General features: G+C 39.2%; 1 non-coding gene across 1 annotated transcript; it reads right to left on the reverse strand.

Annotated features, from left to right (window-relative positions):
- Positions 1-37,034: 37,034 nt before the first annotated feature.
- On the reverse strand, positions 37,035-37,141 carry LOC133827717 (small nucleolar RNA R71). The gene has a single exon (XR_009890369.1). It is a non-coding gene; the product is annotated as a small nucleolar RNA R71 (small nucleolar RNA).
- Positions 37,142-72,089: the final 34,948 nt, after the last annotated feature.

Consider the following 72,089-nt stretch of genomic DNA (forward strand, 5'->3'; position numbering starts at 1 on the left):
TGCGTAGCCGCTCCACTGGCACTATATTTAAAGTGTCAGCATCTTTCGCACTCGCGAGTTTGGCTAAGGCATCAGCGTTTGAATTCTGATCTCGGGGTATTTGCTGGAGGGTATATTTCTCAAATTGCGCCAACAGATCTTTGGCTTTATTCAGATAGGCCACCATTTTCAGACCTCGTGCTTGATACTCCCCCAAGACTTGATTCACTACCAGCTGTGAATCACTGTAAATATCCAGCACCTTTATGCTCATGTCTTTGGCCAACCTTATCCCAGCGAGTAGAGCTTCATACTCGGCTTCATTTTTTGAAGCGGTGAAATTGAACCTAATCGCGCAGTGAAATCGATGCCCTTCTGGCGTTGTCAATATCACTCCTGCTTCTGCGTGAGATTCGTTGGACGATCCGTCCGTGAATAACTTCCACGAAGGAGCTTCAACTTGGGGCTCAGGCGCACTAGGTTTTTCTCTATGTTCGCTATCTGGGAGTTCAGTAAATTCGGCGATGAAGTCAACCAAGACTTGTCCTTTTACTGCTACTCGCGGTGAATACGTTATATCAAACTACCCGAGTTCGACTGCCCATTTCAACAGACGTCCATCACCCTTTGGTTTTTGTAGAACTTGCCAAAGGGGCTGGTCAGTTAAGACTGTGATGGGATGGGCTTGGAAGTAAGGACGTAACTTCCTTGAGGCCAAAATTAAGCAATAGGCTAATCTTTCAATGGGAGGATACCTCAACTCGGCCCCGATTAACCTCTTGTTTACATAATACACTGCCTTTTGTACGCCTTCTTCTTCTCTTACTAGCACCGCATTAGCAGCATATTCAATGATCGCCAGGTAAATGAACAAAGTTTCTCCATCTATAGGCTTTGATAAGATAGGAGGCTGTGCCATGTGGGCTTTTAAGTCCTGGAAAGCCTGTTCGTAGTCTCCAGTCCACTCGAACTTCTTGTTGCCTCTAAGTAGATTAAAGAATGGGACGCATTTATCCGTCGATTTTGAAATAAATCTACTGAGTGCGACAATCCTTCCAGTAAAACTTTGCACATCTTTGATTCTCACTGGCGATTTCATATCGATCAGGGCTTTGATATTTTTGGGGTTGGCTTCGATTCCCCTCGAATTGACAATGAACCCCAAAAATTTCCTTGATCCTACTCCGAAGGAACACTTGAGAGGATTTAGCTTCATTTGATACTTATTCAAAACATTGAAACACTCCTGTAAATCCTTCACATGTCCTTCTGCCTTTTTTAACTTTACCAGCATGTCGTCCAAGTATACCTCCATGTTTACTCCGATCAACTCCTTAAACATGTGGTTGACTAGTTGCTGGTAAGTCGCACCAGCGTTTTCCAGTCCGAAGGGAATTACTTTATAACAGTATAACCCTGTATCGGTCTAAAAGCTAGTGTGATCCTCGTTAGGGGGATGCATACTGATCTGATTGTATCCTGAGTATGCATCCATGAAAGAGAGGATCTCATGTCCTGCAGTTGCATCGACCAGCTGGTCGATCCTTGGGAGTGGGAATCAATCCTTTGAGCAGGCTTTATTAAGGTCTGTGAAATCCACACATGTTCGCCATTTGCCGTTAGGCTTGGGAACCAGTACTGGATTAGAGACCCACGATGGATAAAACGCCACCCTGATGAACCCATTCTCCTTCAGTTTTTCAACTTCTTCTTTTAAGGCTTTCGATTTGTCTTTATCGAGCAGCCTTCTTTTCTATTGCACAGGTGGAAAGCTTTTGTCGACGTTTTGGACATGGCTGATGACTGCAGGATCTATCCTAGCCATGTCTTTATGTGACCAGGCAAAAACTTCCTGGTTCTTCCTTAAAAATTCCATCAGTGCGTGCTTCGTTGTTGCTTCTAGATTTTTTCTGACCTTTACAACTCTGGTCGAAAATTCTTCGTCAAGTTGGACCTCCTCTAGATCCTCGACAGGTCCAACATCTTCCTCAAAATCCCCAAAGCGAGGATCTAAGTCTCTATCCTCACTTTGGGCAACACCCTATTTGGTGACTTCATCACCTGATTGGGCTTGTGTATCAATGGCCATCTGCAACCTCTCTGGGGGAGTGCTCCTCGACGTTCCCTTCTTGGCCTTAGTTATTGAGGAATTATAGCACTCCCTTGCTTCCCTCTGATTTCCCAACACACATCCTAACCCTGCGTCTGTTGGGAATTTCATGGCCAAGTGCCATATTGAGGTGACGTCCCTAAGGTCAACCCGTATGGGCCTTTCGATTATAGCATTGTAAGTTGCAGGACAATTGACTACTATGAAAGTAGTGAGTAATGTCCTGGTAGCGGGCGCTGTACCTGCAATTACTGGAAGTCTGATTGACCTTGTTGGAGCGAGTCCCTCGCCAAAGAAGCTGTAAATTGTTTAGTTGCAGGGCTCCAAGTCCTTGATGGACAACTTCATCCGTTCCAGTGAAGATTTATATAGGATGTTAATTGAACTTCCTGTATCGACCAGCACTCTCTTTACCATCATGTTGGCAATTTGAACATCCACGACCAGCGAATCGGAATGCGGGAACCGGACATGCTGTGCATCGCTATCAGAGAAGGTTATTTCACCGTCCTTTGACCGAGCCTTCTTTGATGCCCGATCCTCCAAAATCATCATCTCGATGTCCTGGTCATGGTGTAGGGTCCGAGCATATCGTTCCCTTGCCTTTCCACTGTTCCTGCAAGGTGCGGGCCGCCATAGATGGTGAGTAAAGTGCCAGCTACGGGATCAGGCTGCAAAGGTGCGCGAGCGTCGGCGTGCGAGCGCCTGCTCATTGCCAACTAGCGCCTCTCGTTGGGAAGTTCCCGAGGCCCGTACATATCTCCTTAAGTGTCCTTGTCTGATAAGGAACTCGATTTCATCTTTCAGCTGGTTTCACTCGTTCGTATCATGTCCGTAGACGTTATGAAAATGACAGAACTTGGTGGTATCTCTTTTCAAAATATCCTTTCGAATGGCAGCGTGTCTCTTATAAGGCACATTGGAACTTGTGTCCTGGTACACCTCTGCTTGAGACTCGACAAGGGCAGTGTAGTTAGTGAACTGTGGCTCATAACGGTTGCCCTTAGCGCGTTTACTCTCGGAGGTGGAAGGTTCATTATGGGGTCTCTTCCCCCCCATTTTTGCCGTTGCCATTGCCGTTCCCGTTTCCTTTACCGTTGCCATTGGGTTTTGACCCATTGGCGGCTTTGGCGGGGTCTTCAGTCCCCTTATCTTTGCCTGGGGGCTTTCCCTCGCTGGCAATGACATCTTCGAGCTTGATGTATCGATCAACTCGATCCAAGAATTCTTGGGTAGTCTTAACCCCATGCTTCCTGAGGCTACTCCACAGAGGCGTACGACACATAACTCCATCATTTTGCCTTCATCTCCCACTGTTTTGGCTCCAGTGGCTGCCTGCATAAAACGCTGGACGTAATCCTTCAGTGGCTCTCCTTCTTGCTGGCATATCTCAACCAGCTGGTTGGCCTCAGTTGGGTGCACACGACCCACATAGAATTTTCCGTAAAACTCCTTTACGAACATCTCCCAAGATACAATACTTGTAGGAGGGAATTTAAAAAACCACTCCTGTGCAGCATCAGAAAGTGTTGCAGGAAAGATCCTCCACAGAGCGTCTTCGGACACTTTCTGAATGTCTATCTGTATCTCAAACTTGTTGACATGAGATATGTAATGACCCACTACTCTAGACCTTTGGACCATTAACGAAACTATACATACAAATCCTTAATAAAACTTACATTTGCGAAAATACCATAATTTATTAGAAACTTATAGAAACAAAAGTTACTCTCATAAAATAAGTAGGATATGGGATCCCATTGTCTTTAAAAACAAAACATGATTTAAAAGGAAAGAAATTACATAAGAAGTGCGGAAAATACACATAAACCCATAAATAAAAGACTACATCCTCGAAAATCGAACTCTCGACTCCTTGAATCCATTCACCATCGATACACAATCCCAAGCATCCACGAACCTTACCGCCACTAAAGCTATTTTCCTGCACATAAAACAAAAAGGAATGAGCCTAATGCCCATCAAGGAAAATCTAACACATACATCATGTACATAAATTTCATAATAATCATAAAGACATAACATAACACTTAATACATACACATACTATAATGGCCATTATTACTTGGGGTCCCATAGACTAAACAAGTCATATGCCCATGAGATTAGTGGGGTCCTACTAGCTAAGTAGGTCATATGCCCATAATCTATTTGGGGTCTTGTTAGTCATATGGGTCATATGCCCAAGCCTACAAACATATATATATCATAACACTTATCATAACATAAGAAACATAAGATAACATATAGAACATATAACATATGCATTTCTATCCTATTTTCCTTACCAAAGTTACCGGGATAAGAGGACAGCGTTGGGACTTTTGGAACACTCCTAAAACCATATATATAACAGGGTGAGTATATTTGAAGAAAAAGAAATGAAAGGAATGGAAGGACTAAACCTTGAGAAAAATGCTTACCAAAACCTTTTTGCTTAAGAACTTAGATTGCCTAACCAAAATAAAGATTAAGGTTAGAGGCTGAGTAGAAGACTATGAGAACTTAAAAGAACTAGTACAGAAATGAACTAGAGTTTTGGGTTACCTTGAAGACTTGTAAGACCAATCTACACCTCAAACCGAAATACTATAAAACCTTACTTCCCAAAGTGTTTGATAAGCTTATGATGATCAAGCTTACGATTTCCCCACCCAAGTGTTTAACTCTCACACTCTCCTAGCACTTGCAGCCTCTGAACTTAGAGTAAAAGGTGAATAATGGCTGGGTACTAGGTCCTATTTATAGAGTTTAGGAATGAAAGGATCTTAATTTTACTTGAATAAAAATAATAGCTTTTTAGGTGAAAATAATTTGAATAATCGTTCAGCAGAGGCTGAAGACTCGTTCAAAAGATGCTGGACTTATCAAGAGGTTGAATGGCTAAAAGGAAAAAGAATTCAAAAACTTTTGAAATATACTGAAGGAGGCGATATATCGCCCCCTGTAGGCGATATATCGCCTGGGCCAGTATGCCCGAGGCTGTCGTGCATCGTCTCGTGTTTTCCGTATCTACGTGCTGCGATATATCGCCCCCTATAGCTGCGATATATCGGCACACGCTGATTAATTAAACATGAAATTACACATTTTTAGCTAAGTTTGAATGGAGTAAACAGCCTTGACTAAGCCCTCAATGAATTCAAAGCTGCTGACTGACCTTATAGCATTCAAACTTTTACCCTTATTAAATTTAATCCTCAAAATACTTAATCCTTAATCATCCATACATAACATGTGCTTAAAATCCTATTGGTCCTTATCTAAACCTTATAGTATAATAAATATTATCCTTAATATCAGTCATATAATCAAACCTTAGGTTAACATTAATATTCTTAAACTATAGGTTAAACTTAGAAAATCTACAAGTACTACTATGAGTGTCCAAATAATTCCCGGTCTGAACCAAAAATCCACAGTTACAAAGATAATGCTATAAATACTATAATACTACTATCTATCTTAGCTAAGTAAAGTTCTTGGACTCTACAAGATACCAAGTCACCATACCCGTCAAAGTTCGGAAGTGTGGGCATTTTAAACTTGTTGGGAGTTTTTGCCACAGCTATCCTCTGAACGAAATGAGTGCCCCTTCTCCTATCGTACTCGATGTGAGACGTACTTCCCCCGACCAGTTGTTGTACTGCTTGGTTCAGGGTATCTATCTGGGCTTGCACGACTTCTGGAATCGTTGGGGCCTCAGCTGCTGGGGGGATGTATTCATCGTGCCGTTCCCGGTGGTCGTTGAGTACATCCCTAAAGTCTTCATCTCTTCGCCCCTATTCGCTTGCTTCGAGCCGGTTAAAGACGTTGTTTTCTCTGGGCTGCCCCCCAGCATTACGTCTCTCTTGTTGGTATTCTCTAAGTGGTGGGCTTCTGCCTCCACCTCTCTCTTCATTTCTCTGACTGGCATTACCTCTGCCTGAGTCGGCCTCATAGTAACCATGGCCATCTCTGAACCTAGATTGGCTATGGTGGGACCGACTGTCCCCTCGTGTTGGAACTTCCCGAGCGTTAGGGGGAGGCCTACCCTGGTCGATAGGTCCCCGTGCATTATCATGCTGTGGGGGGGCTCTAACCGCAGAGCTTATCTCTGAGTTCCTTCTGTTGCCAGAAGAACGCTGTCCCCTGCTCGGTGGGTTTGGCTCTTCACCCCTATGGCGTCTAGGACTACGAGGCTGCTGTCCGGCCCTATTCTGCCTTGGCTGCGGGGGATTGCCTCGACCAACCTGGGATGGAGGTTGCATCTCGGGATCCCTTGGTGGGACATCATCCTGAGGCATTGGTGGCTGCTCAGGCCTTTGAGGGCTCGTCGGCTGGATCGGAGGGCTAGGATTGGGACCCCTTTGGGGTGGCCCATTCGAGGGTTGATCAGGCTGTGAGGCAGGTGCAGCCTGATTCCTAGCTAACTGCAGGGCTGCTTCGAGGGCTTCCATGGCCTCCCTCTGATGACGGTCCATCTTCGCCTGTCTTTCACTTAGCTCTTGGCGCTGATGCTCTATCTTTTGTTGTTGCTGCCGCGCCATAATCTCTGCAGCACTTTCTTGATTGGCCCTCAGATTGGCCAATTCATCTTGCAATACCCCCAGGGTATTTCTCAGCGTCTCGGAGTCCAGTTCTTCCTCATCGAATTCCAAGTGTGGCTCATTTTCAGCCATGTTTGGGGGAGGAGGCGGTTGAGATGGTGTAGCACCAGCCGCCTGCCTAGTCTTCTTTGTTGTTTTCGCCATTAATGCTTCAACAATCTCGTATCAAGCTCTCAATGAAAGCACCAGAATGTTGACCCTCGATTTGGTCAACTGACACGGAGTCAAATGCTTGATGTGATGTAAAGTGTTGAAATAGATCTAATGGAAAAAAACAATAAACGACACACAAAGTTATAGTGGTTCGGCCCCAAGAACTGGTAATGACCTACGTCCACTTAAGCTATTATTGATATCAGTTCTCAAAGGAGTGACCAAAGAACTAGGGTTCTTTGAGTTCCACAGACCTGAGAGAGATGAGTAATACAATCGTAAGATGATTTCCTTATTTCTCTAGTAAAGCGTAAACTTAAATCATTCAAAAAGTCCCTTCCTTGAGCTATTTCTATCTATTTATAGGCTCAACGAGGATTACATGAATCAGTTACAGATATTCTTTCCTAAATAATCAGATCATCATGGATCATGGGAGATAATCTTGGATATGATTACAATTGTACAAAATTATCTCTAAATATATGGAGTATACGACCAGGCTGGTCGTATATAAGCTTCAAATGTTTCGTCAGGGGAATCTCACTGGTCGATGGTCGAACGAGACTTCTGCCAGGTGTCAGCCACGTGCTAAAAATGTCTGCCACATCATTCACGCCTATTCTTTGGATAATAGACATTTTATGCCTTTATGCTTTTTTTGTTATGAGTACTCAGTGTATTGATTGAAAATTTTAATTTCTAATGCTTACTAAGTATATCAACTCACAACCCTCATTGGTTCAGGTATCAGTATACTCTGAACACATGTATTTCACGTGCCATACTAACCTTACTCTTTTATGTTTTTCATGCTAGAAACCATGGTAATGTGAGTAGTATGATACTTCACAAAGTACCATGAACAAAACAGGTTAGGTCGACCACCCCAAGGTTGACCACCAATGCCTTTTTTTGTTTTTTGTTTTTTTTGCACTTTCGGAACATATGTTGAACAAATGTCCTAGAAAAACTTGAGCTTGCTTAGTGCTTAAGGTCATGCCCTCATTGCTTGTGTATACCCCAATCGGTATGTACTATATGCCCCCCAAGTGATCATGGATTTAAAAGCCTTGGTTACTTGCTACTTGACCATGCCTTGCTTCGAGCGTTTAGGCACATAGTACTATCCTTTTCACCCAATGAAGCAAGCAGGAAATGCTTGTCCCTCATTGGTAGTCGGGTGATGGTTTCATACTCAGTAGTAATGATACCTATACACAAATGCAGACTGTGTAGCCAGTGTCGATCATGATCTACGTAATCTCTTGTGTACTCGTTATAATGATTGTAGACAGAAGTGTCTAAGTTGGACTAGCAGGGTCTAGATGGGCTAATCGAGCCTGTAACGAGTCTTAGATCAAATTATCGATCGGTCCTTCAAGGACCAGATTCGATTATGATCCGATGATGGCGACTAGTCTTTGGACCAGTCTCCTTGTTTGATCGTATGGGTCGATAGGTTCCTTAAGAACCAGGATTGAACGTGATCAAATAATGGCAACTGGTCCTCGGGCCAGTGTTTTTTGTTGATCGTATGGGTCAATATGTTCCTCAAGAACTAGGATCAAATGCGATCAATAAATTTAGTGACAAGGTCCTAGGACCTGTCTCTTGTTTGGATCTTATAGGTGGATAGGCTCCTCAAGAACCAAGATCAAACATGATCCATAATTTGGGGACAAGGTCCTAGGACTTGTCTCTCGTTTGGATCGTATGGGTCGATAGGCTCCTCAAGAACCAAGATCGAACATGATTCATATTTTGGCGACAAGGTCCTAGGACCTGTCTCTCATTTGGATTGTATGGGTCGATAGGCTCCTCAAGAACCAAGATTGAACAGGATCCATAATTTGGCAACAAGGTCCTAGGACCTGTCTCTCGTTTGGATCGTATGGGTCGATAGACTCCTCAAGAACCAAGATCGAACATGATCCATATTTTGGCGACATGGTCCTGGGACCTGTCACTCGTGTGGATCGTATGGGCCGATAGGCTCCTCAAGAACCAAGATCGAACATGATCCATAATTTGGCGACAAGGTCCTTGAGCTAGTCTCTTATTTGGATCTTGTGGGTCGATAGGTCCCTCAAGGACCAGAATCGAACATGATCTGATGAGGTTGATAGGTCTACAGGACAAGTCCCTCGTTGGAAGAAATTTAAAGAATTAAGTGAAACTTAAGAAATTAAATTCATTCATTCATTGAAGCACAATGAATGTTATACAAATAATTTGAAAATAATAAATTTGCCTCTTGCTTGGCTATGCTTCTTTCTGCCAAGGATTCGATGGGAATGACATTCAGGTGTCCGCATCTTTGCCACTGGCAAGCTTGGTTAAGGCATTAGCATTGGCATTCTGCTCCCTCGGGACTTGTGTAATCGAGTATCTCTTGAACTGTGTCAACAAGTCCTTCACCTTGTTCAGGTACTGCACCATCCTAAGTCCTTTGGCTTAATACTCCCCCAGCACCTGGTACACCACTAGCTAGGAATCACTGAATATCTCCAGGGACTGTGCATGTACATCCCGAGACAAGCGTAATCCTGCTAATAATGCCTCGTACTCAGCCTCGTTGTTTGAAGTGTTGAATCCAAATCTAAGAGTGCAAGGGATTCGATGATTCTCCGGAGTGATCAGTATGATTCCTACACCTGAGTTGTGCTCATTGGATGCTCCATCAACATATAGCTTCCATACAGGAGTATCTCCTTCCTTCTTGGTATCTCCATTCTCTGATTGGTAGGAAGGGTCTTCAAGGTTGATGCCTTCGACAATGAAGTTTGTCAATGCTTGTCCTTTTATCACCGTCCTCGATTGATAAGTGATATCAAACTATCCTAGTTTCACTACCCACTTGAGTAATCGTCCCAAGGCCTCTGGTTTCTGGAGAACCTGTCTCAACGGTTGATCGGTCAAGACTCAGATCGAGTGAGCTTGGAAATATGGACGCAGCTTTCGAGAGGCAATTACTAAACAATAGGCTAGCTTTTCAAGAGAGGATACCTAGAATCCACACCTACTAGCCTTTTACTGATATAGTATACAGGGTGTTGTACCCTGTTCTCTTCCTTTACCAAAGTCGCACTGATTGCATGCTCAGTGATTGCCAAATAGATGAATAGTACTTCACCATATATTGGCTTCGCTAGGATGGGAGGTTGGGCGAGGTGCTCCTTCAGGGATTGGAAAGCTTCCTCACATTCCTCGGTCCATTGGATCTTCTTGTTGCCCCTCAGTAAGCTAAAGAAAGGGACACACTTGTCCGTAGACTTTGATATGAACCTACTGAGGGCAGCTACTCTCCTGGTTAAGCTTTGCACTTCTTTGATTGTGGTAGGTGACTTCATGTCGATCAATGCTTTGATCTTCTCAAGGTTAGCCTTGATTCCATGTGAATTAACTATGTATCCAAGAAACTTACCAGAGCCAACTCCAAACGAGCACTTGAGAGGGTTTAAATTCATGATATACTTTCTAAGTATTGCAAAGCATTCCTCCAAGTGTTGAACATGCCATCCATCTTCTTTGGAGTTGATCAACATGTCATTGACGCATACCTACATATTTTTGTCGATCAAGTCTCGGAACATGCCAATCACTAAACGCTGGTAGGTGGCTCCTGTGTTCTTCAAGCCGAATGGCATCACCTTATAATAGTACAATCCCTTGTCTATCCGGAAGCTAGTATGTTCCTCGTCGGGAGGGTGCATACTTATTTGATTATACCTAGAATACACATCCATGAATGAGAGTATTTCATGTCCTGCCATTGCATTGACCAGTTGGTCTATTCTGGGTAGTGGGAAGCAGTCTTTGGGGCATGCCTTGTTCAGATCTGTGAAGTCCACGCATGTTCTCCACTTCCCATTTGGATTTGGGACCAGCACGGGGTTTGATACCCAATCAAGGTAGTAGGCCTCCCTTATAAAACCATTTTCCTTGAGCCGCTCGACCTCCTCCTTCAGGGTTTGAGATCGATCTTTGTCAAGCAGTCTCCTTTTTTGTTGCACTGGTGGGTAGTTCTTGTCTATATTGAGGACATGACTTATCACGATGGAGAAATTCCAACCATGTCCTTATGTGACTAGGCAAAGACGTCCTGATTTTTCTTCAAAAATTCCACCAACCGTGCTTTAATTTCCACCTTTAACTCCTTCCCGACTTTGATTATTCTAGTCGGGTCCTCCTCATCTAGTAAGACTTCATCAAGATCTTCGACTGGTCCTACCCCCATGACGTCATCCTCAAAGTGAGGATCGATGTCGTTTCCCTCGCTTTGGGAAACTTGCTATAATAACAAATCTTCGTTAAAAGGAGCACTCGACTCCAGTAGAGTGTTTCTTTCAACGTCAACTTCCATGTTGAAAACCTCATCAGTTCCTTTATTCTCTTCGCAGCATGTTACTATTATGTTGTTTATGCATGGTCCTTTCTTTCACTTGACCATTGACGTATTATAGCATTCTCGTGCCTCCCTTTGGTTACCCTGTACGCATCCTTGCCCTGCGCTGGTGGGGAACTTCAAAGATAGATGCCAGATAGATACTGCTGCGTGTAACGCCATCAGGAGGGGTCGCCCGAGCACTACATTGTAAGTCGATGAAAAATCTACCACCAGGAACTCTGTCATCACAGTCTCGTGCTTGGGGCCATCCCCCACCGTGGCCGGTAGTTAGATAGTTCCTGCTGGTGCTAAGCATTCTCCCGTGAACCCATATATCACTTCGGAACACGGTGTCAGGTCCTTGACCGCGAGCTTCATCTTCTCAAGGGATGATTTATAGATGATATCTACTGAGCTTCCCATATCCACCCAACATCTCTTCATTCGCGCATTGGCGATTTGAATGGTAAGGACCAAAAGGTCATTGTGGGGGTACCTCACGTGCCTGGCTTCATCCTCTGTAAAAGTGAGAGTTTCACTTTCATACTTTAGATTTTTTGGAGACCGCTCCTCGACTACCATACATTGGGAATACTCCTCTACCTCATGTCTGAGGGTCCTTGCATATCGCTCATGAGCATTGTTACTGTTGCCTGCTATGTGGGGCCCTCCACATATGGTATCCAGTGTGAAGTCTACAACCGCCGACTCCAGTGGTGGACTTCTCTGCCTTTGAAATTATGGATTCCTGCTTGGGGTTTCAGTCTTGCCTCAGTACCTCGAGAGTTTTCTTGATCGAAGAAGAAACTATATCTCATCCTTCAATTGTTTGCACTCGTTTATGTCATGCCCATAATCATTATGGAAGCGACAAAACTTATTCTTGTTCCTCTTTCCTTCTGAGCGCAAGGGTGGTGGCTTTCGGTATGGTATGTCCTGGTATGTTGCCAAGTAAATCTCAGCCCTTGATGTAGTCAGGACGGTATAAGTGGCGAACCTGAGCTGGTAGGGTTAATGCTTGGGCTGTTTGCCGACGGGTGCTGACTTAGCTTTCTTTTCTCCACCCTGCTTGACCCCTGAGGTAGTCCTCTTCCTACTGCTGCCCCCACTGCCGCCCTGAGGGTCGTCATTCTTATCTGCCTTGACAGTGGTCGGATGGTTTATGCCTTTTTCTTCCTTCATGATAACATCATCTAGCTTTATGTATTTATTGGCTCGGTCCAAGAACTCTTGCAAGGTGTTGATAAGGTTCCTGTGTATACTATCCCACAAGGGACTATGATAAATTATTCCTACCGAGATGGTAAAGAACTTCCCTTCATCTCCAACTGTGGATGCTCGGTTTGCCTCTCTCATGAATCTTTGAATGTAGTCTTTCAGGAATTCATCTTTCCCTTACTTAATGTCAGCTAACTGGTTGGCATAAATTCGATGAATCCGCCCGGCACTAAAGCCCTTGCATAATTCCTTCCTGAACTGCTCCCACGAAGTGATGGATCCAGGTTTGAATTTCCAATACCATTCCTGAGCTGAGTCAGAGAGAGTGGTAGGGAATCCCCTCCACCTATAATCCTGCTCCACACTGATTAACTCTATCTGATCCTCAAGCTTCCCATTATGTCGTACTGGGTCCTCCTTCCCAGTGTATGTTGGGAGTTTCGGGGTCTTGTATTTCAGTGGTGGTTGAGCAGCTTGGATATTAGCACTGAAGGGACTCCCAATTCTATGTGCCAGCTCGATATTGGAAGGTTTCTTTGTCAGACCCTGGACAGCCATGATGAGTGCATCTATTTGAGCCTGCACTGCTGGTGGGATCGCTACTCCAGGATGGGTAGATGTCCCTGGTACCCCCTCTTGAGCGCTGGTCCTCCTGTTGATGACTTCCCTTAGATCCTGAGGTTGCGCATCTTTCCCCAGCCTATTGAATATAGTATTGGTGTTATTCATCGGTTCCTTTCCCTTGCGAGACTGAGGGTGTAGGGGTGGTAGGTCGGCCTTGTCCCTGTCGGTGCGACCCTGCCCCCGAGCCTCTCCTCCTGCATGACTTTGAGATTTTGAGTGGCCATTTCCATCTTGTCACGCCTCTCAGATGTTTGACCCTCATCTCCTGGATTATTTCGTCGTTCCCCCTGGGAGGGGGCCTTCAAGTTGGTAATACTCCTGCTCCGAGATAAAGTGTTATTCTTCTTAGTCATGGAGGAGGCAGTCTTGGACTGTGCCTCTTCATCCTGTCTCTGGGAAAATGGTTCTGAGAGTTTCCTTAGGGTCCTACTCCTCCCCTGGGATTCTCTGTTACTGTTGTCTTGCATTCCTGCTGTTTTGGCCTGAGCCTCCCTCACCGCCTGAGCAGCAGCTTCAACATTAGCTTCGACTAACTGAGTAGCCACCTCCAAGGCCACAACATCCTCCTGATGTCTTCAGTCAGCTTCTTGCTCCCTCTGGATCATTCTTTGGACCTGCTCATCTAGCTCCCTTCGTTGTTGTTTCATAGTCGCCCTCTCTGAAGGGCAATTTCTGTAGCAAAGGCCTCCTGCCTCGCCAGTAATTGCGCCATCTCCTCCTGGTGAGTGTCCTATGGATCTTCTGCATCAGGTTGGTCTCCAACCTCCACTTGAGAATCCTTAATGGGATCTATGGGATCCTGGGTGGTGGAATCCCTGGGAGCAGTCTTCTTGGCCTGACTAGATTTTGGAGGCATCGTAAAAATGATGAAAGTGTGTTTCTTGATTTCGTACTCTCAATGAAAGCATCGAAATGTTGATCTATGAAATTAGCCAATGGTCGTATGTACAGTATAAGACACCTTTTGAACGAATTAAATAGAATAAATGACAGAGTACGATTATCTTAAATAAACACACATAAATTTTATAGTAGTTCAGCCCTGTTCTGATGAAAAACAATAACCTAATCCACTTAGTCTTTAGTATTGAATTACTTGATCGAAAATTACAAGTACGAACTGATGAGCTCACTCGTCAAAAAGATTTTTCTCCCCAAAATTCCAGAAAAAAAAGAGATCCCCTAAAATGAAGCCATGGGTCCTTTATTTATAGTACCCAGGGGCTGTTACATGACCAGTAATATTGGGATTGTGGTTTGGTACACGATTATCAGGTAGTGGATACATGTCCACCTCCCCATGATTATGAGATCGTGGGTCTTCTCGTTGTTTCTCCAGATCATGGTGGATAATGCTCGATAGAAACCTCTGGGAAAATGTTAAGTCTCTGTTGGTATATGAGACTTAGGTGCTAGGCCCAACGACCTGAGCTTGGGTGCTAGGCCTGTGACCTTCTGGGTGCTGGACATGTTGATCCTCTGGGTGCTAGGCCTGCGACCTTCTGGGTTCTAGGCCTGTTGATATCAATTTGAACGAGAGTGAGTATTTCTTAGTGAAGTGTACTTAGGGGTTTAGGCCGACCACCCTACGGAGGATAGGGTGGGCCGACCATCCTTGAGCATGTCAGGTCGACCACCCTAGGGGTCCTTGGGCATACTGGGGCCGACCACCCCTAGGGGGTATAGACTTGGTCGACTTCCCTATAGGTCCTGGACCTATATTTTTTGCCCGTCGGAATTTTCTCAATACTTCTTCATTTTTTCCTGATTTGTGATGTCATGTGCCATATTCTCATTCGCCACATCATCCTCGTATTTTTTAGGGATAACACTTTCCACAATAAGAAACTGGTGATAACACAAGATCATAAACCCTTGTTTGTTTCAATGGAAGGTGATACCATCAAGATCATGAACCAAGACCTAGTAAGGTTGGATATGTTTGATGGATCCAATTTCACTAGGTGGCAAGACAAGGTGAGATTCCTCTTGACCACTCTCAAGATCGCCTACATCCTAGATTCCACCCTTGAAACTCTTCCAATGCCATCCTACAAAGAAACTCTGGAGGTGGTGGAGAAAAGAAGGAAGAGAGAGGAGGACAATCTTATATGTAGGGTTCATATCCTCAACACCCTATCTGATAGGTTCCATGATCTCTATAACGAGACCAAGTCAGAAAAGGAGATTTGGGATGCACTTGAGACAAAATTCAAGGCGGAAGTGGAAGGTACCAAAAAGTTTTTAATTTCAAATATTTTGGTGATAAACATATTCTTCCTCAAATTCATGAACTTTAAATAATTGGTAACAAATTGAAAGTTTTGAAGATTGAGCTTCCCGGGGCCTTTCAAGTTGGTGCAACAGTGGAAAAATTACCACCAACTTAGGAAAAGAATCCTTCATAAAAAATGAGGATTATTCTTTGTAGGAAATCCAAAAACATATTCGAATCGAGGAGGAATCGATATGTAGAGATAAACTTGTGGATGAGTCAAATGGAGAGACTTCCAAAACAAATGCAGTGTCACAACCAAAACATCCCAAAAATAAAGGGAAATGCAAGAAGGGTAATGAGAAACCTTTGGGTCCAAAACCAACCCAAACAATTTTAAGGCCGAGAAAGGTCCTTGCTTTGTGTGTGGGAAAAATGGTCACTATGTTAGAGAGTGTAGGCATAGAAAAGACCAACAAGGACCTAAGGTGAATGCAACTCAAGAGGAGAATATAGTTGCTACCCTTAGTGAGGTGAATGCGGTCCAAGGCAAGGTGAAAGGGTGGTGGTATGACACATGTGCCACCGTTCATGTCACCTATGACAAATCATTGTTCAAGACCTATGAAGAGTCAAAGGGCAACCATAAGATTCAAATGGGCAATGAGGGAAAATCCAAGGTACTTGACAAATGTACTGTTGAAGTCTTTTTCACCTCCAGCAAGAAGGTTACATTAATGAATGTGCTTTATGTTCCCGAAATGAGTAGAAATTTGGTAAGTGGAGATTTTCTTGGAAAGCTCGACATTAAGGCCGTTTTTTAGTCTAGTAAACTAATTCTTACCAAGTCCAATGTATTTTTGGAAAATGGGTACTCTTGTGAGGGTATGGTTAAGCTGTGCACTAATGATGTAACTTTCAATGTTATCAATAAAGATGTTAATTCCATTCATATTGTTGAGTATGATTCTTTATTTTTATGACATCTTAGACTATCTCATATACGTTTTTCAACCATGAAAATAGTAGTAAAATGTGGTATGATTGCATGCAACATTAAAAAATATGGAAAATGCGAAACATGTGTTAAAGCAAAAAATGATACGAAACTATTTCCTAGTGTAGAAAGATCATCTAATTTACTTGATTTAATTAGTGATCTTTGTGAATTAAATGGTGTTTTAACTAGATGCGGTAAATGATATTTTCTTACTTTTATAGATGATTTTAGTAGATATACCTATGTGTTTCTTTTAAAGCATAAATATGAGACTTTTGATGATTTTAAAATTTATAAATTAGAAGTTGAAAATCAACTAAATAAAAAGATTAAGGTGCTAAGAAGTGATAGAGGAGGTGAGTACTTCTCTAATGAATTCAATGCATTTTGTGAAGAAAAATGCATAATTCATGAGTGCACCACACCATATACACCACAATACAATGGTGTTGCTAAAAGGAAAAATAGGACTTATCTAGAGATGATAAATTCTATATTAGTGTTTTCTAAGTTGAACTTCAACTTATGGGGTGAAGCGTTGTTAACCGCTTGTCACATTCTTAATTGAATACTGATGAAGAAAAATGAGATATCTCCATATGAGTTATGGAAAAGAAGAAAACCCAATATAGGGTACTTCAAAGTGTGGGGGTGCCTTGCATATTGCAAGAAAAACGAACCTAATAGAACAAAGTTAGGTTCAAGAGCCATAAATTGTTCTTTTGTTGGTTATGCCAACAATAGTAAAGCTTAAAGGCTATTAGACCTAGAGTCTAATGTTGTGATAGAATCTAGGGAAGTTGAATTCTTTAAGAACATGTGATAACAATTCTCAAGCTTCAAACTCTCTAAAGGAGAATTTTTTATATGAGAACAATTCTCAAGCATCTACTTCCAAAAATAATTATCAAGAGCAGAATTATCAAAGGAATGTAGAGCAACCTAGTGAACTTAGAAGAAGTCAAAGGGTTAGAAAAGAGAAAATTCTAGGATTGGATGAGATAGATTCTAAACGAATTTCATTCTACATGGTAGAAGGAAATAGAGAAGAAGTCATTAGGAAAATTTCAATTGTACTTCTCGTTGAGGATGATCCTAAGACTTATAGAGAAGCCATGTAATCTAGAGATATTTCTTTTGAAAAAAAAGTCATCAATGATGAGATGGATTTCATTATTTCCAATAACACTTTGGGAATTGGTAGACCTCCCACTGGGGTCTAAGCAATTTGAGTGTAAGTGGGTATTTAGGAGAAAATACCACATAGACAATACTATCCAAACCTTTAAAGCTAGATTAGTAGCTAAAAGGTTTAGGCAAAATGAGGGTATCAATTATTTCGATACCTATGTGCCTGTTGCAAGAACAACTTCTATAAGAATTTTGTTCGCTTTGACTTCTTTACACAACTTATATGTTCATCAAATGGATGTCAAGACAAAATTCCTTAATGGCGACCCTAATGAGGAGGTCTATATGGAACAACCCGAAGGGTTTGTCCTACTAAAGCATGAACATAAAGTATGTAGACTTGTAAAATTCTTATATGGATTGAAACAAGCTCCAAAACAATGGCATGAGAAATTCGACCAAGCCATTATGTCGAATGGGTTCAGACATAACAATGGAGATAAGTGTTTGTATCCCAAAACTTGTAAGGGATATGTGATCATTGTTTGTCTATATGTGGATGATATGTTTATCTTAAGTGATAACATGAAAGGGATAGTAGAAACGAAGAGGTTTTTATCATCAACCTTCAAGATGAAAGATCTTGGAGAAGTTGATACCATACTTGGTATCAATGTAAAGAAAAATAATGGGGGTTTTGCGTTGGGGCAAGCCCACTATATTGAGAAAGTATTGAACAAATTTAACCATCTCAAGGTTAAAAATGCCAACACTCCATTCGACCATAGTGTAAAACTAGAGAAGAATGAAGGAAGAGTGGTGGCTCAATTGGAGTATGCAAGTGCTATAGGGAATCTTATGTATATCGCTCAGTGTACTAGACCTGATATAACTTTTGCGGTAAGTAAACTTAGTAGGTTTATAAGTAATCCAAGTGTGGATCACTAGACGGCTATTGGAAGAGTCCTATGTTATCTTAACAAAACCAAAGGACTAAGCCTTCACTACTCCAAATTTCCTTCAATCTTAGAAGGATATACGGATGCAAGTTGGATATCCAATGTAGGGGACAATTTGTCCACCACTTGTTGGGTATTTGCACTTGGTGGGGGTGCAATTTCCTGGGGTTCCAAGAAAAAAACCTATATATCTCACTCCACTATGGAAGTAGAAATCATAACTCTAGTTGCTAACAGCAAAGAGGCCGAATGGTTAAGGGATCTTTTGATGGAGATACCCCTAATCAAAGAGAATGTATTAACTATATCGATACATTGTGATAGCCAAATAACATTGGCTAGAGCATACAGCGGAGTGTATAATGGGAAGTCTAGAAACATTAGTCTAAGACATGGATATGTAAGAGAGTTGAATCAAAGAAGAGTCATCTCAATATCCTATGTGAGAACAAGTGAAAATTTGGCGGATCCTTTTACTAAGTGACTAGCGAGAGATTTAGTGGATACCTCATCTCGAGGGATGGGACTTAAACTCCCTAAAGAGATTCACAATTGATGGTAACCTATCTTTATACTAGTTACTTAACTAGTATTAGGTTCAATAGGTAATAACAATTCAATTAAGGGAATATTAGCTGTACTCAAAACACTCTCATCTGAGATATGAGTACCTGTGAGTTACCAATTTGAGGGTTAAAACTGAGAGGTTTTTTAATAGAACTTAGTCTCGAGAAGACAAATATTTTATGGTAACAAAATATTGTAAGAGTTCTAACTATAGGACCTAGGGGTGGTGCCGCGTCTCATGAGAATTGGGAGTATTCTCAACAAGGTCCATGAATGGAAAGTGCACATGACCATTAATGGTGCACAACGAGACAAAGAGGTCTCAAGTGAACATAACAAAGTGTGTGTTATCGTTAGATTGTTATTGTGGAAAGTTGGTTCAATGCCTAGTGCAACCAAATTTTCAACAAACCTTGTGATAATTACACTATAGTAAAGTTCAAGTTGAAGAACACTTTACTTTGTGCATCAATGCAATGGCTTCTATATGAGAGAGTTATAATTTAATAAAGTGGGGGAAAATATTATATTTTAAATATAATGTTGATTGATTAAATAATTGTTACAATAGTGAACTATTTAATCTAGTGGTGGAATGCTATATTATTTTTAATATAGTGTTTAGATTAAATAATGTGACAAAGTGTGTCACGTATTATAACATAATATATATGAGAGTTACATTTTTTTGGATAGTGTGAATATCCAAATGTGTAACATATTTGGCGTTATAAAATTAGTTACAAATTTGTAACTCCCAAATATTACCCAATAATGTGTAGATTATATGTTACACATTTTTGAGTTTGAATTTCACAAAACCATAATTGATATGGTTGTTGGAGATGTGATTTTAACTTCCATAATGTGTATGGAAGTTACAAAATCAAGTGGGAATAAGTTTGGAACATTTTGGAGAAGTTTGGAAATTGGATGGCTGAAATGCTCTGTGGTCACGGCCAGTGGTTGTCCCAGGCCGCAGCCTGGGGAACAGAAGCCAGCGGCCGCAGCCAAGCATATCCCAGGCCGCGGTCAGAGAGGTTTACAGCCTTTTTTCCAACTTTGATTTTATCCAATTTTAAACGTTTCAAACAATCAAGTAACTCCCAATATATATTTTAATTCCATAAAACATCAAATTAAACATTGGTAACAACCTCGGTAGAATTTGAAATTCAAAGGGTGTCTTAAAACTCTATAAATAAGAGTCTATTGCTCACTTGTTTGACACACTATTTTCTATCTATTAGAGCACTTGGCTAGAAAATCATCTAGAGACTTGTTTATTCCAGAGAGCTATTTCTATTTGAAAGATTTCCTTGGTGCTTGAGATAGGGGAAATAAGTTTTTAGACAAAGGTTGTAAACCTTGTTCAAGTTGGTAATCCCTACTGCTCTTCACTTTGGTTGCGTGAGTGAGAGTGTTTATTTTTTTGTTATTGTTCTTCTTTTCTACTATTGCTTTTCATCTTCTTCTCTTTATTTTCCTATTTACACTTTTGCTTTTATCTTTTACTTTTAAAGTTGTAATCTTCTCTACATCTTTTCTATACTATTTCTAGTTTCTTTGTATCCTTTTGTTATAGAGTTGTATTTTCTATTTACTTTCTTCTTCGACATATTTCTATATTTACATGTAATTTTTGCAATAGAGTTATAACTTAATTAATCAATCACTTTGTCTTTTGTATTCATTTGCTTAAAGGTGTAAGAGTATTGCTATTTTCCATTGAGGCAATCTATATATATATATATCTATAACAATATATAAAATAAAATCTCATCACTATTACACAAAATAGTATATATAATGAAAAACCACCATTCGTATCCATGAGTGGCTTGAAGCATCTACCTTTACACTTTTTTTAAGTTGGATCCTCACAAGAACTTGATAGTTTCTCTCCTTCTATTGAAAAAGAGAATAAACTTTTGATTGTTAGAGAATATTATATTTTAATGAAATATAATAGAAATCAATACTACAACTCTAGACAAGAAATACAATTGGACAAGGTAATTGTTAAAATAAAATTACAACACTATGCTTAAAATACAAATAAATATAGATAATATAGAAGAAGACGAGGTGATGAATACAAACTCAAAGCAAAAATTACAAATAAAATAACAAGAATAAAGAAGGAAAAACTCTTTCACTTACACAACCTTAAGTGAAGAGTAATGATGATCACTAGACTTGAACAAAGTTCGAAACCTTTAGTTCAAAAGTTTATTTTTTCATATTCTCTAAACACTAAGGGACTCTCAAGTTTAGAAAGTAACTTTTTGGAATTATCAAATCTTTTTGTTTTTCAACCATGTGCTAAAATAGATGAAAAATCATATTCATAAGTGACTAAATGATCTTTATTTATAGAGTTTCGAATCACCATTAGATTTTCAAATTCCACCAACCCCTTGGCTGTTACCAATGATAAATTGGATGTTTATGGAATTAACGAGATGATTTGGGGATTACTTGGGGAGTTACAACATTCAAAACATAAAAAAATGCTTCAAAACTGAAACTGTCAGGTTACGGATTTGTAACCCCAAGTAACAGCTTCAATTACAAGTTGACAAATCATCTCAAATCTTCTCCCATACAATTTTGTAACAACCAAACATTTATTGACTGTCAAAATAACATCTATAACAGCTATACATTATTATAGCATATGATAATCAAACCAAGAATATATAATTACATTTACATATTGATTATGATGATATATTGGGAGTTACTGATTTGTAACTTTTCGTTGTATGTTACAAATTTACAAAATATTGTTTTGTCATACAAAATTTATTTGTCAAACTCATTTAATCAACATTATATTATTTTGTAAAATAAATAATATAACACAATTTGGTTGTTATTTTACAGTTTCATTTTAATATGTGTTACTTTGTCAGAGTATGATGGATAAAGATGATAGTTACTCTCCTTCATCCACCCATAGGGGTGGCAAAATAGGGCGGTGGGTCGAGGCGGAATTCGGGGCAGGGCGCCGACTCGCCCACCCCGCTATTGGACTTGACTCGCCCCATTTACTTTATTTTTTTTAACAGTCAGTGAGTAAATATATATTTTATAAATTGAAATATAAATTTGTTTTTTTTTTACCATCAATAAGTAATGATATATATATATATAAAGTACATAGATAGTATAAATTTACATGCATAGTATTTCTTGTAAATTTGATTTATGCATAGTTTATAATAGAATAAAAATTTAAAATGAAGTTATAAAATAAAATTTTGAAACAACTCAATTACAATAAAACAATTTATAAAGATATGTGCTAAAAACTTCAAAAATTCTTTTGAAAAAATTCATTTAAAAAAAAAAAGTAAGTAAATTGGGTCAAGTATGACCCGCCCCAACTTATCTGGGGCAAGTCTGACCCAACCCGCTTCAAAACACTTACCAAGGCGGGACGAGTCGAGGTCTTATCGGGTCGGGGTGGGTCTCTTGCGGGGTGGGGCCGACCCACCTTATTTACATTCCTATCCACCCATCTCTCATCTATACCAAATAAAGGGTAAGTATGTAGGTTACTAAGTGAGGATGTGCAATGGGTATTTATATCACATATGAAAACTAATTTGACATTTGATTTTGTATTTATTTGGCAATCAAAGACGTTAATGATATTTTATGTAAAAAAAGGACGTTCATGATATAAATGATAATTATTTTTACAAAGATATAAATGATAATGTTTTTACAAAGATATAAATGACATTATTACACAATATATGTTTTTATTTTTAGTCACAATATAATTTTTGATTAAATGTGAAAAAATTGATATGAATGATTGAAAAGTTCATGACTAAATTTTTTAATAATATAAAATATATTTTAGTCATAATCATTATCCGATATTTATTAATATAAATATAAATATTATAAAATATTATTATACTAATAATATTTAATATAAAAATACATATATAATAATTATATTAATACAAATATCATAAAATATCATTATTATAATAATATATAATACAAGACTAGATATTTAATAATTATATTAATATAAATTTAAATGTTATAAAATATTATTATGATAATAATATATAATCATAATTTTTTAACTAATTATATTAATATGAATTCAAATATTATTATTATAATAATATTTAATACAAAATTAGATTTTTAATACTTATATTAATATATATTTAAATATTGTAAAATATTATAATAATAATATATAATATATAATCTTAATTTTTATTAAAAAAATTGTACATATATTTTAAAAAATCATAAAAAATATTTTGGTTTAATTTTTCATTTAATATGAATATGTAATTCTTTTATATATAATTTTGTTTATTTATTTGAAATTTATCTGACAATGATACCGTTACACCCAAATTTCAAGGATATATAAATCAGCCTCGAAATTTAGGCTCGAAAAAAGTAAGCTAAAAAATAACAGGCATTGGTTGTACAGTTGTATAAATATGCATGATTCCTGACCTGTTGTTGTTGGCGATCGAGCACAACTTGGAAGACTCGAGCTTAAGTTTCAAGTTCGAAAGAAAGAATCTTCTCCGAAGCATATGGGTACTATTCAAGTCTTAATTGCAGGCTCGAGGGCATTGGTCTCCGAAGATTGAGTTCGATGAAACCATTAGTTGAGGAGGAGGACGACTAGAATAACAAGCTCGAATTTATGTCGATCTCGAAAGTGTATTAACCTTGCATTCGAGATCTGTAACGCGTTTTGCACATAACAACTGTTGGGAAATCCTTATTCCTTAGGGATTTGTTGTTATTTGATATCAAATCCCAATTATCATGGGATATTATGTATTTAATGTATTTATTTCAAATTTAAATAAATGGTTGTAACTTCCCTGAATCAGGGGAAGATATTCTGATAATCAGGCCTATAAATAGTATGGTAGTTTTCATTTGCATTCATGCACAAAATTGTACTGAGAATACTCGGTCAAATTGCTCTGAGAAAACTTTGAGAGAATATCACGAATCAATAATATTGATTCGTGGACTAGACAGATTTTAACTGCTGAACCACGTAAAAGTTCTTTTGTTCTTTGATCTTTTCTGAAATATTATTTAGTGCTCTTCAAATTTAAGTTGATGAAAAACGACGTCAATAATTTGGTGCTTTCGTTGAGAGCATTAGGCAAATCTCTGTATTGTTTAATTAGAAACCTCCTGCATTGCATTAATGGCCGTTGCAAACAACCCAGGAGCTGGTGGACGACCATTTCCCCAAAAACCTAAGGAACAAACTCCTGAAACTGAGAATTATCCCCGGAGGCCTAAGAAACAACCAATGACAGACCACGACCCAGAAGAGGGGAGTGCATCATCTGACTCCAGGGGGCCACCTGCTCCAACCCCCAGGCCCGACAAAGACCTCTATTATAATCCTGAGAGGTACATACCCATTGTGGAATTGGAGAATCGCCAACTGCGCCAACAATTGGCTGAAGTCACACAGCGTAATGAAGAATTGGCTAGGCAGGCCGCCGAGGTCCAGGCGCCACCTTAGAGGCCCAGAGGGTGTCCCCGCGGTAGTACGGCCGCCAGGAGGGCCGAACAAGGGGCTCAACAGAACCAACCAAGGCCCAGGGCAAAAAATAGCGACAATCTCCCTGGGAGAAATACTCAAACTAATACTACTGGTAATCTGACGACGAGTGTACTGCAGGAACATGGAATAACCGAGCTCCCCCAGCAGCTTGGAGCACTAACCCTGAACCTATCAGAAATAACCCAGAGCCAGTCCGGGCAAATTCTGGACCTTCCAAGCCCAATAATTGAAGGCAGCCACCTTCAATTATAAGGCATCCATCGTCTCCCATAAGGCACCCATCTCTGGTTAGAGAAACACCCTAGCTGGCTCCTAATAGGAGCCAGACATGAGAGCGTGCACCACAAAGGTCGTCTCGGAGTGACAGCTGAGATGAGAACCGTCGAGCTCGACCTAGACACGGGGGCGAGTGAGAGGAAACCCGAGGACATAGGGAAACCCAATCACCAGGAAGCCACATGTCAAGACCACTAACAACTGGAGTAAGAGGGTTGGTGGAAGATCCACCTTGCAGCCATCGACCCCCTCAACCAGAAAGAAATGTTAGTTTTATGAGTGGGAGTTTGGATATCACTAGGTCCGTAAGCGTATATAATACCGAACCCAGAAATACTTGGAATTATGACAATTATCCTAATCTTCGAGATCATCTGAATCATAACCAAAGGCAGGCTAACCCCTCGAACCCCAATTTGCGGGCACATCTGAACAGCTGGAAAAAGCATGTGCAACCAGTATATGGGAACCAGTATAACCCAATACCGAGGCAGGGAGCTGGAGTTTTTACAAACAATAACTAGCTACCCCAGGTACAAGCTCAGCCTCTGGTAGATTTGGTCCAGGAGAGAATTAATCAGCTCGAAAGAGCATTCAGGCTCCTTCAAGATGAAAGGAACAAGGACAAAGTCGGAGACTTCGATGAGAAGCTCGAGCCTTTCGCTCCACATATATCAAACACACCATTCTCTTACGGGTTCAAGATACCACATGTAGATACTTTTGACAGGAACTTAGACCCGTACAACCATTTGAGCACATTTAACACCATCATGCGTGCCAGCAATGTTGGCTACGAGCTCATATGCATGTTATTTCCAACAACTTTGACGGGTTATGCAAAAAACTGGTTTGATAAATTTAGAAGACATTCGATCTCATCTTGGGATCAATTAGAAAAATAATTTAAGAAATAATTCAAGGCCATGGTAGGCTTCAGGCCCTCGGCTTCAGCCTTGACTAATGCTAGACAACAGTTGGGAGAGTCATTAAAAAGCTACCTGGCGAGGTGTAACATCGAGGTGGCGCGAGCCCGTAATGTTGATGACAATGGTCATCTTATGGCCGTTCGAGTTGGTATATTGCTAGGAAGTCCCCTTTGGGATGATATGCAGAGAAAACCGATAAGAACAATAACTGAGTTCAACAAAAGGGCTCAGAGATTTGTCAATGTAGAGAAGGCAAGGTCACCATTAAAACTGACCCCTCAACCCATTATAACGACAATGGCGAATGTTAACTCAGCCTCAACCTTGGCTACCCCCTCAACGTCTCGACCCTCAGAAGACAACCCTTCAAAAAGAAAGAAAAATGAAGGGAATAACTCAGAAGCAGACGAGGGGAAAAAGAAGAAGGGAGACAAGTATTTCTCCATTTATACAGTTTACATTGAGCTCACTAAAGCTCGGGAGAATATCTTTGTCGCAAATGAAAATCAGGCCCCGTTTAGGCAACCTGACCCAATGCGAAATCAGAAATCAAAGAGAGACACCAACAAGTACTGCAGGTTCCACAGGGGCGTCTGACATACCATCGATGAGTGCCAACAGTAAAGGACGAGTCGAAGGTCGGATCTTGAAAGGGTGTTTCAGACAATACGTAAGAAACTAAAATCTGAGTCAGGCATTGGCCTGCCAGAGGGCAGCTCCTATGCAGCCTGCCCAACAGAATACCACCTCGCGAGCAAGGGAGGATGATCGACCTCCCCCAATAGATGGGGAGGATGTGGTAACCATCTCTGGAGGACCATACTTTGCTAGATCGGGTAACAATGCCCAAAAAATATATGTGAATGAGCTCAAGACAGGAGATGGGTCTCCATACAAACCTGAACTACGAGCTTCAAACCAACATAGGGTTGAATCTCAACCCATTACTTTTACTGAAGAGGATGCATCGCACGTTCCGTTTCCCCATAAAGACCCTCTGGTCATCACACTTCAGCTCGCCAATAAAAGGGTGCACAGAGTTCTGATAGATAATGGGAGCTCAGTTAATATCCTTTATAAGGTCGTTCTAGAAAAGATGGGACTCCCGCTTCAGATTTGAAAGCATGTGCAACGACGTTGTATGGATTTTCAAGAGAAGGGATTGCCAACACGGGATCAATCGAGCTCTCGGTAACCTTGGGAGACTATCCAGTCTCGATGACCAAGATGATGGAGTTCATAGTGGTGGACACCCCGTCTGCCTACAACGTACTGCTCGGGAGACCAGCCCTGATTGGGCTAGGGGCAGTGTCGTTTGTTAGGCATTTGGCCATCAAGTTCCCGACGTCTAGTGGCATTGGGACCCTGAAGGGAGACCAGCTCGCTACATGAGAATTCTATAGCATTTCTATGAGAGGGAAGAACCAAACAAGTGCACAAGCACTTGTTGTTATTCAGGAACACAGCGGATCCATCTTCGAAATCGAAGAAGAGATTGAGCCTAGAGTAGAAGAAGAAAGGACCAATCTCGGACCAATAGAGGAGCTTGAAGAAATAAAGCTCGATGAGAAAGATACCACGAGATTGGTGAAAATAGGAAAGAACCCTTCTGAGGATGCGAAATAGCAATTAACTCGCTTCCTGAGAGAAAACCAAGAATTGTCTGCCTGGTCACACTCGGATATGGTAGGGATCAATCTGAGCATTATAATCCATGCACTCAACATAGATAAGAGCTTTCCTCCATAGCAACAAAAAATGAGGCTCTTGGACAATGACAGGAAGAAAACCCTGAAAGAGGAGGTCGAAAGACTGAAGACAAATTGGTTTATTCGAGATGCCTTCTACCTTGATTGGATAGCCAATCTTGTACTGGTTCCGAAGCCAAATGGAAAATGGTGAACTTGCATTGATTATTCAGATCTCAACAAGGCATGTCCCAAGGATTGCTTTTCCTTGCCTCGAATCGAGTAGCTCGTATATGCCACTGCGGGTCACGACATATGTTCTTCATGGATGCTTACTCTGGATATAACCAGATAGCCATGCATGCACCGGACTAGGAACATACAAGCTTCATGACCGATAAAGGTTTGTATTGCTACAATGTAATGCCTTTTGGGCTCAAGAACGCAAGAGCCACATACCAAAGACTGGTGAATAGGATGTTCGCTGAGCATATAGGGAATAACATGGAAGTTTATGTGGACAATATGCTAGTCAAGTCCAAACATAACTGTAACCATATGGACGATCTTGCTGAATGCTTCGCTATGCTTTGAAAATACAATATGAGACTTAACCCACATAAATGCTCATTCGGAGTATCCTCGGGAAAGTTTCTCAGATTCATAGTGAATGCTCGGGGTATAGAGGCTAATCCCGAAAAGATTAAGGCGTTAATTGACACGCCCTCACCTCGAAAACATAAAGATGTCTAGAGCCTAACTGGATGAATGGCGACCTTAAGTAGGTTCATCTCGAAATCTACAGATCAGTGCCTTCCATTCCTTATTCTTTTGAGAGGGGGCAAAAAATTTGAGTGGTTGGATGAGTGTGAACTCGCGTTTCAAAATCTTAAGAAAAATCTCACCGAGCCACCAATCTTGTCTAAACCAATCACAGGGGAAGTCTTGTACTTATACCTCGCAACAACCGAGCATGCCATTAGTGCACTACTTGGTCAGGAGGATAAGAAAATGCAGAAACCCGTTTACTATGTCAGCAAAAGATTACTGGGGGCAGAATCGAGATACCCATTAATGGAAAAATCATCTTTGTGCCTAATACGCGAATCTCAAAAGCTTCGACCCTATTTCCAAGAACATCTTATACATGTGTAAATCGATCAACCGTTAAGGAAAGTATTGTCCAAGCCTGAAGCATTCAGGATATTGTTAATATGGGTCATCAACTCGGACAGTTTTAGATCACCTATCATCTTATAATGACGATCAAAGGGCAGGCCTTGGCATATTTCATTGTTGAATGTACAAGAATCTCCAACGAGGAAGCCATAACCCTAACCCGTGAGCTGTGGAGACTTTATGTCGATGGGTCCTCTAATGAAAATGGGTCGGGGGCAGGAATCATTTTGATCACCTTGACAGGAAATCACTTCCATTCAACGTTATGGTTTGGCTTTGAAGCATCGAACAACGAGGCTAAGTACGAGGCGTTATTAGCAGGTCTTCGAATAGCCTCTGAGCTCAAAGCAAAGGCCATCCATTGTTACAGTGACTCTCATTTGGTCGTTAACCAGGTCTTAGATGAACATCAGGCTTGTGGCATTAAAATGGCAGCCTATCTGGAGAAAGTTATGGCAGCATTTGGGGAATTTGAGTTCTACGCTATAGAATAAGTACCATGGGAGAAAAATTCAAATGCGGACACATTGGATAGGCTTGCCACAACCAAGGAGGCTGACACGCTCAACGTGGTTCCAGTCGAGTTCCTACTAGCCACGAGCATATCTAAGCCCGAGAAATAAGATATCAACATGATGGACTCACAACCCACCTGGATGACCTTGATAGTTGACTACCTCGAACCGAAAGTCTCCCAGCAGACCGGAACGAAGCTAGAAAACTTATGTACAAAATTCCACGATATATCATGTTGGAAGGAAAGTTGTTCAGAATGGGGTACTCTATGTCACTACTCAGGTGTGTAACTCTCCCCGTGGCAAAGAATATTTTAGAAGAAATCCACAAAGGATTTTTTGGAGACCACACCGGGGGGCATAGTCTGTTAAAAACGGTGATTAGGCAAGGATATTTTTGGCCTAAAGTCAAGGCAGACTCGTTCGAGTACGTTAAGCGTTGTGATAAGTGTCAACAGTTCAATTCAATACCACGAGCTCCACCCACCGAGCTTACCATGATGAGCTCCCAATGGCCATCTGTGGTATGGGGAATAGACCTCATAGGTTCCTTGCCAACCGGAAAAGGTGGAGTAAAATACGTTGTAGTCGTCGTAGATTATTTTATGAAGTGGACTGAAGTTGAACCCTTAGCTACCATCACCTCAAAGAATGTTCTAGATTTATACGGGATGCAATCTATAGATACGGGATGCCCATGAAGATTGTGTCAGATAATAGGACCCAATTCGACAGTGATTTGTTCACACATTTCTGCGAAAAAATGGAATAATTAAAAGCTTTTCCTCCATGGCCCATCCACAGGCAAATGGCCAGGTCGAAGTAGTAAACAAGACTCTAAAGAGTTCTATGAAGAAAATGCTAGAAGAAGTTAAGGGAAAATGGTCGAAGGAATTACCTCAAGTCCTGTGGGCATACGGAGCGACGACAAGAACCTCAACGGGGCGTACCCCTTTCTCCCTGGCTTATGGATGCAAGGCCATGTTGCCTATCGAGGTCAAAATCCCAATTATAAGGTGCAACACATACGATTAATCCTCGAACCAATCCTAGCTCAAACAAAGTTTGGATCTTATTGAAGAAAGATGAGACGAAGCCCAACTAAAAAATGCTGCATACCAACAGAGGGCTACGAGATATTTTAACAAAAGGGTCCGAGACAAGAAGTTTGGATTGGGAGAATTGGTGCTAAGGTGCGTGTTTTTGGCCACACGAGACCCATCTGCTGGGGTGCTCGGGCCTAATTGGGAGGGACCCTACCAGATCGAGTCCATCATTCGACCTGGAGTTTATAAAATAGCAAGGTTAAATGGAGGATTGGTCCCGCGAGCATGGAATGGTGAATATCTACGACCTTATTATCAGTAATGTAGGAATGATGTTTATTCGTTTTCACCAAGCTTGTATTTCATTTTTCCTTATAAAGCACTGAATTTCATTCAAATATTTTATTTTTATTGTTATTTTTTGCAAGCCCTCAAAATTCAATAACCTAAGATCACAATCATAGGATATTAAGGGGGCATAAATGGCATACAATCATTCCATAAGCTCGAAAAAATATAACATAAATAAAAAGAAACTCTAATAGCAATGTATGGATTGTTAACCTAACATGAAGAAAACAATAAGTGTATGGATCATTAACTAAACATGAACTAAATAAGTCTGGAACAAACCAGCAAGACCTAATCGACATAATCAAAAGTTGGAATTCTAGATAAACCAACAAAAAGCATAAGTCGAGACTAGGGCTGGAAATTTTTGCAAATGAGTTTCGACCTCACAACTTCAAGATCATACTCGAGGATGAGGAAAAGTAACTAGAAAAACAAAATATAACTAGACTAACGAAGTTACGTGCCATTAAGTATTTTTTAAACACATGGTAAAAGTAAAGTTCGACCTTGACAATAACGAAGTCGAATATGGGCATTTCAAATAAACTATGCATGAATGTATTGAGATTTGAACTTAAACCCAACATATATTTGTACAAATAAACAAGTATAAAAGCAGGTCCTTAATAACATGCTCGAAATATTTCGATCTAGAAATATGATGTATAATTAATATTAAGGCAAAAAGCTAAAAGTAGATGATGTGCAAAAAGGTTTTCAGGCTAGAAAGTTAAAAGCATAAAAACTACTATAACATTCACAAGATAATCAAAATAGCTCAAACTTGAGCTGTAAATTATCTTTGCCCCAAGGGCATATAAAAAAAATGTATGATTACAATAAGAAGCAAAAATGGGTCACAACCCATGGCTTGAACTTCAAGGATTAGGTGTCTCCTTAGCCACAATTCTGGAAGCCTCCGCCACCTCTTCAGCATCGAGCCTGGCTTTTTCCTCCTCGAGTCGAGCCTGCCACTTGGCAATAAATTCGGTCTCCTAGTCAGCAAGGAAGCTTGTATTGAGGTTAGGATCGTTAACCCAAATCCGATACATCGCCATGTCTATGACGCGATCTTTTTTGGTCTTAAACTCCTCAAGAAGACGAGACTTCTTGTTCTCGATGAACTTGAAGGTCATCTTCTTCTCCTCTTCCAGCTTGACGTTGAGCTCCAAAATCCTCTTGATCTCTAAGTACCTGGTCTTGACTTCCTTCAAGGTCACCTCGAGCTTGGACTCAAGCTCCGAGATCCTCTTTATCTCTTCATCCCTCACTTCAATTTCTAGCTGAACCTTCTTAAGGTCATCTTCGACCCTCAGTTGGGCATTTCGGGCCTCTTGGGCAAGCGCCTTGCTTGCTGTGACCTCGCTATTTAGCACGAAATTATGCTGAACAAAGGATATGAATGCCTACAAAAAAAATTAATGTCAAAAGTACAAATCTAAGTTAGCACAGAAGCTGGGAACTTGGCAAAAATGACTAACCGAGGAAAACAACTCGCCACTCTTGTCGAAGAGAGTGTTGGCATCCCGACAGGAGGTCAAATATTCTCACTAGAAGGCTTCGAGGTTGCTAAAACCTTTACCCACGTGGGTCAAGGAATTAGAACTGAGGTTGACCTCAGGGGTTCCGGCAGTGCTGTCGACTACAAACTCAGGCACATAAGTCGAGATTGACAAGAAACGGTTTTGGATGGGAGCTTGGGCTCGATTCGGTTGAGTTGCAGGAGGAGAATGCACAACCTCGGGGGGTGCTGTGAACTCGGCAACCTGGCCTGGGTCTGATGGCTTCGAGGCTAGAGGAACCACCTCGGCTTTCTTGGTGAGTTTAGAAGGGCGACCTCCCCTCTGAGACACCCGTTGTCATTTGTTTGCCCTCGAGGAAACATGCTTATTGAGGAGGTTGCCTAGTTTCGAATCCATATCACTTGAGTTTTCAGAAAAGATAGTATGTCAGGAATCAAACAAGGTTATCATAAGTAATGATACTCCAAGATAAAAGAAACCTAACTGGTAGTTTCGGTCGAGTTTGAGCTCGGAGACCAAGAAATCCCCCTGTCTTCTGATGACTCTAAGGGTGTCCCCTATCTATAGGTGGGGGATATTCTCGATAGATCCCTATAAATGTTCGTCCCATACTGTAAAGCTACCCCATCCCATACCTCATTTAGACTATACATGGTCTGGTATTTTCCTAGCCAGCTATCAAACCTATGGACTATAAGGTCTACCCTCGACCATGCCAGGAAGTTATTCTTGGGGTTCTTAAAGAGAACCATCACATCAGGATCAAAACTAAGGAGGGTAGGAGACCACATGGACTGATCCAGCATTACTTTACCTCCATCTGCGAGCTCGTTGAAGCCTTGTCATGGGCTTCATTGCCCGAGACTGGTCGCTCAGGTAGACGGGAGGTGGTGGCACAGGCTTGTGAGCCCAAAGACCTCCTCCAAGGGGGAAGTTTGGCGGTGGGGATTGGTACGTCTTCCTACTTTGAGTATTTGTGAATCCCCGAATTGTTCGTGGACTCCCCTTCACTCAAGAGGCCACAAGCTCAGAACTTGTCTTCATGAAGGAGATAGGTGAGGTACTTTTGACCATATGGGAGCTGAAGAATTGCCTCCTTGTGCTCCTTCATGGCCTTTTTTGGAGTAGGTCGGTGATAGGTGGTTGTAGGCAAGAGTGGAATAAATATTTCGAGCCCAACAGATCAAAGGAAAATAGAAAATATGAGTATTGAATTACTTATAAATCTGTTGGAAGGAATAGAACTAGGAATGAGCGAGCCCATCCATCCAGAAGAAGATCATTTTGAAATTTGGAGGATGGTTAAGGATGTCCTTGAACAACCGTTTCTCCTCAGGTAGCTTGATAAATAGTAAAACCCATCTCCTCCGTGGGCTCGAGAGGGGTTGCTCTTGAGGCATAAAAGATATAATATCTCTTGTGCTGAGGGTCTGTCCCACTTTGTCCTGTGGTACAACAACCTTAGAGATGATAAAACTCTGAAAGAATTGGTCTGGAGTTGGAAGGGGGCAATGCCGTCATAATCTAAAAAACTCTTAAGGTAATCCTTTACGGGCAGCAAGGCCCTAGCCCTCATGTGCTTGCGGCTCCAGGGAACGAGCTTGACCTTCCGATCGGGATTGCCATCTCCCGAGGCGTAGCAACTCCGTTCGTTGGAGATTGCAGGTTGGCATGTCAACGTACCAGATACCTTGAGATCGTGGAAGGCCAGCAACACAGAGATGTGGCTGGTGAAAGTGACTGAGCTCCAGTAGTGCTCAACCTCGAAGAAATCCTCCTTCGAGGTGGGGAATGAAAGGGCTTGGGAGGTAATTGGTTGTTTCAGAATATTCTCCATTAGGGTGAATAAAAGCTCACTCGAAGGATAGGCTTTGGTAACTCTACAGTTGGGGTCTAAAGGAATAGGCCAAATCTCAGGGTCTGGGTCAGGATAGGCCGCGACTCGGAGCTTCTTCCTCTTTCTCTCTTCGACCTCGTCGATCTGACATCAGAAATGAGCTCGTATATCTTTTTGCTTGCACTGCTCCTTGTGCTCGCGAATCAGTCGTTGATTTTGTGTAAAGGGTGATTCATGTCTGGGAGTTGAGGGATGGTAAGGGATGGCAAGCTTGGGCCCCCACCGATTCTCTAAAGACTGCGACATCTAACAAGAAAGAAAAAGGTGAGAGCCCATAATTTTAAAGAGTAGAAAATTTTATCTTGATAACTCGAGTTTACAAGCTTGAGATAATGAGAGTGCCTCAATTGAGCCTGAAGGCACGAAAGGGCGAGGTCACTACTACAAAAACACCCTTTTAGGACACTTTTTTAGGGGACTCACCTAGATGCGAGTCCTAAAAAAAGCTCCTGGACATTTTAGGACTTGCAAAGAATTTTTTTTAGGGCTCGCAAAGCGAGGCCTAAAAACTCATGCGTGTCCTAAAAGTTTGATTTGTTTTTTTATAATATACACCTCTTGGACTTTTTAGGACTCGCGTTGCCAGTCCTAAAAACTGATGCGCGTCTGATTAGTGCTCAAAAATATCATTTTATTAATCTTAAAGTGTAAAATTAATTAAGTTTTAATTAATATTTTCATGGATTTATTGTCATATATTTTATATTTGAAAATATTAATTTTAATTTAATTTGTGTTTAATTTTCAGGAAATAAAATATATTTTTGACACAAAGAAAAAGAAAGGAGAAAGAAAAAATTAAAATTAAGAAATCATGAAGAAAATGACATTTTTGAAGATGAAATGGCCCAAAGCTAGGCCCAAAATGGAGCCCAAACCCAAGCAAAATATGCTCCCCACGCGCCACTTGGCAGCCCGCCATTCGGCCAGCCAAGCCACGCCAACCGAGTCGCAAGCCACGCCAGCCGAGCCGAGCTGTGCACCTGCCACCTGACAGCTGACGCCGTCTGACGCGCCAGCCACCCGAGCCAACCGGAGCACGCCACGTCGCCAGTCTGTTCCCCACGTGTCGACCACGACTGACGCGCCTGACGAGCCAACCAGAAGTCGCCACCTGTCCCTGTCGTCAGTCCTTGTCCCCCACTTTACCAGCAGCCACTTCCCATTTTCATCAGCTTTTTGAGCCATTTTCCCACTATATTGTACACGATTTTACACATTTTGGGTCTTATTTTCACTATAAATAGAGGACGAAATGTAGGGAAAAATCATCAGATTGGGGAAGGAGAGTAGAGAGTATTGTTGGAGAGAAAAACACTTATTTTTCCTATTTTTCTTTTACATTTTTGTGAGTGAACACAATGCCTATTTTAGGCTAAATTCTCTTGTGGAAAGGCTAGAGTGGAGTTCATGTTAACATTATATTTTTAATATATTGATTCTTTATTTTTTTTCTTCATTTCTATATATTTGTTACAATCAAATTTATTTTCTTCTAACTTTTATTCTAAATTTATTATTATCTTTTACATAAGTCTAGTCATGCTCTTCTTATGTAATTTAGGTTTTTCATTTAATTTAGGATATTTGTTATATTATATGCTTTTTACTGCATTCTGCCATTGGTATTTTTTCGCTCTAAGGTATATAATATGATAGATTTTTAAAATTAGAAGTTAGTATAATTTAATTAAAGAACATATTTTAAGATGAGGTTTATTATATATATTTTCTAACTATAATTAATGGTGTAGAATTATAGTTGAGTATAATGAATCAATTTTATTAAAATATATATATGTTTGCATGAATGAAACTTATGTCTTCCATATTTTCTTTCTGATTCTAATTCCTCTATTCTGTTCATTTAATGTTTATACTCTTTTTCAAAGTTACATCATTTCAAAGTTTATTATTTCTGATTTACTAATCTTCCTTTTTTGTATTTTACCTCTCTTTGGATACGACATAGCCCGATTACTACTGCGACCGCTTAGGAATTTATTGGGCGATATCAATTTTTGGCGTCGTTGCCGGGGAGGTAATTCTACAATTAAAGGTTTGCCTAGTAAATTAATTTTTTTTTCTATATAAAAAAAAGTAGTATAATTTTTTTATTTCTCTTTTATTTTATTTTTCCTTAGTAATTTTTTTTATTCATTCATTTATTTATTTTTGTTATTGTTTTATTTTATTCATTTTACTTTTAGGTTTAGAATTTATTTTCTAGATTTAGGTTTTTTCCAAAAAAAAAAGCATAAAATTTTAAATCATAAAATTATATAAAAAAAAAATCAAACAAAGTATTGAGAACATTTGTGTAATTTTGGAAATTAGTAAAAAACAAACTTGTTCTGTCTTAGAAAGATTGGTTCTTAAATAAGGTCTGTGTTAGCGTTACCCTCCAATCTTTTCTAAGAACCTCGGGAAGTTCTAGAAAAGCTCTTGGGCCTAAAGTGGTGCCTTGGCAGCCTTTCCAATTGGCCTGGGAACATTTTGGTGTATACTTATTACATTATTACACACTTGCGCTTATAATACTTACAAAATAAAAAAATATTTATGCTACGAAACAAAGACGCACTAGGGAGATTTGTGAGACAACAAGTAGAAACTTTAGAAAACTCTCCTAGTTCGTCGTTTTCTTCCATTCGTTCAAACACTCCCGATTCACTGAGACTTCCTGAACCACCCACGATGGCTCATCAAGATGAAGTCCAACCAAGAACGCTACAGGATTATTTACATCCTACGCGTACAGCCACACCTTCATGCATAATGTATCCCAACAATATGCCAAATTTCAATTTCAAACCCGACATGATTAACCTTTTACCAACCTTCCATGGGTTGGAAAATGAAAGTCTGTACATGCATATACGGGAATTCGAAGAGGTGGTGGCTACATTCAACAACCGAGCTGATGTCACCAATATTGTGAGATTGAAATTCTTTCCTTTCTCGCTCAAAGACAAAGCAAAAAGCTGGTTGTATTCCTTAAGGCCTAGATCTATCGGAACATGGGACGAAATGACAAAAGCATTCTTTGCCAAATATTTCCCGCCCCATAAGACTAGCAGCCTTAAGAGGCAAATCTCTACCTTCATCCAGAAAGACCATGAAACTTTCCATCAGGTCTGGGAGAGGTTCAGAGATTTGATAAATCAATGCCCACATCATGGATACGAAAGCTGGCGTATGATCAGCTATTTATATGACGGTCTCACAACCGGACAAAGACAATTCGTACAAATGATGTGCAATGGAGAATTCCTTCAAAAAGATCTCAATGAAGCTTTTGAATACCTCGACGATCTCGCTGAAAAATCCTACACATGGAATGGATCGAGTCCTATGGACAAGCCATGATCAACTGGAATCTACCAATTAAGGGAAGATGACAACGTCAAAAGCCAAATTGAATCATTGAGACAATAATTCGAGGCTTTCAAATCTCAAGAAGGTAGAGGAATCCACATGGCTGCAAAGGTAGAGACACGAGATCCATGCTTCATCTGTGGAGGGATGGAACATCAACCGCAAGAGTGCCCAACTCATGGTGAGCTAAGAGGAGGAAATGAGGAACACTATAATGCTTTAAGGGATTACAAGAAGCCTTATAACCCTTTCTCAAACACTTACAACCCTGGTTGGCGCAACCATCCAAATTTCAGCTGGAAGGATTTGAACCAAGCATCTAGAAGCCAATGGAGGCCTGAGCAGCAACAACCACTAAAATCATACATTGCTTCTCAAAATAACATGCAGTCAAGTAATTCTCTTGAGAATACTTTGCAAATGCTTGCGCAAACTCAAATAGCCTCAACTCAAGAGCTCAAATCTTGTTTCACACAAATGGTAGAGGAAATGAAGGACATGAAAATCCAAATGACAAAGCTAAACACTACTTTGGCGATTCAAGAGCATGGGAGACTTCCTGCTCAACCTCTAATCCATCAAAAAGGGCAACACATGGCACAAACCTCCTCCTCTACAGATACAAATTTCAAAGAGGTTAATGCCATCACTACTCGAAGTGGTCAAAGTACGGTTTCACCGTTAACTAAGACAACGAATACGTCAATGCCCGCTCCAGATGATGATGTGCCAATATGCATTCCAGTAAAGGCACCATTTCCTTAAGCTTTGAAATCCACTGGAAAGGTACTGGAAAATCATGGTGAAATCCTAGACCTTTTAACACAAGTGAAGATCAACTTGCCATTGTTGCATGTGATCAAACAAGTGCCGACTTATGCCAAGGTTATCAAGAATTTGTGCACCGTTAAAAGAAAGCACCATGTCAAGAAAACTGCATTCTTGGCAGAAAAAGCTAGTGCAGTAATTGACTGCAAGACACTGCTTAAGTACAAAGATCCTGGTTGTCCCACCATTTCATGCCATATAGGGGAACAAGAATTTGGTCAAGCCCTTCTAGACTTAGGAGCAAGTGTAAATCTCATGCCATATTCAATATACTTGCAATTAGGTCTAGGAGAACTCAAGCCCACATCTGTGGTGTTACAACTGGCTGATCGATCAGTTAAGAAACCTTGGGGAATAGTAGAAGACGTTCTGATTCAAATTGAAGATTTCTATTACCATGTTGATTTTCTCATCTTGGACACTCAATCTGAAGTGAGTATAGAGTTCAAAATTCCCATAATTCTTGGTAGACCTTTCCTCGCAACAGAAAATGCACTCATTAACTGTAGGAATGGTCTCATGAAAATCTCTTTCGGGAACATGACTCTAGAAGTAAATGTTTTCCACATTGGCAAACAACCACCTGATAACGATGAGTGTTTCCAATCCTATCTGATCAATACACTTATTTCAGAAGAGGTCGAATCGAAATACACTTCTAGTCATTTTAATCACCTCTTCCAAATTTCAAAAAGTTCTAAGCCTGATGAGTCTGCAATCAACCCTGAAATCATCAAACACTCACAGGCTAGAAGAACCATGTTTTGGAATCCAATCTTTGAGGAACTCCCTCAAGATCGAGAAACACCAAAACCATCCATTGAACAAGCTCCTCAACCAAAGTTGGCACAACTTCCCGAGGGTCTTAAGCATGTTTTCCTATGACCTGACAATACTTTTCCTGTCATAATATCCTCCAAGATCGATGCCAAACAAGAACGCCAACTCATCAATGTGTTGCAAGAACAAAGAGATGCATTAGGATGGACGATAGCTGACATCAAAGGTATTAGTCCTTTAATTTTCTCCCATCACATTCAATTGGAAGACGGGGCTATACCACGTCGTGACCCTCAAAGAAGATTGAACCCAACGATGAAGGAAGTAGTAAAGACTGAATTCTTGAAACTTTTGGATTCTGGCATAATCTATCCTGTTGCTGACAGTAAATGGGTCAGCCCAACTCAGGTTGTTCCCAAGAAATCTGGGGTAACAGTGGTACAAAATGAAAAAGGGGAACTTGTTCCTACCAAGGTCACAACTGCGTGGTGCATGTGCATTGATTATAGAAAGTTAAATGCAGCCACCCACAAAGACCATTTTCCACTTCCATTCATCGATCAGATATTGGAACGTGTGGCATGTCATCCTTTCTATAGTTTTCTCGATGGTTATTCAGGGTATTACCAAATCGATATTGCCTTAGAAGATCAAGATAAGACCACATTCACTTGTCCTTTTGGTACTTTTGCCTTCCGGCGTATGCCATTTGGCCTGTGCAATGCTCCAGCCACTTTCCAGCGATGCATGATGAGCATATTTAGTGATATGATCGAGAAATGTATGGAAGTATTCATGGATGATTTGACAGTCTTTGGAGATTCCTTTGAATCAAGCCTTCTCAATTTAGAGTCTGTGCTTAAACGTTGCAAAGAGAAAGGCTTGGTACTCAACTGGGAAAAGTGTCATTTCATGGTGCCATTAGGCATAGTCTTGGGGCATGTCGTGTCGGAACGAGGAATTGAGGTTGATCAATCAAAGATTGAACTCATATCAAAGCTGCCCACCCTTAAGACTGTTAAAGACATTCAATATTTTCTTGGGCATGCAGGATTTTATAGGAGGTTCATACAAAATTTTTCGACAATTGCTCGCCCTTTGTCAAACCTCCTAGCAAAAGATGTTGTGTTCAGTTGGACACTTAAGTGTGAGGAATCTTTCCGAACGCTCGTTGCAAAACTCACTTCCGCCCCTATCATTCAGCCACCAGATTGGAACTTACCGTTCAAAGTCATGTGTGATGTTAGCAATTATGCTATAGGGACCGTCTTAGGTCAAAGAAGGGAAGGGAAGCCCTTCGTTGTCTATTACGCAAGTAGAACTCTTAACAGTGCTCAAATGAACTATTCTACCACTGAAAAAGAGTTACTTGCTGTAGTATTCGCACTTGACAAGTTTCATTCATACCTGATTGGCTCACCTATCACAGTCTTTATAGAGCATTCCGCCTTAAAATATCTCCTTTCCAAAAAGGATGCTAAGGCGCGTTTAATTAGGTGGATCCTTCTGTTACAGGAATTTAATATGACCATAAAAGACAAGAAAGGAGTTGAAAACGTGGTAGTGGACCACTTTTCTCGTCTTGAATTTTCTGATTCCACTGATGTCCCAGCCATTCGAGATGACTTCCCTGATGAACATCTCTTCGCAGTCACTAAGTTGCCATGGTATGCTCATATCGTCAATTACTTAGTGACTGGCGAACTTCCAACTGCATGGAGTGCACAAGATAAACGTAAATTTTTGGTCGAGGTTCGTAACTTTTATTGGGACGACTCATATCTTTTCAAGTATTGCCCCGACCAAATTATGAGACGTTGCATTCCAGATGATGAAATTTTTAGTGTTCTGAACTTTTGTCATAATGAAGCTTGTGGTGGTCATTTTTCTATGAAAAAGACTGCTGCAAAAATCTTACAGTGTGGTCTTTATTGGCCCACTTTGTTCAAAGACACTAACAATTTCTGTCGATCATGTGAAAGGTGTCAGAAATTAGGTGCCCTTTCCCGATGACATATGATGCCATTAAACCCAATTCTTGTAATAGAAATATTCGATTGTTGGGCGATAGACTTTATGGGACCATTTCCACCGTATTCTGGCTACCTTTACATTCTCCTCTCCATAGACTATGTCTCAAAATGGGTGGAAGCTGTGCCTTGTCGAAATAATGATAACACAACTGTTGTGAAATTCTTAAAGGAAAATGTGTTATCTAGGTTTGGCACACCTCGCGCTATCATAAGTGATCAAGGCACCCATTTTTGCAACTATTCTTTCGAGACCTTAATGCAAAAATATGGTGTAATTCATAAGGTTGCATTGCCTTATCACCCTCAGACAAATGGCCAAGCTGAGTTAGCCAATTGAGAAATTAAGCAAATCTTAGAAAAGACGGTTAATCCTGACCGCAAATATTGGTCCTCACGACTTCTCGATGTTCTCTGGGCATACCGCACTGCTTAAAAAACTCAACTTGGTATGTCTCCTTATAGGCTAGTCTATGGTAAAGCCTGCCACCTTCTTGTTGAGCTAGAACACAAAGCTTATTGGGCAGTTAAAAGCCTAAATTTTGATCTCAAGGCGGCAGGACTCAATCGTAAGCTTCAATTGTCAGAAATTGAAGAATTAAGAAATGATGCTTATGACAACTCTAGGATCTACAAGGCTAAAATGAAAGCGACCCATGACAATCATATCCTAAGAAAAGAATTTGAGCCAAACCAACGAGTGCATCTTTATGACTCTCATCTGCATATCCACCCTGGCAAGCTGAGATCAAGGTGGACTGGCCCATATGTTGTGAAATCTGTCTTTCCCAACGGTGCTGTTGAGGTCATAGGCCCAACTGATGGGAGAGAATTCAAAGTAAATGGCCAGCGACTGAAACACTACATAGAGAGGGTGCCCAGCCTGAAGAAGTCACCCTCGTGGAACCGGTTTACCAAGTCTAAGTAGTGTTCCAAATGGTTTGTACATAGGTTTGTTTTCTGTTTATTTCCATTTTGTCATTTTATTTGATTTGTTATCATTTTTTGTTCTCAGTTTTTCATGCTTTAGAGAATCAATATTCGTTCTATCACTCGACGCTCGCTATCCAGGTGTTCTCTTTCCCTGCTCTTTTACATTTATTATCTTTTGAGACTTTGAGGACACTATCAGATTTTGGTTGGGGGTCGTGAGCATATTCATGCACGTTCATGTTGATTTTTGTCATATTAATATTTTCACGGTCAATTTTTTTTTAAAAATTACTTATTTATTTTTGCAAAATGTTACTTTTGAGTCAATTTTTGTTATCTGTATTACTAAGAGTTTCTCTAGAGTTACCTAATGCACATGCCAAATGTTGTGGTAAGATGATTGTTAGCACATATTTGCTTAGAAATTTTCCATGTTTAAGTAATTCATTCTTTTGTGTGAGAAGTGAGACTTGAGAAAACAATTTTTAATAAATTTTTATTGATTCTTAGAAATGGTTATAATTATTTGGACAAGGTATTGTGGTATGAATGGATGATGTTTTAGGGATTATATTTTCTATAGAAAAATCTTATTAGAGAGCCTTTTATTTTGTTGTTCATGAAAAAGAAAATGAAAAAAAAAGAAGAAGAAAAAAAAAATAGAAAAAAAAGGGAGAAAGACACAAGAGCAATATTTCTATCATTTTCAATTATGTTGTCTCTTGTGCCAAAAAAAAAAATTGTGTGTTTATTAATTTCATGTTTTATTTTATGGCTCTTAGAATAAATGTAAAGATTGTCTATTTAACTTAAAATCCTGAAAAAACTGGTTTTGTGGTACTCTTTATGGTGGTTGTCCAAATAGTTTATATCCTATCTTCGTTTCAATAATTATTTAAGAGTTTGTCCTAAATATATACCCATTTGATGAGTGCTTACTTCTTTTCCAACTCCATGAGTGAAACCCTTAAACTTTAAATATTTTCAATTACATAAGAGGTTAATGGAGTTAAGACTTTTATTTGGCATAATTTCGAAGGATTTATGTGCTATGGTTTGTGATAAGAAGGTACAAGTTTTGTACACACACTCACAACTCTAGATTTATTCAAAGTAATTTTGACAACCCTTGTTGACTTGTTACTGACATTTTTTGTTAATACTTAAGTTCTTTTATAATTTTTGATTGGAAATATATCATGTTGACATCTATCATTTCGCTTGAATTGCTAGAGACTAGCAATAAGCTGGTTGGGGGTGTGATTAGTGCTCAAAAATATCATTTTATTAATCTTAAAGTGTAAAATTAATTAAGTTTTAATTAATGTTTTCATGGATTTATTGTCATATATTTTATATATGAAAATATTAATTTTAATTTAATTTGTGTTTAATTTTCAGGAAATAAAATATATTTTTGACACAAAGAAAAAGAAAGGAGAAAGAAAGAATTAAATCATGAAGTATATGGCATTTTTGAAGATGAAATGGCCCAAAGCTAGGCCCAAAATGGAGCCCAAACCCAAGCAAAATATGCTCCCCACGCGCCACTTGGCAGTCCGCCATTCGGCCAGCCAAGCCACGCCAACCGAGCCGCAAGCCACGCCAGCCGAGCCGAGCCGTGCACCTGCCACCTGACAGCCTGACAACCTGCCACTTGACAGCTGACACCGTCTGACGCGCCAGCCACCCGAGCCAACCGGAGCATGCCACGTCGCCAGTCTGTTCCCCACGTGTCGACCACGAGCCAACCAGAAGTCGCCACTTGTCCCTGTCGTCAATCCTTGTCCCCCACTTTACCAGCAGCCACTTCCCATTTTCATCAGCTTTTTGAGCCATTTTCCCACTATATTGTACATAATTTTACACATTTTGGGTCCTATTTTCACTATAAATAGAGGACCGAATGTAGGGAAAAATCATCAGATTGGGGAAGGAGAGTAGAGAGTATTGTTGGAGAGAAAAACACTTATTTTTCCTATTTTTCTTTTACATTTTTGTGAGTGAACACAATGCCTATTTTAGGCTAAATTCTCTTGTGGAAAGGCTAGAGTGGAGTTCATGTTTAACATTATATTTTTAATATATTGATTCTTTATTTTGTTCTTCATTTCTATATATTTGTTACAATTAAATTTATTTTCTTCTAATTTTTATTCTAAATTTATTATTATCTTTTACATAAGTCTAGTCATGCTCTTCTTATGTAATTTAGGTTTTTCATTTAATTTAGGATATTTGTTATATTATATGTTTTTTACTGCATTCTGCCATTGGTATTTTGTCGCTCTAAGGTATATAATATGATAGGTTTTTAAAATTAGAAGTTGGTATAATTTAATTAAAGAACATATTTGAAGGTGAGGTTTATTATATATATTTTCCAACTATAATTAATAATGTAGAATTATAGTTGAGTATAATGAATCAATTTTATTAATATATATATATATATGTTTGCATGAATGAAACTTATGCCTTCCATATTTTCTTTCTGATTCTAATTCCTCTATTCTGTTCATTTAATGTTTATACTCTTTTTCAAAGTTACATCATTTCAAAGTTTATTATTTCTGATTTACTAATCTTCCTTTTTTGTATTTTACCTCTCTGTGGATACGACATAGCCCGATTACTACTGCGAATGCTTAGGAATTTATTGGGCGATATCAGTGTCTTAAAAGTTTTATTTTGTTTTTTTTAATAAACACCTCTTGGACTTTTTAGGACTCGCGTTGCAAGTCTTAAAAAATGATGCGTGTCCTAAAAGTTTTATTTTGTTTTTTTAATAAACACCTATTGGACTTTTAAGGACTTGAAGAATTTTTTGTAATAATAAAATTTTGATTAGTACTTACATATAATCAGATATAGTTTGGTGCATGTGGTGGTTTTCTACCCATTTAACTTATTGTAGGTCCAAGGTTCTAATCTCATCCTTACAATTTTGATTTTTTTTTAAAAAAAACAATATATATGGTGTTACCAAGTTTTGAACCCTCACTCGATAAGTTAAGGGTTTACTGTAACGTCCTGGATAGCCAAGACCGTTACACTGTGTATTTGAAATAGTACAAGACTTGCTAATCAAGTCAATTAAATAAAACATGAATCTAAAAAAAACATAAACATGTTAGGTTTTAAAGATTCTGGTTATAAATGAATAATTTTCATTAAAATAAAAGTTTGATACATGAGATCCCAAACCAGGGTTTAAATGACATATTTACAGGTTTTTGAAACGTTATAAACAATGAAAGCCACTCTAATGGCAAAATACATATTTTAGGTCTCGTCCCTGTACAAACCCTCGACCGTGGCGGCCGAGCAGCTGACAATGTACACTTTGCCCCCAGAGCTCTCCAACCCATGGTCGAACCATTTTACCCTTGCCTTTACCTGCACCACGTAGCACCCGTGAGCCGAGGCCCAGCAAGAAAATATACTATCATAGTATAATCCATATCGATAACCAAGTAATTCACAGAGCATAAACAAATGATTTGCAAGACAATAATCGATTACCCAGCAAGCCATAACATTAATTAAATCCAAGACATTAGTTAATAATCAATGACCTAATTCCAGATATTCAGCATATCATATACATCAAATTAACAATGGTATACAAGTCAAGAAACAATTAGGGTTAGACGCCCGTAGGCCGCACCCTCTATCTAACCCACTGCCTTTGGCTCACTTAGGCCAAGCCTAGTGGTATACCCACAGACTCCGGCCAGCTTAACCGAGCTTAGTGATTATTAAGCGATCCTCGGATACCAGTGTCCGAGTCGCGCCATGTGCGCAAATATAATTTACGGCACCCTTAGGCCGTTTATCTTATGTCCCATGGCATAATACCATCTATGACATCATACAGATATAGGGAGCTCTTAGTCCCATCACAATCACATAGTAATGCAAACAAATATAGGGAACACTTAGTCCCATCCTATCCACCTAACGGGTGCAATTTTCTTACCTTAATTCCAAGTGTTATAATTAAGAAGGATGACCCCCGAGCACGATCCTATCCAGAGCCCAAGCATATACCTAGTCACAACCATGGTAATGGATTCCATCAATATTCAAATAAAGATCGCCAGGTATAATTCTAACTTTCGGGACATCAAATTCCACCAAGCACAGTGGGGAATTCCATCCCGAGCACTCTAGGCTAGATTCCCGAGCTGTGAAACCCCAAATGTTCAAGTACACACCTAAGGGCTGTGGCCCTTGAAGCCTAGCCGCGGCCCTGCCCTAAAACAGAACAAAGGCCACCCCTGGAAGAAGACACGCGCCGCGGCCCTTCCTTTGGGCGCCGCGATGCTTACCCCTGGTCGAGCCTCCCTGGCTCATTTGCATCCTAGGGCTGCAGCACTCTAGAACAGAGCCGCGGCCCTTCCCTTCGTGCCCAGAAATCCCACCATTTTCAACATCTAAACCTTACCCAAAAATCATCCCAAAGCTCCCTAATTCAAACACAATTAATTCCAACACTTTTAGAATGATTCTAACAACATAATTCAACAGAAAACCTAGCTTAAAACTCATTAAAATCCCACTTTCAATTTATGAAACTCAAGAACTTCAAACACCAAAACCAGCCATACAAAACTCAAATTTAAGCTTCTAAATCACAAATTGGAGCTTACCTCTTCTGCTGAACCACCTCTCTAAGCAAAATCCAAGTTAATTCCCAGGCTTTCAGCTTAAATTCAACCTTAAACATCAAAATTACAATTACCTCAATACTCAGAGAAAATCCCAAAATTTCTAACCTCAAAACACAATTCAATTCTCACCTTGGTTTATGGTTGAATTCCCCGGCTGAAATTGAGTTATTTCCTCAAAGCTCTATCCTCAATTCATTGGATTCCCAGCTGAATTCACATTGATTTTACCCTAGTTTTCCTTGAGAGAGAAGAGAGAGAGAAAGGCTGAGAAAGAAAGAGTCGGTCTATCTTTCCGTTCTACCAGTTTCTATTTTAGGCTAAGTCTATCCTTAGTTACTTAGGTCAATCCCGAGGCTCGGGATGCCGGAAACGTCCCCGAGGGAAAAATGGTAAAATTCCCCAATATTCCCGCTTAGACTTCCTAACCTCAGAAATATCTCCATATATTTATTTCCATAACCCAATAGTCTAAATTACCACCCGTTACCTAAAATACCCTTGACTTGTCCAAAGTCGACTATTAAGCCCCGTTGTGACTTTCCCGCTACCTGCTCCCTAGGATCGCCTCGTGCCGAAAGCTACAAACATCCACATATATACATATGTATATCTACCTATCCAAATAATAATGTGATCTCAACAATTTATCACACACAATCACGTTTATGCCCTAACGGGTCAAAATTACAATTAAGCACGGCCCGCCTGCTTATCCAATAACCATATTCATACTTTCTTACCATTAATTCTCTTAACCTCCAATTATGCCCTCCCGACACACTAATCAAGGCCCTTAAGCCTTATTAGTAATTTTGGGTCGTTACAACTATCCCCTCCTTATAATAATTTCGTCCTCGAAATTTGCTTGAACACATCAGACTGTAAACCTCATACCTCTAACTATAATTTTTTTCCCAAGGTCTAACGCCTTTACTCTTAATCTTCAATAATACCCATGCGTGAGTACAATCTTGTTCCACAAGATCTTGTCTGATTACTATACTCTTTTTTTAACTTTTACTTGCACATCAGATCTGCTGAAACTCCAGAGTCTGTTAGTTCACAACGATTCCTTCATTGATTTATTCTCAACGCCAAAAATACTTATGAATCATCACCCTTACTAGGGTGAGACCAGCTTATAGCCCCTCGGCCCAATCCTTAGTACGACTTTAGAAACCCTGCCGAATCTGGAGTCAAAACTCCCATTTTTTCCAAATTATCATACTCTTCCTTGCTGCATAACTTGGAGAGATATAAATCTCTCATCCTGGAACTCTGTATCCCAAAGTTAAAAATTTGCAAGCTCTTATATCTTTTCAAGTAGGCAAATACTCCTGCCTTAGAAATTTCAACAACCTCTTTGATTTTCCCCAAATACCAATACTGAACCGCAGTATCCACTGTAACGCCCTACTTCCTTAGAGCCGTTACTAAGTGAGTTTTAAGACAAAACAGTGTGCAAAGAGCTCGCTAACCGAGGTTTTTAAACAAAAGTGTGACTAAATAAAAGTTAAGGCTGTAATCTTAGAAAAATGCGTCGTTTCAATAAAACTTATAGTATTAAACATTTGGGATCCCAAAATAAGGTTTGAAAACTATTTACATCTTGAAATGAGTTTACAGTTGATTGATCATAAAAATCATAGATTATTACAGCCATTTTCGAACAAACCCCCAACCAAAGCAGTCGGGCAGGCCAAACATGTACGCGTCGCTTCACGCTCTCCGTACTCATGGTTGGTTGACTCAGTCTTTGCCCTACCTGCAACACGGAGCACCCGTGAGCCGAAGCCCAGCAAGAAAACTCATGCAGAACATAACATATGCCAATATATATAGTTAATCATATCAGATAGCCCACAGATAAACAAGTCAACCATTAGACTAAGCAAACACGGCCAAGCCGCCCCAGAGCCTTACCGAAGCCTGGGGTATCGGTTCTCACCGCGAGGATAACTCATGTATCCCTTGGGTCCCACCCTGAATATAGCATAACACATGTATCCACCGGGCCCCGCCCTGACTATAGCATCCCATGTGCTCGGTGTTACTTTCGGCCCCACGGCCGCCCCGGCCTACGCCGTACTCGGCCCTTGCCGTTCATTTCATCATAATCACACATATAGTACATTCGAAATGAACATTCACACACATCACAGTTCATTTAAGGTTAAACATTTACACATAATACAATCCGGGGCCATGCCCTACAATCACACAGTGGGGCCATGCCCTATTATCGGGTGTTACGGTTTTCTTACCTTAATTCCAAATGCTTTAAATAGAAAAATGACGGCCCCCGAGCACGATCCACTTCCCGAGCACTAGCTTAACACCTAGTCACAACCAAGATAATGGATACCAATAAGATTAATCTCAAATGAGTTTCTAAACCAAGTTCTAGTCCCCGGAACATTGAACTTCACCAAAAATATAAAAAGATTCAATCCCGAGCACCCGTGGTTAAATTCCCAAGCTTAAATTCTCAAAATCCCAAAATTCCTTAAGCGTCGCGGCATGGCCCAACCATGCCGCGGCATGGCCCCCAAACAGGGCCACAAAATGCCCAGAAACAGGTAAGGACCGCGGCCCTACAAGGACCATGCCGCGGCCCGCCCTCCATCCTCAGCACATCTTAGCCTTCAAGGGCCGCGGCCCTCCAAGAACCATGCCGCGGCCCGACCCTTCGAACCCAGAAAAACCCACCATTTTCAAGCTTAAAACCTCACCTTAAGCCATCCCAAAGCTCCCAATTCGAAAACAATTAATAATCACAACATTAGGATGGTATAAACAACACAATTCCACCAAAAATCCACCTTAACACTCACCAAATCCCAAATTCCAAATTTCTGAAATTTCAAACCTAAAACTCAAAACCAACCATGGAAATTCTCAATTTCAACCATCAAACTTTAATTTAAACCTTACCTCAGTTGTAGAATCGTTTCCCAAAGGATCCCATGACCTATCTTCAAAGTTTCACGCCTCAAACTCCACCTTGAATATCAAAATCCATAAACATTCACAACCCAACAAAATCTCAGAATTTAACTTGAGAAAAGAATTAATTGCTTACCTTTACCCTGATTTGTTCTTGATTAACTCTTGAGCTAAACCTCCAAATCCCACCATCAATTTTCAGAAATTCAAGCTTGATTTCTCCTAAGATTTCTGTGGATTCATGAAAGAAAGAGGAAAGAAAGAAGAAGAAGAGAGGGTGGAGGCTGGGTCGGTTTCTCTAAGTCTCCAAATGGTTTATTTGTTTTGTTTTTATAACTTAAGCTGGTTACCTCAAGGTTCGGGGTACCAAAATATCCCCGAGGCAAAAATGGTAGAATCCCCCAGTATTCCCGCCTAGACATCCTAACCTCAAATATATCTCCAATTATTTATTTTCATAACCCAATATCAAAAATACTCCTTGACTTGTCCAAAGTCAATCATAATGCCCCGTTGTGGCTTTTCCCCGCTATCCAGCTCTAGGATCGCCTCGTGCCGAAAGTTACAAATCACGGATATACCCACATACCACTGTGGTCTCAACAATCATCACATATTAATACAGTTATGCCCAACATGGCCAAAATTACAATTATGCCCTTCTAACACAATCCGGGCCTACATGCATACTAATATACATAGTCATGCATCTCAAATAATCAAATAGTCACATAACACGCTTTAAATCATAACCATGCATTTAACTCATAAAATCACACATAAATCCCAACATGCCCTCCTGGCACACTAATCAAGGCCCTTAAGCCTTATTAGCGATTTTGGGTCGTTACATCCACCATTTTTTTTTTCTCTTTTCGACTTTGCGTAGCACTCCTTGCTTTTTATCTTACCAAGTCTTAAGTCTTGTCACCCTTGCTGTACTCCATCATTCATCACTATGACTATCTTCTCAAGGATTACACTGTCCTTAGCGTCTCAAGTGTTTTCACACTTAGCACCTAATTCTTTAACATAACGGTTAAGCCCTCAGATTGCTATCCTATCTGCAACTAATCAGAAATTTCAGATTCCCACTCGGTTCTCTTCGTTATTTGATCCCTTTTTAATACTTGGAAAACTAATGGATCTCAACTTAGCATTAGCAATGCTCCACTCCATTACTAATTTATACAAGCCAAATTATGCTAACTCATTCAGCTGAGTCACAACTTCTTCTCTGTTTAATCACCTTATTTATAGTTTAATGTGGTCCATTCCTATGATCCACCTCCATATTAATTTACCTCTCAATATTTAAGTACATTGAATTCTGTCCCCAATCCAATTGTTCTGGTACAATATACCTTAGGGAATGAAACGATATCCATTTAAAATTTCCACCTACACACCAAACTCTCATCGGATCTTTCATCCAATCCTGGTACCCTAACACGTAATACCTTGACAGGGTTCTTCCCTATTTTCACCTAACCATTACTTTGGATTCCACTGTCCAAAGGAATACGTACATGTCCATCACCACACATTAAGGCTATATTAACCATGTTCCCATTTTACCTATCGTAAGACGTGATCCAACCTCCCATTAGCCTAAGTCTGGGCGTGCCCAACCTGTGATACACCCACACAGTTTTGTATCTTTCTCAGGAGTTAGGTCCTTTATGCTACCCTTCTATACCTTACCATAACACGTGTATTCCTGCATCACCAAGTATTAATCAATTCTTACCCTGTCTTCTGCACTCTGATTTGACACTATCCATTCAGTCTAACTTCAAGTTTTACTGTTCCTTAAATCTCTGCTGTAGCTATATGCGAAGATACTTATGTGGTAGATGACGCATTTGCCAGTCTTGTTGTACTTCCTGTTTTTCAGACGTTCTTCAGTAGCTTCTTTGTGGCTTCATATCAAATCTCCTCATACCTGTCCCTTTTTCTTGTAGCACTATTCTGAATACCCCTAGAGAAACCAATCTGACACTTCCTGGAACCTTACCTGTGACCCTGCTTCCTTAGTACTAACACCATCAGCATGGTAGTCGTTTGCTTTCCACTTCTGTCTGGGAGTAGTCCAACATACCGCTTGTGAACCTGAAGGGGACTTGTCCGTACCGTTCTTATATTTTCTGCTTGAAGAACTTACCTGTTTTGCTGTAGCTTGAACCAATTTAGAACCTTTGTTACCAACTCCTCACACCCTACTCGGTACAAGTAAAAATTCATGAAATGTCTCTTTCCTTGATCTCCAGCTGGTAATAACCCGGTCGTAGATCAACTCCTGGAGACATTGTCCCGTCTTGTACCCAACATGAAAGCTTTTCATCCTTGATCGATGATGCCAACAATTCCCACAATACCATACAATTCCCACAAACTTCTTCAACTGCTTCAGTGTCAAACTCTTATCATCTTCCATAATGTCTCTCATACCAAACATGTTCATAGTCCAGTCCTGAAGCGTACCCAATCCTTCCTTGTACCCATCTGAATTCCTATTGACCAGCTTAGTTTCCATTCAGTCAAATTAATATTCTCTGAGTGATACCCCCAACAATCCACGGTTGTCTCTTAACAGATTCACTCTCACTCTGACTCATGTTGAGGCTTCCATACGACGAGCTCTATTGTTCTCACTATGAACTTCTTGATTACTTGTATCCCAATTCATCTGCCAGAAGTTTCTAATTCCTCCTCAATAAATACTACTATCTTCAGCCTCTCGCACAGTAACCTTGAGGCATGTTCTCCATGTCTGAATCTTTCTTAGGACATTCTCAACACTGAATTCTTCCAGCTCATTACATAACTAAATCATAAACTATCCAGTTAACTAATCATCTTCGAGGAACCAACCTCGAATTTTGAATGTAACGAGGCATTTCTAGTCTTCCGTTCCCTAATCATGGGGAATCCATCCTAACATATCGAATCATTTCATGTAGAAGTCGTGCCCTCACCTGACATCCTTTCAGGTGGCGTACTCTGCCTCAGGTGCATACCAAATAACCTCACTGGTTCCCATCACCATCCTGACAACTACCTTTACATTCAAATCCCCTTCCTATCAAAACTAGGTGCCATAGCACTGTCTGGGGTCCCTCTACCTCGGTAACCGAGAATCTGTCCTTACTAAATTCTACCAATAGAAGTACAATCTTCTGCATCCCTTGCTCTGTAGCATTCATGCTCTATACCTCATTCCACAGATCTCAAATAACATGGCCCTCTCTGCTACTCAAATACAACAGAAGATCTAATGCATTGGAGCGGCACTATAGCCCTGGACCATTCCAGAATTTAACCTTTACATGGGTCATCATTCCCAACTACCATCGCTTGTATCAATTTCCAAAATGACGTATCCAACTCCTAACACTCATTAACACATGTTGTCATTGTCTTATCTTCAAGTCAAGCTCATAGATTTATTAATTTCCGCAGCTCAAACTGTGTCCTTATAACTTCATTTGTCAAATCCCCATTGGAGTTCTTTCCAATCCATCATGCCAATATCTCCGTTTGAATACCATTTCCTAGCATCCTCCTGCCACAAGTACTTAGCACAACTCCTTACTTATGACCTCTCATCTTCATAAACCCAAGGATGGAACTAGCTTGCCCATCCACTAAACAATTCTTAGGCAAACCCAAACTTTCCTCTTCAAACCAGAGGATAACGCCTTTTAGGCCTTCCATTTAATATCCTTTATCTGTCTGTATCCTCATATCTAACCAATACTGGTATCCTTGCTGTCAAAGTATACAAAACAACCATTTCTCTCAGAAAGGTCTGCTATTCTCCCATCTGATCTCTACTATTGGACCCTACGACCTACTCACATACTGACGAACATCTGCTGTGACTTTTGGGGCAGATGGAGGTTTTCAACCCCAATTATCATCTGCAAATCCCTGTAATACAATGCCAAGCCCTCTTAACCATTCGGGGCACAAAAAATTTGAATTCATCTGCCACTGGTGACTAAACTCCTTAGCCCTGAGGTTCACACTCCAAACCAATCCACAACCAGGTCCAAATAATCACAATATTCATGCATACATAAAGCATAATCCATAATTCTACACACTTAGCTATCAAATTTATTATTACCATATATATCCACACTCTATCATGCTTCCTACAAGCCAATACACAAATATAACATATAAATTCAATCCAGCCAGTTAACCATATACAATCAATATACCAACCATTGCCCAAATATTCATTCACATGCAATGGCAATGCTAATCAGCACGCCTCAATCTCATCACACAATAGTCAAGGGCCAGGCCCTATCAGTTCTCATGCTCCCTATAGTCATACAACATAATGCATTCATTGTAACACCCTAAACTCCAGGGACCGTTACGGTGTGCCTTGTAAATAGTGCTAAACTCGCTAATCGAGTCATTTGGCCAAAATCGTGTACTAAGTATGATTAGCGGTTTAGGGATTAAAATTTTTGGATAAGGTATAACGTTTCATTAGAACGTATAATATATATATGTTGGGATCCCAAAATTACAATTTCAGAGTCTACTACAAGAAAATATTTACAACAGGCCGTTCTATGCGGCAAAACAGGGTTTAACCCTAGTTCCTCTATAAACCTCGGCCATGGTGGACGAGCAACTGCATATGTACACATCATCACCTAAGCTCTCCAACTCAAGGATGGTCCAGCTTTCTTTTGCCTTTACCTGCACCACATAGCACCCATGAGCCGAAGCCCAGCAAGAAAACACAATAAAGCACGATATAATATCAACAATGATCGTAATAATCATCTAGGACTCTCAGTCCAAACAAATAGGTGACAGTCGCAACAGTCACAAACGTGGGTACAACCCCCTCTAGCCATGTGACGTTAGGGTCACTCAAGCTTAACTGATAAGAGAACCTTCATAAGTTTGAACAGGATAGGTGCATGGTGAATAGTCACCAACATAACCTTCCCCATGACTTACAGTCATAACCTTGGAACAGCGTTCCCTAGCCATGTGACAAACAGTCATCAGGCCATATGCCCTGGCTCTGAATAACTAGTCTCAGACTAGCCAAGCACTTATAAGTTTATCGACCTTAGGGTCGGTCCAGCGTTAATACCCCATATGAGTCATTCTTTGCTGATATCGATTAGATCTAATCTTCATTTGGCTCGGCGTTCATGACGTTATGCCATTTCTGACTCTTAGGTCAGTAAAACACGACCAGTGTTCAACCCATTGTGAACTTGAATAGTAAATCACAGCTTCACTCATGGATCTAACACCATTGCCGATTCTGGCTAATAAGTTAGTGCCACACACAAGTAAGCCATGCCACCAAACATATATCACATATCCAATATCCATAAACAAGGTATTCAGCATGCTTACTTAACATCTACTAGTACAATTAGGACTATGCACGAACACAGAGGCTCAAGCTCTGAACAATATCATACTCAATATGTAAAGCATGTCCTAATCACATGTTTCTCGTGCATCATATGCATTATATTTAACAATCCAACATGCACCAATAATAGCCATGCATGTCACATATACACAGGGTGCAGTTTTCTTACACTGTTTTCTTATCTCAAATTCGAGCTAGAACCAATATAAGAACGACCCTTGAGAACGATCAACCTTTAAGCCCTTAGCGGTCACCTAATCATAACCAAATATGGGACACCATCAATAAAATGATCAACATAGGTTACCAAACCAAAATCTAGCCTCCGGGACAACAATCCAAATGAATCCAAGCAGTAGGAACACTCCCGAGGCCTATAGCTAAGTTCCCGGGGTCAAAACGAACAAACGGGGTGAAAACAGGGCAAGGGCTGCAGCCCTAGCACCTTGGGCCGCGGCCCCCAGAATTTCCTGAAGCAAGCGCCACGGTGCCCAACACCAAGGGCCGCGACGCCCAACAAGAACAGAATTGGGGCACCTGCTTCATCGAGCTAGGGCCGCGGCGCCCAAGAACAGGGCCGCAGCCCCCAACCCTAGGCCATTCCCAAACGTATTTTCAACTTCTCAAAATTTCCAAAATCATACCCAAACATTCCCCAATCATCAAACAAAAGTTCCCAAGCTTCCCAAAGCTCCATAACCCTCAAAACCCAAGGTTCAAACCAACCAAAAACTCAACAATTCACAAAGTCCAATTCTAAGCTTAAAAACTTTAAAAACTTCAAACTTCAAACTTAGATTACCTTTGATTGGGTTGTTTTCCGTCAAATCCTTCGATTAAGATGCTTCTAATCTTTCCTAGGATCGCTATGCCTCGACCCTCGCTTGATTCCGACTCCTAGAACTCAAAATTCCCTTAAAAAAAGCTTCGAACGAACGGTAAAATAAGCTATCGAGAAGGGAGAGAGAGATTTTCTAACGTACGTTCTTATCTGACAAGCTACTTCAAGCTTAAGTAACCTCAAATAAAACCTAGGGCTCGGGGTCCCGAAAACACCCCCGGGGACATTATAGTCAAAACTTCCAGAATTCCATCCTGATCTCAAATACTCCCAATTTATCACCAAATAAACATTCTTATTACCCAATAATCGACCCCGTTATGACAAAACCGCTAACTCATAATCTAAGATCGTCTCATGCCGCATAGCTCGAATATATCTCCATAATAATAAAATTTCATTCACAAATTACAATATGCACCTAATTTACAAATATGCCCTCAACAGACCAAATTACCAAAATGCCTTTATGATTATAAATACACCCATATGCATGCATTTATCATCATATAATAATATAACTCACATTAACATGCATATGATCATTTAATACCATAATAAATCAATTATGGCCCTCCCGGCCTCCTAATCAAGGTCTTAACCCCTATTAGGAAATTCAGGGCATTACATTCATATCTCGTTACATAACTAAATCATAAACTATCCAGTTAACTAATCATCTTCGAGGAACCAGCCTCGAATTTTGAATGTAACGAGGCATTTCTAGTCTTCCGTTCCCTAATCATGGGGAATCCATCCTAACATATCGAATCATTTCATGTAGAAGTCGTGCCCTCACCTGACATCCTTTCAGGTGGCGTACTCTGCCTCAGGTGCATACCAAATAACCTCACTGGTTCCCATCACCATCCTGACAACTACCTTTACATTCAAATCCCCTTCCTATCAAAACTAGGTGCCATAGCACTGTCTGGGGTCCCTCTACCTCGGTAACCGAGAATCTGTCCTTACTAAATTCTACCAATAGAAGTACAATCTTCTGCATCCCTTGCTCTGTAGCATTCATGCTCTATACCTCATTCCACAGATCTCAAATAACATGGCCCTCTCTGCTACTCAAATACAACAGAAGATCTAATACATTGGAGCGGCACTATAGCCCTGGACCATTCCAGAATTTAACCTTTACATGGGTCATCATTCCCAACTACCATCGCTTGTATCAATTTCCAAAATGACGTATCCAACTCCTAACACTCATTAACACATGTTGTCATTGTCTTATCTTTTCAAGTCAAGCTCATAGATTTATTAATTTCCGCAGCTCAAACTGTGTCCTTATAACTTCATTTGTCAAATCCCCATTGGAGTTCTTTCCAATCCATCATGCCAATATCTCCGTTTGAATACCATTTCCTAGCATCCTCCTGCCACAAGTACTTAGCGCAACTCCTTACTTATGACCTCTCATCTTCATATACCCACAGACTCCGGCCAGCTTAACCGAGCTTAGTGATTATTAAGCTGTCCTCGGATACCAGTGTCCGAGTCGCGCCATGTGCGCAAATATAATTTACGGCACCCTTAGGCCGTTTATCTTATGTCCCATGGCATAATACCATCTATGACATCATACAGATATAGGGAGCTCTTAGTCCCATCACAATCACATAGTAATGCAAACAAATATAGGGAACACTTAGTCCCATCCTATCCACCTAACGGGTGCAATTTTCTTACCTTAATTCCAAGTGTTATAATTAAGAAGGATGACCCCCGAGCACGATCCTGTCCAGAGCCCAAGCGTATACCTAGTCACAACCATGGTAATGGATTCCATCAATATTCAAATAAAGATCGCCAGGTATAATTCTAACTTTCGGGACATCAAATTCCACCAAGCACAGTGGGGAATTCAATCCCGAGCACTCTAGGCTAGATTCCCGAGCTGTGAAACCCCAAATGTTCAAGTACACACCTAAGGGCTGTGGCCCTTGAAGCCTAGCCGCGGCCCTGCCCTAAAACAGAACAAAGGCCACCCCTGGAAGAAGACACGCGCCGCGGCCCTTCCTTTGGGCGCCGCGATGCTTACCCCTGGTCGAGCCTCCCTGGCTCCTTTGCATCCTAGGGCTGCAGCGCTCTAGAACAGAGCCGCGGCCCTTCCCTTCGTGCCCAGAAATCCCACCATTTTCAACATCTAAACCTTACCCAAAAATCATCCCAAAGCTCCCTAATTCAAACACAATTAATTCCAACACTTTTAGAATGATTCTAACAACATAATTCAATAGAAAACCTAGCTTAAAACTCATTAAAATCCCACTTTCAATTTATGAAACTCAAGAACTTCAAACACCAAAACCAGCCATACAAAACTCAAATTTAAGCTTCTAAATCACAAATTGGAGCTTACCTCTTCTGCTGAACCACCTCTCTAAGCAAAATCCAAGTTAATTCCCAGGCTTTCAGCTTAAATTCAACCTTAAACATCAAAATTACAATTACCTCAATACTCAGAGAAAATCCTAAAATTTCTAACCTCAAAACACAATTCAATTCTCACCTTGGTTTATGGTTGAATTCCCCGGCTGAAATTGAGTTATTTCCTCAAAGCTCTATCCTCAATTCATTGGATTCCCAGCTGAATTCACATTGATTTTACCCTAGTTTTCCTTGAGAGAGAAGAGAGAGAGAAAGGCTGAGAAAGAAAGAGTCGGTCTATCTTTCCGTTCTACCAGTTTCTATTTTTGGCTAAGTCTATCCTTAGTTACTTAGGTCAATCCCGAGGCTCGGGATGCCGGAAACGTCCCCGAGGGAAAAATGGTAAAATTCCCCAATATTCCCGCTTAGACTTCCTAACCTCAAATATATCTCCATATATTTATTTCCATAACCCAATAGTCTAAATTACCACCCGTTACCTAAAATACCCTTGACTTGTCCAAAGTCGACTATTAAGCCCCGTTGTGACTTTCCCGCTACCTGCTCCCTAGGATCGCCTCGTGCCGAAAGCTACAAACATGCACATATATACATATGTATATCTACCTATCCAAATAATAATGTGATCTCAACAATTTATCACACACAATCACGTTTATGCCCTAACGGGTCAAAATTACAATTAAGCCCGGCCCGCCTGCTTATCCAATAACCATATTCATACTTTCTTACCATTAATTCTCTTAACCTCCAATTATGCCCTCCCGACACACTAATCAAGGCCCTTAAGCCTTATTAGTAATTTTGGGTCGTTACAACTATCCCCTCCTTATAATAATTTCGTCCTCGAAATTTGCTTGAACACATCAGACTGTAAACCTCATACCTCTAACTATAATTTTTTTCCCAAGGTCTAACGCCTTTACTCTTAATCTTCAATAATACCCATGCGTGAGTATAATCTTGTTCCACAAGATCTTGTCTGATTACTATACTCTTTTTTTAACTTTTACTTGCACATCAGATCTGCTGAAACTCCAGAGTCTGTTAGTTCACAACGATTCCTTCATTGATTTATTCTCAACGCCAAAAATACTTATGGATCATAACCCTTACCAGGGTGAGACCAACTTATAGGCCCTCGGCCCAATCCTTAGTACGACTTTAGAAACCCTGTCGAATCGGGAGTCAGAACTCCCTTTTTTAACAAATTATCATACTCTTCCTTGCTGCATAACTTGGAGAGATATAAATCTCTCATCCTGGAACTCTGTACCCCAACGTTAACAATTTGCAAGCTCTTATATCTTTTCAAGTAGGCAAATACTCCTGCCTTAGAAATTTCAACAACCTCTTTGATTTTCCCCAAATACCAATACTGAACCGCAGTATCCCCAAATACCAATCAAAATTGCGATTAAGCCCTTACCAGTCAAGCAGGGCCCGCCTGCTTATCCAATAACCATATTCATGCTTTCTTACCATTAATTCTTTTAACCTCCAATTATGCCCTCCCGGCACACTAATCAAGGCCCTTAAGCCTTATTAGTAATTTTGGGTCGTTACATTTACCATTGCACCAACATATCTCATTGATAAATAAATGACTATAAAAATATTTCTATCATAATATGCACACTTAATTAATAGTTAGAAATAAGTAGAGTTTAGGGTTTATTTTTTAGATCTAACCTAAAAAAAAAAAGAAGAAGAAAAGGCTCGGGGGTTTGGGTGGGTGGCGACGAGGGTGGCTAGGGGGCTCGAGTCGACGGGGCAGGGAGGGGCTCGGCAGGGATGGTGGCTGGGATGAGCTCGGGGTGGCTGGGGGTCGATGGCGCAGGGAGGGGTTCGGATTGGGCTGGGCTGGGTCCGGGTCTACGGTACAGGGAGGGGCTCAGCAGGGACGGTGGCTGGGCTTGGGGCTACTGCTACCGCACCAATTATTCCTAAAAACATGGTAGAAGGAAGCTTTCACTTGTTTGTTTCTTTATTTCTTTTGTTGGGGTTTGATTTATTGTATTTTGTGCTTTGGACAACCTATTTCTTAGCACATACAATCATGGTATACACCATTAATAAATGTGGATTTATCAAACCTTGTGTTATGATATCAGATGTTAGAGTTAGAGGTTTATCAATTCTTGGTTTAGTTGGTTGCAACTTCATTATGAGTTTCTCTTTCTTTAAACTACTAGAGACTCACATTTAAATAAATGGCTTTCAACTAATATTCAGGGAATTTTTCTGCACCTCAAGTCGATGACTTGGACCATGGAAAATTACAGCTCAAACCAAGCAAAGAGAATGACGGCCATCACACTAAAGGTTTGCAGAACTGGGAAGATAACTTACATGTTCTGACCTTTTTGTATTCTTTGAAAGAGTATGCATATTTTTTACAATAGAATCAATCTCGTGTTTGATGTCTAAATCGAATTTTAAAATGAAAAGGAAAGGAACCATATAATGTGAAATAGGGTATCTATGTGTAGCTGTGTGTAATTACACAGATTTGAATATTTGATTTCATATTCAAGATCATTGACAAACTAAAGAATGGAAACCACTCCAGCCATATAATTATAGTTAAGTTTACATCCAGGTATCCAACTTCAGCACACATTGTATTATGTGAGATCCTAAGTAGTTCCAATATAGCCCATTATATGCCAGGTTAAGACTTGTGGAACCAAATATTTTTTCCTTTGATAGTTTTGTTAAGGCAAAGGCAGTTTTTCTCCTTCTGGTAGAACTTTCCTTCTATGATTCTCCTTCTCTGTGTTATGTATAGTTCAGAATTTTACCATATACAATATCTTTTTTTTTTAATTTAATTAATGCATGTAATTTTACTAATTTTTCCCATAGTTAAAATGCTGGGTTGTAAATTCTTTTCAGATGGTTGGCTCTCATCATTTTACTGATTTTTTTTTCTTGTTCATCTTACGCTCAAACTTTTTCCTTTTTCTTTTGGCAGCTACAAGACAATTCGAAATCTTCTTCAGGAGAAGTGGAAGTGAAGTTTCAACTCACTAAAGATACACTTGATGCTATGTTGAGGTCAATGACTTACATTAATGATCAGCTCTCTGGAATGGTAAGCTAAGCTGGATGTTTTTCATTGACAATATTAGGCTTTGATACTAGTTAGCAGTTTTATTTTACATAATTTTTCAAATAAACTTCCAACTTAAAGGAGCGTCAAGAGGAACTAGAGGTATACCAATTACACCGACACGAACCATCGATCCCATAGAAAAATAACTTCAAGTAGTTTGGATTCTTTCTTTTGATAAACAAATGCATACATTCTTTCTTTGTTGCATTATAATATAGTAATGCAACTTTAAATTGACATTCATATGAAGTGTATTTTGCTTATGCTTTAATGGCTTTATACTTATGTTTCACTACTGGTTTTTGGTGTATTTTGTGACTGGATTTTGGTGTGTTTATGGTCTATTTTGCTTCTTTAATGGCTACTACTTGTATTTTGCTACTAGTTTTTGGTATATTTCTTGACTGGATTTTGGTGCATTTTTCAACAGGTTTGAATGGATTAATATGATTGATTTATGGTCTATTTTGCTGATGCTTTTGGTGTAGTTTGCTATTGTGCAATGGAGACTAACTGAGGTCTGTCAAAGATTGGAGCGTGATCTTGTTATCCAAAATTTTAATGGTATATTTTGCTATTGTTTTAATGGTATATTTTCTGTATTGTGCTATTGGTTTTTTTGGTGTATTTTGTTAACTAAGTTGAATGGATTAATATGGTAGATTTATGGTCTATTTTTGTTGCTGATTTTGGTGTAGTTTGCTACTGTTTTGAAATACCTCTATGTACTGGAAGAATAACATTTTATGAAATAGTACTATCTAACAAGAAATTGTTTGCTGCTTGACTATATGAATACCTATATTGATAGTTTAATTCTCGCATCTATTATATATATATTTATAATTGTTGTGTGTGTTTACTTATTTATAAGTTTGAATTATTATATAGATCTCCAAATTAATTGGATATACATTATCCGTAGATCTAGAGATGTACACTGATCAATTATGTGTGGACCTCTCTTGTTTTTTTATTTCTAGTGGTCAACATTTTAAGAACTTTTTATTTCTAGTGGAGAAACTTTTTATTAATTAAAGAAATTTTTTATAATGTGCAGGTCTATATTGAGATGAATTTCTTTGGCGCAATACTAGACAACATTGGCAATTGAAGTTTTTAGAATAAAAAATATATTTCACTAACATTGTATACATTTCTTGTTTAATATTTGGTGATGATAGAATTTGATTGTGGTATACACTATCATATAATATGATTTTGTAAGCCAAGTAGACTAAATATTGAAATTATATTTTTGAGTAATTAATAAAAAAAAAATTTGTTGTATTTTCTTTTGAAATTTTAGAAATCTAACATATATAATACATTTTGGACACTCAAATGGATATATTTTTTCTAAATCAAAATGAAAATTGTAGCTGCATTTTTTTTTTAAAAAAAATTACTTTTAAGGGCATGCAAAGCGAGTCCTAAAATATTACTTAAAGGCACTCAACCAGACTTTTTAGGAATCGCAAAACTTAATTAAAGGCACTCAACTAGATTTTTTAGGACTCATACATTCTTTTAGGACTCGCAAAAAACCTCAGATTTTAAGGCTCTCAAATAGGGGACTCGCGCCCTGCGAGTCCTAAAAAACTGTTTTTGTAGTAGTGGGTTAATTTGAACGACCACCCTGAACTATTGTAAGGTTCGGGGCATCGAGAGTGCACACATGCGAGAGTGGGGCGATTTTTACAAATTTAAAAGAATCCCAGATTTTTAGGGAAAACGTTGAAAGTTACCCGAAAAGACGATATTTTCGGGATTCGTGCATTAAAACCCTAATCCAAAACCCTATTTCTTAAGCTACATGAAACCTATGACCAAAACACCTCATTACCTGAAAAACTCCATTTTTACATGGTTCTACCAGAAATTTTTTTGGTCTAAACCGTGATCCTAATAATACCAAATATACTCAAATAAAAAAACTTGCCTAATGGAAGAGAGGAGCCATAAAAATTTGGTAAAAAACAGAAAGGCATCCTCACGACCGAAAGAAACGCATAAACAAGAAAAAAAAATACATATACAATCAAAAGAGATCAGGGCACTTACACAACTTTGTTTGTAGGAACGAGGAGATCATTGACTGGAGGATGGGAATTAAGAATGATCCCATGGAGCCGAAGGTAGTGGAATTGTAACGCCCCAACTCCTGGGACCGTTACGGTGTGCCTTGTAAACAGTGCAAAACTCGCTAATCGAGTCATTTGGCCAAAATCGTGAACTAAGCATGATTAGCGGTTTAGGGATTAAAAACTTTGGTTAAGATGTAACGTTTCACTAGAACGTTTAACATATACATTGGGATCCCGAAAATAAAGTTTCAGAGTCTGTTACAGAAAATATTTACAACAGGCCGTTCTAAGCGGCAAAACAGGGTTCAACCCTAGTTCCACTTTAAACCTCGGTCGTGGTGGACGAGCAGCTGCATATGTACACGTCATCACCTAAGCTCTCCAACTCAAGAATGGTTCAGCTTCCTCTTGCCTTTACCTGCACCACGTAGCACCCGTGAGCCGAAGCCCAGCAAGAAAACCCAATAAAGCATGATATAATATCAACAACGATCATAATAACCATTCAGGACTATCAGTCCAAGCAAACAGGTGACAATAGCCAAAAGTCACAATACTGAGCATCGCTCCTTCTAGCCATGTGACGATAGGGTCACCGGGGCTTAACTGACAAGTGATCCTTTCATAAGTTTGATTAGGATAGGTGCATGGTGAATGGTCACCAACATAACCTTCCTCCCGACCCTAGAGTCGTGCAATGGACAGCGTCCCTTGGCCATGTGACAAACAGTCACCGAGGTCATATACCTTGGCCATAAACATCTGGTCGTAGACCAGGCAAGCGCTTAATAGTTCTTCGACCTTAGGGTCGGTCTGGCATTAATGCCATAGAGCCATTCAATGCATGATTCTCGACTTAAGCTTGATTAGGACAGGTGCAAGGTGATTAGTCACCAACATAACCTTCCTCACGACTCTAGAGTCGAAACTATGGACAACGTCCCTTAGCCATGTGACAAACGGTCACCGGGGTCATATACCTTGGCTATAGTCATCTGGTCGTAGACCAGGCAAGCGCTTATAAGTTCTTCGACCCTTTGGGTCGGTCTAGCATTAATACCCCATATGAGTCATTCAATGCGTAATTCTCGACTCTAGAGTCGGTCCCTGACTAGTCAGTGTCTTTCACCAGTAAGACATGCCACCAATCACATATCACATATTCCATATCCATAAACGAGGTATTTAGCATGCTTACTAAACAGGTATTAGTACTATTAGGGCCATGCATCAACACAGAGACTCAAGCTCTGAACGATATCATACTCAGTATATAAGGCATGTCCCAATCACATATTTCTCATGCATCATATGTAATAAATCCAGCAATCTAACATGCATCAATAACAGCCATGCATGTCACGTTTAATAACCAACCAACATGCATCAAGAATAGCCATGCATGTCATACATAATAATCAACCGACATTCAACAATAATAACCACGCATGACGTACTCATTAATCAACCAACATGCATCATAATAACCAGGCATGTCTCATATACACAGGGTGCAGTTTTCTTACCTCAAAGTCGAGCTAGAACGATTAAAAGAACGACCCTTGAGAACGATCAACTTTTAGTCCTTTAGCGGTCACCTAGTCATAACCAAATATAAGGTATTATTAATAAAAATGATAACTGAGGGTTCCCAAACCAAATCCCAGCCCCCGAGACCTCAAGTACTACCCAACCGAGTACTAGGTCCAACCCCGAGGCCTATGGTAAGAATCCCTAAGCTAAAAACCACTTTTTAGCAAATTTGGCCACATGGGCCGCGGCCCCCAAAAGCTGTGCCGCGGCACGCCTCCAAACCCCATCTGCCAGACGCACATGGGCCGCGGCACACAAAAGCCGTGCCGCGGCACCGAGCCCAGTTCAGCCTAAAACCAGCACGCGAACTCAAAATTGCCCCTGCGTTTTCCCTTAGAACCAGCCCCTCAAATTAGCCCAAAATCCCTTCCAAACACTCATTCAAACCTCTAGACACCACCCATAACCTCCCCTCATCAAAACCCAATCTAATCACCCATCAAAACCCCTTTGAATCCAAACTTCTCACAAGAGTCAAAAGCTGAAAACCAAAACTTGAAAACAGAGCACACCTGAATTCATTGGCTAGAACTCACCTTAAACACAGTTTTGAATCCCCTTTGATGATTGCTACAGGTTCCCTAGCTGCCACCTTTGATTTCCAAGCTTAACTTCTTGATTTGGGCTCTCAAAATTCAAAGAAAAGAGAAGGGGAAATCTTGTACGGGATGGAAGAGAGAATGAGAGGATAGGCTCTGTTTTACTCTGCCTTCTACAGCCTTCTAAACCTCATGCATATCCAAGCCAAATGACCTAAATGCCCCTAGGTCTTTTAAAGGCTTCTAAACACTCTCAAGGGTAAAATCGTCCTTTACAACCTATCTCGTTAATTATAATTAACGCTCTCCAATTCCCGATATTCTCAATATTCCCAAATACCATTAAATCATATCCCGTTACCCTTTAATTCCCGGTAACGCTCTAATCATTAAATTCACCCCGAGACTCACCCCGAGCCCCGAGCTTAAACCCGTTATGACTAGACCGAACACTTACATCTCATGATCGTCTCATGTCGAAAGCTCGAAACAATCCACCTTATAGTGTGGCTATATAAATTAATCACAATCATGCACCCAAAATATACAATTACGCCCACAGTGGCCAAATTACCAAATTACCCTCATAATTAACATATGAGCCCATATGCATGCATTCATCATCATGTAATAATATAATCCACGTAAACATGCATATAATCGTTAAATATTATAATAAATCAATTATGGCCCTCCCGGCCTCCTAATCAAGGTCCTAAACCTTATTAGGAAATTTGGGGCATTACAGGAATTGTTTTGTTTCTTCGGTTTAGAAAACATGCAAAGAGAGCCATGGTTCTTTCTTTCTTTTTCTCTTTGGTTCGTACTTTATGAAGAGTAAAAGTGGGAATGAGGAAGATGGAGAAGGGGTATATATATACCACAGTCGGCATATCAAAGGTCGAGTGGATCTGGACCATTATTTACATTAGAAGAAGATCCAATGGATCGCGTTTGATTCTCGAAATATGGAGACAAAAAGGAACAGGAAGGAACGTGCACGAAAAAAGAGAGTACTCAAGTACTCTTGGTAATCAATCCCCAAGTGACGCGTGTCCGCACACGAGTGTGGTAGTTGACACAATTTTTGAAAGTGGAGTTCAAAAGTTTCCTTCTCATAAGATTCAAACCAACACTTTTGAGGGGGCAAAATGTTACACCCAAATTTTTAGGATGGATAAATGAGCCTCGAAATGTAGGCTCGTAAAACGTAAGCTCGAAAGTAATAGGCATTGGTTGTACACTTGTGTAAATATGCATGATTCCTGACCTGTTGTTCCTAGCGATCGAGCACAAGTTGGAAGGCTCGAGCTCAAGTTTCAAGCTTAAAAGAAAGAATCTTCTCTGAAGCATATGAGTATTATTTGAGCCTTAATTGCAGGCTCGAGGGCATTGGTCTCCGAAGATTAAGTTCGATGAAACCATTAATTGAGGAGGAGGATGATTGGAATAACAAGCTCAAATTTATGTCGATCTTGAAAGCGTATTAACCTTGCATTCGAGATCAACAACGCATTTTGCACACAACAACTGTTAGGAAATCCCTATTCTTTAGGGATTTGTTGTTATCTGATATTAAATCTCAATTATCATGGGATATTATGTATTTAATATATTTATTTATATTTATTTCAAATTTAAATAATTGGTTGTAACATCCTTGAATCAAGGGAAGATATTCTGATAACCAAGCCTATAAATAGCTTGATAGTTTTCATTTGTATTCACGCACAAAATTGTACTGAGAATACTCTGTCGAATTGCTTTGAGAAAGCATTGAGAGAATATTACGAATCAATAATATTGACTCATGGACTAGGTACATTTTAACTGCTAAATCATGTAAAAGTTCTTTTGTTCTTTTATCTTTTCTAAAATATTGTTTAATACTCTTCAAATTTAAGTTGACGAAAAACAACGTCAACATATACAAATTTAATAAAAATAATTAATAAATTCTATAAATAAAACTAAATAAATGTACATTGCACATTGCTAGTATCTAGTATATTAAAATTTGTCTGAAGAAAACTATATTGTTGATAATTTACTCTAGTTTTTAGCTTTGCTCAAAGTTTTACTAAATTAGGCCCATTGTTTATAATTCTAAAAAGAAAATTATGGGGGTATGACTTTTTTTTTAACACAAATATAAGAGTTTTAATTTTGATTTTTTTTTATGAGATTTGCACATTTTAATTAAAAATATGGGATTCATTTTTTCATTTATTAATAACTAGTTATAATACATTCTGAAACTGAGAAAACTAGTAATCGGTTACTCTTTTGTCTTTTTCATAATTTTGGTAATTGATTACGATGCACTTTGAAACTAAGAAAAGTGATAATTGATTACTCTGTCACCTTTCTAGATTGAAAAAAATATAATAGTATTTCAGATTAAAAATTTAACCTGCACTTTTGTTGTTGAAAATAAGTACCTTACTATTTACTAAATGACTGATAATTGAAGAAAGTAATAGCTAGTTACTCTGATGCATTTTCCAGATTCAATAAAAACAATCAATTTCATATTAATAATATAACCCAGATAAGTAACCAGTAACCAGTAACTTATAACTGATAACTGAGAAAATTAGTTTCTAGTTACTATGACGTCATTGCATCAATGGTGGCTTGGCAATGGGGTCTTAAAGCATCTGTGTGCCAAAAAGCTGGTGTAGTATTATATTTACCACATCTTACAAAAAGTATGACTCTAATGATGTTTCAAAAAGTGTGCCAAATTTGACACATGCTAAATATTGTGACAAATTTGGCACAGAATATAACATTAGTCAAATTTGGCACATCAATAATTGTTACTTTTTTTATTTATCAAATTGTCATTAATTATTATAATTTAGTAGTTGACAATTAATGACAAACCATATATCATTTTTATTTATTTATTTAATAACAAATTTCTTGATGTACATAATTTGGATAATAAAAAAATTAATTTTTATATGTTCTCAATAAATATTAAATGAATTATTGATTTTTTTGTATTAATTTGTATTTTGTGCATTGAAGCATAATTGTAAATATTGAGCTAAATATATCATAAACTTATTTTTTGTCTTAAATTTGACCAAAAATTTACATATTTGCGTTGGAGATGATCTTAGGCATTATCGGACTCTAATTTTTTATTTATTCTTTATGTTTTTTAATTAGCTTTCGAGTATGAGAATGCCATTGAAAGAGTGAATGTGCACAAGGCCTTAGCTTTTGTGGTAAGAGATTAACATTTGTTGCCCAAACCAGAAAACCATTTAGAGAGGGTAAGTTCATGTGCTTCAAAGTCTTTATTAATTTCACAAAGCTTCATACTTGAACCTTGACCTGCATTTTACAGTACCTCGAAGGCAATCATGGAGACATAAACGAAAAGAGTTGTCCATAGCACAATTCAAATAGGGATGGTCGCCATTTAAGTCACTCATTATTATCTAAGACCATCTTAATTTGAATGGCCAAATTTGACTTAAAAAATGAGAAATTACTATATTTGACTCAAATTTTATAATCATGCTCCAATACATAAGTTGCAAATTTACTAAAAAAAAATCAATAAATTCATCTAATTTTTATTGAAGATATATAAATCTTTTATTAAATAAATAAATAAAAAGTTAAAAAGCTTTCAATTAATATAAAAGATATTAATTAGGGGCAAAAATGTAAAAAAAAAGTAACATTTATTGTATGCTAAATTTTGAACACAATTTTATTTGGAAATTAAAATTATGTGTTTAATTATTATTTTTTTGGTTGGTATTGTTTTTAAATATATAAAAAATAGATGAAATTTAAATTTTTTTAAATTTGAGTTTTAAGCAAACAAAAATCAACCAATCAATATTTTGGTGAGTCTCACTGGCCTATTTAATATTTTTCAACTTTAAATTGATTTTTAATTCATTCTTAAGAAATTGACCAATGAATTACTAAAATTGAAAACTTGAGCAATATAATCTAAAGGGCGTCAAATATGTAATTTCCACATGTACTATTTTATTTTTTTGGACGAAAATTTTGAGTTTTTATGCATAATGTAGAGGCCTAAATAAACAAAATCTCACATATTCTGCACATAAAAAATAAGGTATTCTTTCTCAGTTTTTCCAAAATATCCCTCCCATAATTTTTCCTACTTCTCTTTTCTCCATCTCTCTCTCTCTTCTCTCCTCTCCTCTCATGGTCCTTCCACTCACAACAGCCACAAAACCACCATCATAACCAATTTTTTTTTAACGATACTTAAACTCAAAAAAGTATTATACACTAACTATGCATTTCAAATAGATTTGGGCATAACTTTTTTTAGTTTTTCCATGATTTTTTTCATATATCTGAAACTCTGAAATCTCCATAAATTCGATGATGTTCGATGCTAACTTGATGGGGCTTTAAAAATCAACTTTTTATCGAAGGTGCTCGATGCTTTCTTGATACCTACTCGATAATACTCGATGCAATTATTGCAAAAGACATAATTTTTCATTTGGATGCCCGTTTAGGGTGATTTGTTTTTGAATTTGGGTATTGTTTCGATATCCACACGTTTGAGATGTATATATACATATTTGAGAAGTTTAAAGCTTGAAAAAATATCAAAATTCAAAATAATACCCCAATTTTTGTCATGTTGTAAAGTTTTATACTTCCCAAATGTGAATAAACATTTCAAACGTGTTGATCTTGAAAAAAAAATACCAAAAATAAAAAAATCACCACAAACATGCACCTAAGTGAAAAATTACGCATCTTCCAATAATTGCATCAAGCACTATCAAGCAACTATTGAGCACCATCGAGCTTCATCAAATTTTACATAAAAAATTATGTTTTTCATGCCAGACTCGATGCTTCTCGATGGTGCTCGATGCTAGTTCTATGGGTCTTAAAAATCAAGATTTTCATGAAAAAATGGACTTTTTGCACGATGAAACTCGATGGCTGCTCGATACTACTCAATGGTTGCTCGATGAGGTCTTAAAAATCAAGTTTTTTATTTTATGAAGAAAATATTTTTTCTCGATGGTGCTTGATGCTTGCTCGATGGTTGCTCGATACTGCTCGATATAGTTTTTGCAAGAGACATAATTTTTCACTAGAGTGTTTGTTTGGAGTGATTTTTTTTAATTTGGCTTTTTTTTTCAGACAAATGGGGATACCTAAGTAAAAAATTGTGCCTCTTGTAAGAATCGAATTGAGCATCATCGAGCAACTATAGAGAAAAATCGTTTTTTTTCTTCATAAAATTCTTGATTTTGAAGGCATCACCAAGCAACCATCAAACAAAGTTGATTTGCTGCCAATTTCAGTGTTTTAGATATGAAAAAAATAGCAAAAAAACCCAAAAATCATGTCCAACTCTGTTCGACATATGTATATATATTAGTGTTTCAACTATAATTTTTCCTTTTTTAAGCTTTGAATCATTAAAAACGTTAAAAAAGCTAGAAAAAGTCCAAAAATATTAAAAATGCTAACTTTAAATGGTGGTGCTTCGTGAGTGTGGTTGATTATGGGTTCAGGTTTAGCTGCTGAGGTAGGGTGTGGTTGGTGCTATATATGGAGGAAAGGGTTTTGAGAGTGAGATTGAGAGAGAGAAGAGAGAAGTCTTGAAAGTGGAAGGAGAGAGAGAAGGTGGACATTTTTGGAAACAAATGAAATGATAACATAAATATGTGAGATGTATATTGGATAGCATATTTTGGATTGAAGATCTCACATTATGCATAAAAACTCAAATTTCTCTTTCGGACCTTGTTATCAATTAATAACAATGATACATCGTTGGCCTACTTTCAATCGAATTGAATAGAAGAAAAAATAGCAATAATATTTAAAAATAATAATGTTATTGGCTCAACTAATTGGGTGTATAAGTGTGTATGAAAGGGAAGAGGTTCTAATCCCCATTATATATATTTATACTCACACGTACATAATGGGGACTATAACCCCAACTCTCGAATATACTCACTCACTCAACCACTTAATTAAGGCAATCCTTTTTATGAATAAAAAAGAAGATAATAATAATAATAATAATAATAATAATAATAATACACAAAAGAGAACTTTTTTAGTAGTCGCTTTTTTGCTTTTTTGAAAAAATCTGACTCATTTTTAGGTCTTTACTAAAAAAAAATATACGTAAAATAAAGCAAACCAGTTATTATTCTCTACACAGTTAAGTATATAATCAATCGTAAATTAAAAATTTAAATAATGTATAAAATATGAGATCAATATTAAATATTATTATTAAGAAAGAAGAGAAGAAGAAAAATGAAACTAGTAAAGTTAGAGACCAGTTTTCTCACCCCAAAAGTTTTGCCACTGAAGAAGGGTACTGGTAGGCAAAAGAAAGGGCAAACATAATCAAACAAAAAATATTTGGTTTTGTATTTCATTCCAATTCCCATTCCCTAATGACATCCTTTGATAACGCCCTTTCTTTTGTTGCTTGTCAATTGCCTATATAGGCCCTATATATACACCAAAAACATACACACATATCTTTCAATTCTTTAATTTA

The sequence above is a fragment of the Humulus lupulus genome, chromosome 3 (assembly GCF_963169125.1).
Source record: "Humulus lupulus chromosome 3, drHumLupu1.1, whole genome shotgun sequence".
Lineage (NCBI taxonomy): Eukaryota > Viridiplantae > Streptophyta > Magnoliopsida > Rosales > Cannabaceae > Humulus > Humulus lupulus.